At 42.0% G+C, this 72089-nt stretch overlaps 3 non-coding genes across 3 annotated transcripts; 1 reads left to right on the forward strand and 2 right to left on the reverse strand.

The window, feature by feature from the left end:
* Positions 1 to 7899: 7899 nt before the first annotated feature.
* Positions 7900 to 8007, reverse strand: LOC130956837 (small nucleolar RNA R71). The gene has a single exon (XR_009077215.1). It is a non-coding gene; the product is annotated as a small nucleolar RNA R71 (small nucleolar RNA).
* A 28159-nt stretch (positions 8008 to 36166) lies between these two features.
* LOC130955143 (small nucleolar RNA R71) lies at positions 36167 to 36274 on the forward strand. Its single transcript, XR_009076616.1, has one exon. It is a non-coding gene; the product is annotated as a small nucleolar RNA R71 (small nucleolar RNA).
* Positions 36275 to 49874: 13600 nt separating this feature from the next.
* LOC130955779 (small nucleolar RNA R71) lies at positions 49875 to 49982 on the reverse strand. Its single transcript, XR_009076904.1, has one exon. It is a non-coding gene; the product is annotated as a small nucleolar RNA R71 (small nucleolar RNA).
* Positions 49983 to 72089: the final 22107 nt, after the last annotated feature.

The raw sequence follows: 72089 nt of genomic DNA on the forward strand, positions 1-72089 counted from the left end.
AATCATTTATGGCACCTAAGGCTGGAGAAACCTCTAGAAAGAGAAAAGGAAAGGCAAAAGCTTCCACCTCCGAGTCATGGTAGATGGAGAGATTCATCTCAAAGGTCCATTAAGACCACTTCTATGAAGTTATGGCCAAGAAGAAGGTGATCCCTGAGGTCCCTTTCATGCTCAAAAGGAATGAGTATCTAGAGATCTGACATGAGATCCGAAGAAGAGGTTGGGAAGTTTTCACCAACCCTATTCAACAAGTCAGAATCTTAATGGTTCAAGAGTTCTATGCCAATGCATGGATCACTAGGAACCATGATCAAAGTATGAACCCGAATCCAAAGAATTGGCTTACAATGGTTCGGGGGAATACTTATATTTCAGTCCCGAAAATGTAAGGTTGGTTTTCAACTTGCCAATGATGCAAGAAAATGCATGCCCCTACACTAGAAGGGTCTACTTTGATCAAAGGTTGGACCAAGTCCTCATGGACATATGTGTAGAAGGAGCTCAATGGAAAAGAGACTCAAGAGGCAAGCCGGTTCAATTGAGAAGGCTGGACCTTAAGCCTGTGGCTAGAGGATGGTTGGAGTTCATCCAACGCTTCATCGTTCCTACTAGCAACCGATCTGAAGTGACTGTAGATCGGGCTATCATGATCCATAGCATCATGATTGGAAAGGAAGTAGAAGTTCATGAGAACATACCTGTAGAACTCTACAAGATGGCTGACAAGTCCTCCACTTTGGCAAGGTTAGCCTTCCCTCATTTCATGTGTCACCTATGCAGTTTAGCTGGAATTGTCATAGAGGAAGACATCCTCATTGAAGAGGACAAGCCCATCACTAAAAAGAGGATGGAGCAAATAAGAAATCCCACTCATGGACCTCAACAAGAGCATGAGGAAATTCCTCATGAAATCCCTGAGATGCCTCAAGGGATGCATTTTTCTCCACACAACTATTGGGAGCAACTCAACACCTCTTTGGAAGGCTTGAGTTACAACATGGACCAACTAAGGGTGGAGCACCAAGAGCACTCCATTATTCTCCATGAAATTAGAGAGGAACAAAGAGCTATGAGGGAGGAGCAACAAAGGCAAGGAAGAGACATAGAGGAGCTCAGGCATTCCATTGGATCTTCAAGAGGAAGAACTAGCCGCCATCACTAAGGTAGACCCGTTCTTTAATCTCCTTGTTCTTATTTTTCTATTTTTTGATTTTATGCTTTATGTGCTATCTATGTTTGTGTCTTCACTACATGATCATTAGTGTCTAGCATCTATGTCTTAAAGCTATGAATAATTCCATGAGTCCTTCACCTTTCTTAAATGAAAAATGTGCCTAATTACAAAAGAACAAGAAGTACTTGGATTTCCAATTTTATCTTGAAATTAGTTTAATTATTTTGATGTGGTGTGATGTGTGGAAAACGATCCAACACAAAACTTACCGGCAAGTGTACCGGGTCGCATCAAGTAATAAAACTCACGGGAGTGAGGTCGATCCCACAGGGATTGAAGGATTGAGCAATTTTAGTTTAGTGGTTGATTTAGTCAAGCGAATCAAGTATTGGTTGACTGATTTTGTATCCAATAGTAAGTAAATAGCAGGAAATGTAAAGGGAGAGGGATGAATTGCATAAATTAAAGAGACTTAAAAGTAAAGGTACTAAATCTTAAAGAACAAGAAATTAAATGACTGAAACTTAAAGTACAAGAAATGTAAATTGCGGTAACTTAGAGTGCAAGAAATATAAATTGCTTGAATGGAAAAGGGATTTGAGGACTGAGAATTCAGAATTTAAGCAAGGGAAATTAAATTGCAACAATTAACCAAGCAAGAGATGAATTGAAATTGACTAGATCTCAAACAGAAAATGAAAATTTAATTGTAGCAGTGGTTCAGCAGAAGAACCAAAAAGATAAAATCAGATCTCAGGACTCCAGAGACTAGATAGCAGATTCTTGATCTCAATTGCCTTCCTAGATCCAAGTTCACAAAGCAATTAAAGAGAAATTAAAGATTGCAACAGTAAGGGAAATGGAATTGAACTCAATTATGCAGTAAAAAAATCAAAGAGATCTTGAAGGGAGATTGAGACAGAAATTCCTCAATTCTTCACACTCAAGACTCAAACAAAACCCAGTAAAGAAAACAAAAGATCAGAGGTAGAAGAAATGAATTCTCTCCTCCAATTGCAGAAAACAGAAAAATGGAAAGTGAGCTCTCAAGTTGACTAAAGATGAAAATTCAAAAATGAAAGTAAGCTTTCTCTCCAAAAAGAACTCCCCATTCTAATCCTAACTAGCACTTATTTATACACTTTCTATTTTGGATCTAAGAATTTTGAGTGGGCTTTTTGATTTTGTGAAGAAATGAATTAAGTTGCATTTTTGAGTGAAATTCAGCCCATCTTGCTCCCAGGTGGCTGCCCTGCTCTTGTGGAGGGTAGAGCAGGGAAGTTGTGTGAGGAAGCATGTTGCGTGCCAAATGTGGGAGAGGCGTTCAAGATGCTGCCCTGCCCTTGTGGAGGGCAGGGCAATGTTGCCATGGTGCGCTTTGCCTCCCTGCCCGTGCGTCCATGTTGCGCGCGCCCAAGCTCCTAGCCGTGCCAAAATGCTGAGCCATGCACCAAGAAATGCTGCCCTGCCCTCCACAAGGGCAGGGCAGTGCAGGCTTTCCTTGTTCTTGGGTGAGGTCCCAAGTTCGAAACTTGCTGGATGGCTTTTTGTTGCATTTCTTCCTTAGGTTTCTTGGCACCAAAGTAGCGCCTAGTTCTTTGCTTCCTCAAGGTGCTATGTTCGATCCTTGGAGGTTGAAAACAAACCAATTTTTGCTTGTTTTCCTTGTATTTGAGCGCTACTTCTTTCCTTCTTGTTCTTGGGTTCGAAACCCATGGGTGGCACTTGGAGACAATTTCCTTTGATTTATTTTGGCGAGAGCCCGATATTGCTCTTGAGGGGGGCAGGGCAGAATTTTTCCTTCCCTTGTTTCTTGGCCTAAAATTGTGCTCCGCCCTCAAGGAGGGCATGGCAGTGAAGCCTTGAGTGCTTGGTTCATTATTGTGCTCCCTTGGAGGGCAGTGTGCTCTTGAGGAGGGCAATGTGGCTTCCTTCCTTCCATGCGCTACACTCTTTTCTTCCTTGGGCTACGCTTTCTTAAGCCACGCTTCACTCTTTTCTTCTTTTTCTTCACCTTAAAATAATCAAAACAACCAATCAAAGTATCACTAAATTCACAAGGTTTATAAATCAATTAAAATTCAATTAAATTTAGCTTAAACCTCATGATTTAGCATCAATTAAGTGGTGGTTGATTGATTCAAATAAAACATGAAATTCTACTCTAAATTGCTTACTTATGGTGCAAGAAAGTGCATAAAAACTAATGAAACAAGTGAAATTAGCTTGAGAAATGGGTATATGATGACTTGTCATCATGGTGGCAATACTTTTTGTTTTCTGAATGAATGCTTAAACAATGCATATTTTTGATAGTGAAGTTTATGAATGTTAAATTTGTTGGCTCTTGAAAGAATGATGAACAAAGAGAAATGTTATTGATAATCTAAAAAATCATGAAATTGATTCTTGAAGCAAGAAAAAGCAGTGAAAAAGAGAAAATAGCGGAAAAAAAAGAAAAAAATGGCGAAAAAGAAAAAGAAAAAGCAAGCAGAAAAAGCCAATAGCCCTTTAAACCAAAAGGCAAGGGTAAAAAGGATCCAAGGCTTTGAGCATTAATGGATAGGAGGGCCTAAAGAAATAAAATTCTGGCCTAAGCGGCTAAATCAAGCTGTCCCTAACCATGTGCTTGTGGCATGAAGGTACAAGTGAAGAGCTTGAGACTGAGTGGTTAAAGTCATGATCCAAAGCAAAAAGAGTGTGCTTAAGAACTCTGGACACCTCTAATTGGGGACTTTAGCAAAGCTAAGTCACATTCTGAAAAGGTTCACCCAGTTATGTGTCTATGGCATTTATGTATCCGGTGGTAATACTAGAAAACAAAGTGCTTAAGGTCACGGCTGATGAGCGGATAATTTGTACGCTTTTTGGCATTGATTTTAGTATGTTTTTAGTATGATCTAGTTAGTTTTTAGTATATTTTTATTAGTTTTTAGTTAAAATTCACTTTTCTGGACTTTACTATGAGTTTGTGTGTTTTTCTGTGATTTCAGGTATTTTCTGGCTGAAATTGAGGGATCTGAGCAAAAATCTGATCCAGAGACTCAAAAGGACTGCAAATGCTGTTGGATTCTGACCTCCCTGCACTCGAAGTGGATTTTCTGGAGCTGCAGAAGTCCAATTGGCGCGCTCTCAACGGCGTTGGAAAGTAGACATCCTGGGCTTTCCAGCAATATATGATAGTCCATACTTTGCCCAAGATTTGATGGCCCAAACCGGCATTCAAAGTCACCTCAAGAAATTCCAGCGTTAAACGCCGGAACTGGCACCTAAATGGGAGTTAAACGCCCAAACTGGCACAAAAGCTGGCGTTTAACTCCAAGGAGAGTCTCTACACGAAATTGCTTCATTTTCTCAGCCCAAGCACACACCAAGTGGGCCCGGAAGTGGATTTTTATGTCATTTACTCATCTCTGTACACCCTAGGCTACTAGTTTCTTATAAATAGGACCTTTCACTATTGTATTTTCATCTTTGGATTGTTTTTGATCCTTTGATCATCTTTGGACATCTAGTTCTTAGATCAATTTGGGAGGCTGGCCATTCGGCCATGCCTAGACCTTGTTCTTATGTATTTTCAACGGTGGAGTTTCTACACCATAGATTAAGGTGTGGAGCTCTGCTGTACCTCGAGTATTAATGCAATTACTATTGTTCTTCTATTCAATTCCGCTTGTTCTTTGTCCAAGATATCACTTGTTCTTCAACTTGATGAATGTGATGATCCGTGACACTCATCATTCTCACTCATGAACAAGGTGACTGACAACCACTCTTGTTCTACAAGCAATCAAAGCTCTAGTGAATATCTCTTGGATTCCTGATAACACGATGCATGGTTGATCGCCTGACAACCGAGTGCTCGCCTGACAAACGAGCCAGCCATTCCGTGAGATCAGAGTCTTCGTGGTATAGGCGAGAACTGATGGCGGCATTCAAGAGAATCCGGAAGGTCTAACCTTGTCTATGGTATTCTGAGTAGGATTCAATGATTGAATGACTGTGACGTGCTTCAAACTCCTGAAGGCGGGGCGTTAGTGACAGACGCAAAAGAATCACTGGATTCTATTCCGGCCTGATTGAGAACCGACAGATGGATAGCCGTGCCGTGACAGGGTGCGTTGAACATTTCCAATGAGAGGATGGGAGGTAGCCACTGACAACGTGAAACCCTTGCATAAGCTTGCCATGGAAAGGAGTAAGAAGGATTGGATGAAGACTGTAGGAAAGCAGAGAGACGGAAGGGAAGGCATCTTCATTCGCTTGTCTGAAGCTCTCACCAATGATATACATAAGTATCTCTATCTTTATCTTTATGCTTTATGCGTTTATTACCTATATCCATTTGAGTCTGCCTGACTGAGATTTACAAGGTGACCATAGCTTGCTTCATACCAACAATCTCCGTGGGATCGACCCTTACTCGCGTAAGGTTTATTACTTGGACGACCCAGTGCACTTGCTGGTTAGTTGTGCGAAGTTGTGTAATGCCATGGAATTGAGCTACCAAGTTTTTGGAGTTCATGACCGGGGATTATGAGAGTTGTGAAAAGTATTGTTCACAATTTCGCGCACCAAGTTTTTGGCGCCGTTGCCGGGGATTGTTTTGTGTATGGACAACTGACGGTTCATCTTGTTGCTTAGATTAGGTATTTTTTTCGAAATTCTTGAAGATGAATTCTAGAGTTTCATGATGATTTGTTGAAGTCTGGCTGGCTGAGAAGCCATGTCTAATCTCATTGGACCGAGGTTTCAACTTGTCATCACAAGAGCTTGTTGATATTTATCAATCTTGCTTTTGGAGCAGTGATCTGCTAAGGCTTGGCTGGCCTTTGGCCATGTCTAGTGTTTTGGACCGAAGCTTTCTTTGAAAGCTTGGCTGGCTATGAAGCCATGTCTAATTCCTGGACCGGAGTCTTAGACTAGCATTGCACTGATTCTTGGAATTCTCATTAAGAATTTTGATATCTTTTTCCACTTAATTTTCGAAAAACACAAAAAAATAAAAAAAAATCATAAAATCCAAAAAATTTCTTGTTTGAGTCTAGTGTCTCATCTTAAATTTGGTGTCAATTGCATACATTCATGTGTCTTGAGGATCTTCAAATAATTCTTGATGATTTCTTACTCTGATCTTTGAATTCTTTTGACTTGAGTGTTTATGTGTCTCATATAGTGTCAGTAGTATACAAACTGCTAAGTTTGGTGTCTTGCATGCATTGTTATTTGATTCTTGTTGCATTTTGATTATTAAAAATCCAAAAATATTTCTAAGTTGTGTCTTTTCAAGTCAATAATACAAAGAATTGAAGATTCAGAACATGCTGCAGAAGAATTATACAGAAAAAGCTGGGCGTTCAAAACGCCCAGTGAAGAAGGACAGCCTGGCGTTTAAACGCCAGCCAGGGTACCTGGTTGGGCGTTTAACGCCCAAAAAGGGTGCATTTTGGGCGTTAAACGCCAGAATGGATGCCATTCTGGGCGTTTAACGCCAGGATGGCAAAGGGGGAAGATTTTGTTTTTTTCAAATCAATTTTTTTTAGTTTTCAAAGTTTTTCAAAATCAAATATTTTTCAAATCATATCTTTTCAATCAAATGTTTTCAAAATCAATTTCTTTCCTTTTTCAAAGATACTTGCTATCAATTAATGATTTGATTCAACGTTTCAAGTCTGTTGCCTTTTCTGTTGAGAAAGGTTTAATGTTTGAATCATATCTTTTCTTGATAGCCAAGTTATTAATTTTTAAAATCAAATCTTTTTTTTTTAAATTGTTTTTAAATCATATTTTCTCAATCACATTTTTTAAAACCAATCATATCTTTTTAATCACATCTTTTTCAAAATAAATTTTCAATCAAATCTTTTTAATTTCTGATTTCAAAATCCTTTTCAAAAATCACTTGATTTCTTTTCCACTTTGAATTTTCGAAAATTATCAATCAATTTTTCAAAATGTTTTTTACATCTTTTTAATTAATTTTCGAAAATTCTCTTCCCCTCTTCCCACATCCTTCTATTTTATGGAGTACCACTCCTTCTCAATGCACAATTCGAACTCTATCTGATTAAGTTCAAATTCTTCTACCTCTTTCTTCTATTTTTCGTTTCCTCTGACACCTCAAGGAATCTCTATACTGTGACATAGAGGATTCCACATCTTCTTGTTCTCTTCTCTTTCATATGAGCAGGAGCAGAGACAAAGGCATTCTTGTTGAAGCTGACCCTGAACCTGAAAGGACCTTGAAGAGAAAGCTAAGAGAAGCCAAAGCACAACTCTCTTTAGAGGACCTGACCGAATTCTTCAAAGAAGAAGAAGACATGGCAGCCGAAAACAACAACAATGCAAACAATGCAAGGAAGGTGCTGGGTGACTTTACTGCACCTACTCCCGACTTCTATGGGAGAAGCATCTCTATCCCTGCCATTGGAGCAAACAACTTTGAGCTTAAGCCTCAATTAGTTTCTCTAATGCAACAGAATTGCAAGTTCCATGGACTTCCAATGGAAGATCCTCATCAGTTTTTAGCTGAGTTCTTGCAAATCTGTGACACAGTCAAGACTAATGGGGTTGACCTTGAGGTCTACAGACTGATGCTATTCCCTTTTGCTGTAAGAGACAGAGCTAGAATATGGTTGGACTCACAACCTAAAGATAGCCTGGACTCTTGGGAAAAGCTAGTCAATGCCTTCTTGGCAAAGTTCTTTCCACCTCAAAAATGGAGTAAGCTTAGAGTGGAAGTCCAAACCTTCAAACAGAAGGATGGAGAATCCCTCTATGAAGCTTGGGAAAGATACAAACAATTAATCAGAAAATGTCCCTCAGACATGCTTTCTGAATGGAGCATCATAGGTATTTTCTATGATGGTCTCTCTGAACTATCCAAGATGTCTTTGGATAGCTCTGCTGGAGGATCTCTTCATCTGAAGAAGACGCCTACAGAGGCTCAGGAACTAATTGAGATGGTTGCAAATAACCAATTCATGTACACTTCTGAAAGGAATCCTGTGAACAATGGGACAAGTCAGAAGAAAGGAGTTCTTGAGATTGATACTCTGAATGCCATACTGGCTCAGAATAAGATATTGACTCAACAAGTCAATTTGATCTCTCAAAGTCTGTCTGGAATGCAAAATGCACCTGACAGTACTAAGGATGCTTCATCTGAGGAAGAAGCTTATGATCCTGAGAACCCTTCAATGGAAGAGGTGAATTACCTAGGAGAACCCTATGGAAACACCTATAATTCTTCATGGAGAAATCATCCAAATTTCTCATGGAAGGATCAACAGAGACCTCAACAAGGTTTCAACAACAATAATGGTGGAAGAAACAGGTTTAGCAATAGCAAGCCTTTTCCATCATCTTCTCAGCAACAGACAGAGAATTCTAAGCAAGAACCCCTCTGACTTAGCAACCATGGTCTCTGATCTAATCAAAACCACTCAAAGTTTCATGACTGAAACAAGGTCCTCCATTAGGAATTTGGAGGCACAAGTGGGACAGCTGAGCAAGAAAGTTACTGAACTCCCTCCTAGTACTCTCCCAAGTAATACAGAAGAAAATCCAAAAGGAGAGTGCAAAGCCATAACCATGGCCGAATATGGAGAGGAAAGAGAGGAGGTGGACGCCACTGAGGAAGACCTCAATGGGCGTGCACCAACCTCCTCTGAGTTCCCCAATGAGGAACCATGGGAATCTGAGGCTCAAAATAAGACCATAGAGATTCCATTGGACTTACTTCTGCCTTTCATGAGCTCTGATGAGTATTCTTCCTCTGAAGAGGATGAGTATGTCACTGAAGAGCAAGTTGCTAAAATACCTTGGCGCAATCATGAAGCTAAATGACAAGTTATTTGGAAATGAGACTTGGGAAGATGAACCTCCTTTGCTCACCAAAGAACTGGATGACTTGTCTAGGCAGAAACTACCTCAAAAGAGACAAGATCCTGGGAAGTTTTCCATACCTTGTACCATAGGCACCATGACCTTCAAGAAGGCCCTGTGTGACTTAGGGTCAAGTGTGAACCTCATGCCTCTCTCTGTAATGGAGAAGTTAGGGATCTTTGAGGTGCAAGCTGCAAAAATCTCACTAGAGATGGCAGACAACTCACGAAAACAAGCTCATGGACTTGTAGAGGATGTTTTGGTAAAAGTTAAAGACCATTACATCCCTACTGATTTCATAGTCCTAGAGACTGGGAAGTGCATGGATGAATCCATCATCCTTGGCAGACCCTTCCTAGCCACAGCAAAGGCTGTGATTGATGTTGATAGAGGTGAACTGATCATTCAAGTGAATGAAAAATCCTTGGTGTTTAAGGCTCAAGGATATCCCTCTGTCACCATGGAGAAGAAGCATGAAGAGCTTCTTTCAAATCAGAGACAAATAGAGCCCCCACAGTCAAACTCTAAGTTTGGTGTTGGGAGGCCACAACCAAACTCTAAGTTTGGTGTTGAAACCCCCACATTCAAACTCTAAGTTTGGTGTTGGGAGGTTCCCACATTGCTCTGAGTATCTGTGAGGCTCCATGAGAGCCCTCTGTCAAGCTACTGACATTAAAGAAGCGCTTGTTGGGAGGCAACCCAATGATTATATTTTATCTATTTCCCTTTGTTATTTTATTTTTTTGTAGGTTGATGATCATAAGAAGACACAAAATCAATTGAAAAAGCAAAAACAGAATGAAAAACAGGAAGAAAAATAGCACACCCTGGAGGAAGAACCCACTGGCGTTTAAACGCCAGTGAGGCTAGCAGTTGGGCGTTTAACGCCCAGTCTGGCACCATTCTGGGCGTTTAACGCCAGAAATGGGCACCAGACTGGCGTTAAACGCCAGAAAAGGGCAAGAACCTGGCGTTAAATGCCAGGAATGGGCACCAGCCCGGTGTTTAACGCCAGAAATGACTCAAAACGTGATTTTGAGCAACATTTGGTGCAGGGATGACTTTTCCTTGACACCACAGGATCTGTGGACCCCACAGGACCCCCACCAACCCCACCACCACCCTCTCTCTTCTTCCCCCATTCACCAATCACCTCAATATCTCTTCCCCAAAAAACCCTTCACCTATAAATACCCTTCTTCACTCCTTCATTTTCACACAACCTAAACACCACTTCTCCCCTTCTTTGGCCGAATACAAAGCCATCCCCTCTCCCTCATTTCTTCTTCTTCTACTCTCTTCTTTCTTCTTTTGCTCGAGGACGAGCAAACCTTTTAAGTTTGGTGTGGTAAAAGCGTTGCTTTTTCGTTTTCCATAACCATTTATGGCATCCAAGGCCGGAGAAACCTCTAGAAAGAGGAAAGGGAAGGCAAAAGCTTCCACCTCCGAGTCATGGGAGATGGATAGATTCATCTCAAGGGTGCATCAAGACCACTTCTATGAAGTTGTGGCCTTGAAGAAGGTGATCCCCGAGGTCCCCTTTTCACTCAAAAGGGGTGAATATCCGGAGATCCGCCATGAGATCCGAAGAAGAGGTTGGGAAGTGCTTACCAACCCCATTCAACAAGTCGGAATCTTGATGGTTCAAGAGTTCTATGCCAATGCATGGATCACCAAGAACCATGATCAAAGTGTGAACCCGGATCCAAAGAATTATCTTACTATGGTTCGGGGGAAATACTTGGATTTTAGTCCGGAAAATGTAAGGTTAGCATTCAACTTGCCCATGATGCAAGGAGATGCACATCCTTACACTAGAAGGGTCAACTTTGATCAAAGGTTGGACCAAGTCCTCACAGTTATATGTGAAGAGGGCGCACAATGGAAGAGAGATTCAAGAGGCAAGCCGGTTCAATTGAGAAGGCATGACCTCAAGCCCATGGCTAGAGGATGGTTGGAGTTCATTCAACGCTCAATCATTCCCACTAGCAACCGGTCCGAAGTTACTCTAGACCGGGCCATCATGATTCATAGCATCATGATTGGAGAAGAAGTGGAAGTTCATGAGGTTATAGCCCAAGAACTCTATAAAGTGGCGGACAAGTCTTCCACCTTGGCAAGGCTAGCCTTTCCTCATCTCATTTGTCACCTCTGTTATTCAGTTGGAGTTGACATAGAAGGAGATACCCCCATTGATGAGGACAAGCCCATCACCAAGAAAAGGATGGAGCAAACAAGAGACCCCTCTCATCATGAGATCCCTGAGATACCTCAAGGGATGCACTTTCCTCCACAAAACTATTGGGAGCAAGTAAACACCTCCCTAGGAGAATTGAGTTCCAACATGGGACAACTAAGGGTGGAGTACCAAGAACACTCCATTCTCCTCCATGAAATTAGAGAAGATCAAAGAATCATGAGAGAGGAGCAACAAAGACAAGGAAGAGACATTGAGGAGCTCAAGCACTCCATAAGACCTTCAAGAGGAAGAACAAGCCGCCATCACTAAGGTGGACCCGTTCTTTAATTTCCTTGTTCTTTATTCTTCTGTTTTTCGAATTTTATGCTTATGTTTATCCATGTTTGTGTCTTGTGATCATTAGTATCTTAGTGTCTATGCCTTAAAGTTATGAATGTCTTATGAATCCATCACCTTTCTTGAATAAAAACGTGCTTAATTGAAAAGAAAAAGAATTGCATGAATTTTGAATTTTATAACAGTTTAATTATTTTGATGTGGTGGCATTACTTTTGTCTTCTGAATGTATGCTTAAACAGTGCATATGTATCTTGAATTTGTGGTTCATGAAGGTTGGCTCTTGAAAGAATGATGATAAAGGAGACATGTTACTGAGGATCTGAAAAATCATAAAAATGATTCTTGAAGCAAGAAAAAGCAGTGAATACAAAAGGAAAAAAAAAGAGGCGAAAAAAAAACCGAAAAAAAAGAGAAAAAGAAAGAAAAAGAAAGAAATAAAGTTGTGATCCAAGGCAAAAAGAGTGTGCTTAAGAACCCTGGACACCTCTAATTGGGGACTTTAGCAAAGCTGAGTCACAATCTGAAAAGGTTCACCCAATTATGTGTCTGTGGCATGTATGTATCCGGTGGTAATACTGGAAGACAGAGTGCTTTGGGCCACGGCCAAGACTCATAAAGTAGCTGTGTTCAAGAATCATCATACTTAACTAGGAGAATCAATAACACTATCTGGATTCTGAGTTCCTAAAGAAGCCAATCATTCTGAATTCCAAAGGATAGAGTGAGATGCCAAAACTATTCAGAGGCAAAAAGCTAAAAGCCCCGCTCATCTAATTAATACTGATCTTCATAGATGTTTTTGGAGTTCATTGCATATTCTCTTCTTTTTATCCTATTTGATCTTCAGTTGCTTGGGGACAAGCAACAATTTAAGTTTGGTGTTGTGATGAGCGGATAATTTGTACGCTTTTTGGCATTGATTTTAGTATGTTTTTAGTATGATCTAGTTAGTTTTTAGTATATTTTTATTAGTTTTTAGTTAAAATTCACTTTTCTGGACTTTACTATGAGTTTGTGTGTTTTTCTGTGATTTCAAGTATTTTCTGGCTGAAATTGAGGGATCTGAGCAAAAATCTGATCCAGAGACTCAAAAGGACTGCAAATGCTGTTGGATTCTGACCTCCCTGCACTCGAAGTGGATTTTCTGGAGCTGCAGAAGTCCAATTGGCGCGCTCTCAACGGCGTTGGAAAGTAGACATCCTGGGCTTTCCAACAATATATGATAGTCCATACTTTGCCCAAGATTTGATGGCCCAAACCGGCATTCAAAGTCACCTCAAGAAATTCCAGCGTTAAACGCCGGAACTGGCACCTAAATGGGAGTTAAACGCCCAAACTGGCACAAAAGCTGGCGTTTAACTCCAAGGAGAGTCTCTACACGAAATTGCTTCATTTTCTCAGCCCAAGCACACACCAAGTGGGCCCGGAAGTGGATTTTTATGTCATTTACTCATCTCTGTACACCCTAGGCTACTAGTTTCTTATAAATAGGACCTTTCACTATTGTATTTCATCTTTGGATTGTTTTTGATCCTTTGATCATCTTTGGACATCTAGTTCTTAGATCAATTTGGGAGGCTGGCCATTCGGCCATGCCTAGACCTTGTTCTTATGTATTTTCAACGGTGGAGTTTCTACACACCATAGATTAAGGTGTGGAGCTCTGCTGTACCTCGAGTATTAATGCAATTACTATTGTTCTTCTATTCAATTCCGCTTGTTCTTTGTCCAAGATATCACTTGTTCTTCAACTTGATGAATGTGATGATCCGTGACACTCATCATCATTCTCACTCATGAACAAGGTGACTGACAACCACTCTTGTTCTACAAGCAATCAAAGCTCTAGTGAATATCTCTTGGATTCCTGATAACACGATGCATGGTTGATCGCCTGACAACCGAGTGCTCGCCTGACAAACGAGCCAGCCATTCCGTGAGATCAGAGTCTTCGTGGTATAGGCGAGAACTGATGACGGCATTCAAGAGAATCCGGAAGGTCTAACCTTGTCTGTGGTATTCTGAGTAGGATTCAATGATTGAATGACTGTGACGTGCTTCAAACTCCTGAAGGCGGGGCGTTAGTGACAGACGCAAAAGAATCACTGGATTCTATTCCGGCCTGATTGAGAACCGACAGATGGATAGCCGTGCCGTGACAGGGTGCGTTGAACATTTCCAATGAGAGGATGGGAGGTAGCCACTGACAACGGTGAAACCCTTGCATAAGCTTGCCATGGAAAGGAGTAAGAAGGATTGGATGAAGACTGTAGGAAAGCAGAGAGACGGAAGGGAAGGCATCTTCATTCGCTTGTCTGAAGCTCTCACCAATGATATACATAAGTATCTCCATCTTTATCTTTATGCTTTATGCGTTTATTACCTATATCCATTTGAGTCTACCTGACTGAGATTTACAAGGTGACCATAGCTTGCTTCATACCAACAATCTCCGTGGGATCGACCCTTACTCGCGTAAGGTTTATTACTTGGACGACCCAGTGCACTTGCTGGTTAGTTGTGCGAAGTTGTGTAATGCCATGGAATTGAGCTACCATGTTTTTGGAGTTCATGACCGGGGATTATGAGAGTTGTGAAAAGTATTGTTCACAATTTCGCGCACCAACGGCCAAGACTCATAAAGTAACTGTGTTCAAGAATCAACATACTGAACTAGGAGAATCAATAACACTATCTAAACTTCTGATTTCTTATAGATGCCAATCATTCTGAATTTCAAAGGATAAAGTGAGATGCCAAAACTGTTCAGAAGCAAAAAGCTACTAGCCCCACTCATCTAATTGGGACCAAGTTTCATTGATATTTTGAGATTCATTGTATATTCTCTTCTTTTTATCCTATTTTGTCTTCAGTTGCTTGGGGACAAGCAACAATTTAAGTTTGGTGTTGTGATGAGCAGATAATTTATACGCTTTTTGGCATTGTTTTTAGGTAGTTTTTAGTAGGATCTAGCTACTTTTTAGTATATTTTTATTAGTTTTAAGAAAAATTCACATTTCTGGGCTTTACTATGAGTTTGTGTATTTTTTGTGATTTCAGGTATTTTTTGGCTAAAATTGAGGGACCTGAGCAAAAATTTGATTCAGAGGCTGAAAAAGGACTGCAGATGCTGTTGGATTCTGACCTCCCTGCACTCAAAATAGAATTTTTGGAGTTACAGAAGCTCAAATGGCGCACTTTTAATTGCTTTGGAAAGTAGACATTCTGGGCTTTCCAGCAATATATAATAGTCCATACTTTGTCTGGGTTTTGATGACGCAAACTGGCGTTTAAATGCCCACTTCCTGCCCTATTCTGGCGTTAAACGCCAGAAACAGGATACAAGCTGAAGTCAAACGCCCAAATTGGCATAAAAGCTGGCATTTAACTCCAAGGAAAGTCTCTACACATGAAAGCTTCAATGCTCAGCCCAAGCACACACCATGTGGGCCTGGAAGTGGATTTTTGCATCATTTACTTATTTCTGTAAACCCTAGTAACCAGTCTAGTATAAATAGGACCTTTTACTATTGTATTAGACATCTTTGGACGTTTAGTCCTTAGACCTGCATCTTTGGATTATCCTTAGATCGATCTTTGATCATGTTTTAGGGGCTGGCAATTCCGCCATGCCTGGACCTTCATCACTTATGTATTTTCAACGGTTGAGTTTATACACACCATAGATTAAGGTGTGGAGCTTTGCTGTTCCTCAAGTATTAATGCAAAGTACTATTGTTCTTCTATTCAATTCAAGATTATTCTTATTCTAAAGATATTCATTCGCACACAAGAACATGATGAATGTGATGATCAAGTGATACTCATCACCATTCTCACCTATGAACGCGTGTCTGACAACCACTTCCATTCTAGCTGAAAACAAGCTTGAATGTATATCTCTTGGATTCCTAGTTCACGACACATGGTTGCCTCTCCTGACAACAGAGCCTTCCATTTCGTGAAATCAGAGTCTTCGTGGTATAAGCTAGAATCAATTGATAGCATTCTTTAGATCCGAAAAGTCTAAACCTTGTCTGTGGTATTCCGAGTAGGATCTGGGATAGGATGATTGTGACGAGCTTCAAACTCATGACTGTTGGGTGTAGTGACAGACGCAAAAGGATTACTGGATCCTATTCCAACACAAGTGAGAACTGACAGATGATTAGCCCTACATAACCCGTAGTTGGACCATTTTCATTGAGAGGACTGGAGGTAGCCATTGACAACGGTGAACCCCGAATATATAGCTTGCCATGGAAAGGAGTATGAATGATTGAATGAAGACAGTAGGTGGTGGACGAAATTGTGATCCTCAAAGTTGGATTCTTTGTACTTGTATGGAATAATTATAATGGCTCTTTGCTATGAGTGGACACAACTTCGTTCAATTTAACCAGCAAGTGTACTGGGTCATCCAAGTAATACCTTACGTGAGTAAGGGTCGATCCCACAGAGATTGTTGGTATGAAGCAAGCTATGGTCATCTTGTAAATCTCAGTCAGGCGGATTTAACTAATTTAAGAGATTATTGGATTAAATTTGATTAATAAAAATAAACAGAAAGTAAAGATAAAGTTACTCATGTAATTCCATGGTGGGAATTTCAGATAGGCGTATGGAGATGCTGTGTTCCTTTTGAATCTCTGCTTTCCTACTGCTCTCATTACAGTTTTTTGACATCATTCCTTTCCATGGCAAGCTGTATGTAGGGCATCACCGTTGTCAATGGCTACATCCCATCCTCTCAGTGAAAATGGTCCAAATGCTCTGTCACAGCACGGCTAATCATCTGTCGGTTCTCAATCAGGTTGGAATAGAATCCCTTGATTCTTTTGCGTTTGTCACTAACGCCCAGCCTTCAGGAGTTTGAAGCTCGTCACAATCATTCAATCCTGGAATCCTACTCGGAATACCACAGACAAGGTTAGACTTTCCGGATTCCTATGAATGCTGCCATCAATTCTAGCTTATACCACGAAGATTCTGATTAAGGAATCCAAGAGATACGCGTCTGGCCTAAGGTAGAACGGAAGTGGTAGGCAGTCACGCGCGTTCATAGGTGAGAATGATGATGAGTGTCACGGATCATCACATTCATCAAGTTGAAGTGTAACGAATATCTTAGAATAGGAAAAAAGAGAATTGAATAGAAAATAGTAGTAATTGCATTGAAACTTGAGGTACAGCAGAGCTCCACACCCTTAATCTATGGTGTGTAGAAACTCCACCGTTGAAAATACATAAGTGAAAGGTTTAGGCATGGCCGAGAGGCCAGCCCCCAAGGTCTAAGAACTAAACGTTCCAAGATATCTAATACACTAGTAAAAAGTTCTATTTATAATAAACTAGCTACTAGGGTTTACAGAAATAAGTAATTAATGCATAAATCCACTTCCGGGGTCCACTTGGTGTATGTTTGGGCTGAGCTTGATCTATCCACGAGCTGAGGCTTTTATTGGAGTTGAACGGCAAGTTATAACGTGTTTTGGGCGTTCAACTCCGGGTCGTGACGTGTTTCTGGCGTTTTACTCCAGACAGCAACATGGAACTGGCGTTGAGCGCCAGTTTACATCGTCAATTTCCGAATAAAGTATGAACTATTATATATTGCTGGAAAGATCTGGATGTCTACTTTCCAACGTCGTTAAGAGCGCGCCATTTGGAGTTCTGTAGCTCCAGAAAATCCATTTCGAGTGCAGGGAGGTCAGATTCCAACAGCATCAGCAGTCCTTTGTCAGCCTCCTATCAGAGTTTTGCTCAAGTCCCTCAATTTCAGCTAGAAATTACCTGAAATCACAGAAAAACACACAAACTCATAGTAAAGTCCAGAAATGTGAATTTAACATAAAAACTAATGAAAACATCCCTAAAAGTAGCTTGAACTTACTAAAAACTACCTAAAAACAATGCCAAAAAGCGTATAAATTATCCGCTCATCAGTAGGAAAGCAGAGATTCAGAAGGGATAACGCATCTCCATACGCTTATCTAAAATTTTCACCAATAAATTACTTAAGTATCTCTATCTTTATTTTATGTTTTATTTATCTTTTAATTATCAAAGCTTCATAACCATTTGAATCCGCCTGACTGAGATTTACAAGATGACCATAGCTTGCTTCAAGCCGACAATCTCCGTTGGATCGACCCTTACTCACGTAAGGTATTACTTGGATGACCCAGTGCACTTGCTGGTCAGCTGTGCGAAGTTATGAAGAGACGTGTGAATCATGGTATTGTGCACCAAGTTTTTGGAGCCATGCCTAGTGATAACAATTTTGTGCACCAATGGGCTCCCATAGGAAGATCCAAATCTATTCATCTCCAACTTTCTACAAATCTGTGACACTGTAAAGATTAATGGGTGAATCCTAAAGTCTATAAGCTCATGCTTTTCCCATTTGTTATAAAGGACAGAGTAAAGTAGTGGCTAGATACTCAGCCCAAGGAGAGCTTAGACTTTTGGAACAAGGTGGTCAATGGATTTTTGACCAAATTCTTCCCACCCCAGAAGCTAACTAAGCTGAGGGTGGATGTTCAGACTTTCAAACAGAGAGATGGTGAGTCCCTCTATGAAGCTTGGGAAAGATACAAGCAGATGATCAGGAAGTGTCCCCTATATATGTTTTTAGATTGGACCAAGCTACATATTTTCTATGATGGCCACTCTGAGATGGCAAAAATGTCTCTAGACAATTTCGCAAGAGGTTCTTTGCACATGAAGAAGACGCCTGAAGAGGCTAATGAGCTTATTTAGATGGTTGCTAACAACTAATATATGTACTCTTCTGAGAGAAATTCTATGAATCCTATGAAAAAGGAGTTATGGAGGTGGACACCCTGGACGTCATTTTAGCTCAGAAAAAGATCATGTCACAACAAATCAGTTTGATTACTCAGCACTTGAATGGGATGCAAGTCTCAGCTGTTAATACTCAAGATGCATCTTATGACATGAGTGGAGGCTTCAACTAAGAGGAGAATTATGGTTATGCTCAACCACTCCTGAGCAAGTTAATTATATGGGAAATTCCTCCAGAAATCCCAATAATGATCCTTATTCGAATACCTTCAATCAGGGATGGAGGAATCACCCTAATTTTGGGTGGAGAGAGCAACCACAGAAGCCCCAGCCGAATTTCAACAAAACTCTCAGAGTGGTTTCAATCAAAATAAGTTTAATAATTTTAATAACCATCAATTTCAAGCTTCTCAACCCCAGAAGGCGCCCACTCAATATCAAAGCAACTCTGACTTAGCTTTAGTAGTTGCTGAGCTCTCCAAGAGTACTCATAATTTTATGCAAGAGACTATAGCTTCACTCAGAAACTTAGAGATGTAAGTAAGATAGTTGAGTAAGAGGATACCTGAGAGGCCACATAACACTCTCCCCAGTGACATAGTAACTGTTCATACCCTGACCGGGCTCCTCCAACTCGGCAAATCTATGAAAAGTCCGACCTCGTCCTAAGGCCCACGCCTAGAGGTCGGACCTCGGACAACAAAGCAAGGAAGGCCCATCAAAAGGAACGCAGCCCAAAACCTAAAGGCCGAAAAGGCCTAGCAAAGGCGGTTCCACAAAGATAGGGATAAAACTCCCGAAAGATAAGATAAGATAAGAATATCTTATCCAGGGAAGATCACGGCCAAACTACTATAAATACACTGGAGCACCCAGGTATGACACACATTCCACATTCTACACATATCTGCTTGGACCCATGCTAACTTAAGCATCGGAGTGTCATTGCAGGTACAACCACCAACCACTCAACATATCAAGCTCGGGTCCCTGACCCCCACCTCGGGCCTCTCCAGACGACCGAGCTATACGTTTCAGGTAACCCTCGGAACATTGGCGTCGTTGCCGGGGATCTGGAAGTCATCCCTCTATCATGGCGGACGACCCTCTCAACAATGACCACACTGCATCTGAACAAGAGGACGAAATTGACACCGGAGAACGACCGGACAGCCCTCTATCACCACGCACGCCAGGAGGAAACAAACAGAATCGCCCAAAGACATCACTCCCAAACAAAGATCCACAAAATCCCGAAAAAGAAAAGGGCTCGGAAATTCTAGAAGCAGTTCGGACACAACAAAATCGACTGAAACAACTCGAAGAAGACATAAAGAAGCAGAAAGAAACTGAACAATATCTGAGAAGGGAGGCTCGCAAGCGCAGAGAGTTAGAAGAAAAACTGCGGAAAATAGAAGCCAACCTGAAGGACCGAACAGAACGCGGCTCCACCCCCGAAAGCAACCATGATCCCTTCACGCGAGAGATCATGAAGGAAAAAGTACCGCGAAACTTCAAACCACCCGACATGGATCTCTACGACGGCACCACCGATCCAAGTCACCACCTCAGCAACTTCAGAAGCAGAATGTACCTAGTCGACGCCTCCGACGCGATTCGGTGCAAAGCCTTCCCCACCACTCTCACCAAGTCAGCCATGAAGTGGTTCGACAACCTGCCACCAAGATCAATCACCAGCTTCGAAGACCTAACCAAAAAATTCCTAACAAGGTTCTCTATTCAAAAGGACAAGACAAAACATGCCCCCAGTCTACTCGGGATCAAGCAAGGTAACCAAGAAACTCTCCGAGAATACATGGAGCGATTCAACAAAGCCTGCCTGGACATACAACACTTGCCCACTGAAGCAGCCATCATGGGACTAGCAAACGGCCTAAAAGAAGGACCGTTTAGCCAATCCCTATCCAAACGATACCCGACCTCCCTATACGAGGTGCAGGAGCGAGCAGAAAAATACATCAACATGGAGGAAACCTCCCAGTTAAGAGACTCTTCTAGGAAGGAATCGGCCTACCCACTCCGAGATCGAGATCGGGAACAGAAGAAGAAAGAAGAACCCAACTCGGACAAGCCACGGAAGTACCACAACTACACCCCCCTCCGAGTCTCCCTGGTAGACGTCTACAGAGAAGTATGCCACACCGAAAGGATCCCACCACCCCGACCGCTAAAACACAAGAGAGCGGGAAGAGATCGGTCCGAATACTGTGAATATCACAAGCTCTACGGTCATTCTACTAACGACTGCTACGACCTAAAAAATGTTATAGAAAAACTGGCCAGAGAAGGAAAACTCGACAGATACATAGCAGAGAAAGGAGAAGAGACCAGGAAGAGAAGACGGGGAGATAACGAAGGTCGGGCCGAACAAACCCCGCGAACCCCTGAAAGACATGTTCACATGATAAGTGGAGGTTTTGCAAGCGGAGGAACATCCAGATCCTCGCGAAAAAGACACCTCAAAGAAGTCTATCACGTCCGAGAAGACAGTCCCCTGCCCGAATTACCTACTATCTCATTTACCCGAGAAGATGCTCAAGGGATAATACCCGGGCACGACGATCCAATGGTAATCACCATTATCCTAGCAAACGCCAACTTACATCGAACCCTGATTGACCAGGGAAGCTCAGCAGACATCCTGTTCAAAGCGGCCTTCGACAAGCTCGGACTTGAAGAGAAAGAGCTAAAGGCCTATCCCACCGACCTATTTGGGCTAGGGGACACCCCAATCCATCCCTTAGGATACATCTCGCTACACACTACCTTTGGAAGAGGCGAGCAATCCAAAACATTAAGCATCGACTACATTATAGTCGACGTCACTTCAGCATACAATGCCCTCATTGGGCGACCAACCCTAAACAGACTGGCAGCCATAGTCTCGACCCCACACCTCTGTATGAAATTCCCTACCGCAAAAGGAATCGCTACCCTAAAAGGCGACCAAAAACTAGCGCGGCGATGCTACAACGAAAGCCTGAGCCTAAAAGGGAAAGAGGTCAACACAATAGAACTCGGACGAGTTCAAGCCCGAGAAGATCTTCGGCCACAACCAGAGGGAGAAACCGAAAAAGTCCAGATTGGGAACACACCTGAAAAAATAACAAACATAGGAGCGAACCTCAAAACGGGCCTAAAAGAGGAACTCATAAACCTCTTAAAGGAGAATTCCGACCTCTTCGCCTGGAAAGCCTCCGACATGCTAGGCATAAGCCCCGACCTGATGTGCCATAAACTATCAGTTTACCCGGGGTCCCGACCTGTCCAACAAAAACGTCGGAAGCTCGGACCCGAGCGCATGCAAGCAATAGAAGAACAAGTACAAGCACTACTAGATGCAGGGTTCATTAGGGAAGTAAAGTACCCCCTATGGCTCGCAAACGTGGTCCTGGTAAAAAAGCCCAACGGAAAATGGAGGATGTGCGTCGATTACACAGACCTCAACAAAGCCTGCCCCAAAGACCCATATCCACTACCAAACATCGACGCCTTAGTAGACGCAGCCTCAGGCTACAGATATCTCTCCTTCATGGACGCATACTCAGGGTACAATCAAATCCCGATGTACGGACCCGACCAAGAAAAGACCTCGTTCATAACCCCGAGGGCAAACTACTGCTACGTAGTAATGCCCTTCGGGCTGAAGAACGCAGGGGCAACCTACCAGAGGCTAATGAACAAAGTGTTCTCAGAGCACATCGGACTACAGCTAGAGGTGTACGTCGACGACATGCTGGTAAAGACACAAGAAGACAGAAACTTGCTGACCGACCTCACCAGCGTCTTCGGCACCCTCAGAAAACACAACATGAGACTTAACCCGACAAAGTGCACCTTCGCCGCAGAAGCCGGAAAGTTCTTAGGCTTCATGCTGACTCAAAGGGGCATCGAAGCGAACCCGGACAAATGCCAAGTGATACTCAATATGAAGAGCCCGACGTGTGTCAAAGAAGTACAACAACTGAATGGAAGGCTAGCCGCCCTATCAAGATTCTTGGCAGGATCAGCAATAAAGTCACTACCTCTCTACTCACTCCTAAAGAAAGGGAAACCCTTCTCATGGACCCCGGAGTGTGAAAAAGCCTTTCAAGAATTCAAGGAATTCCTCGGGCAGCCACCAATCCTAACCCGACCTTTAAAAGGAGAAGTACTCGTATTATACCTCTCGGTTGGGCATCGAGCAGTCACTTCAGCATTGATACGAGAAAATGACCAAGGACAGCATCCCATATACTTCGTAAGCAAAGCACTACAAGGGGCCGAATTAAACTATCAGAAGATAGAAAAATTCGCCTACGCCCTAGTGTTCACAGCTCGGAGGCTCCGTCCCTACTTTCAAGCCCATACCATCAAAGTCCGGACAAACCAACCCATGAGACACATCCTCCAAAAAACAGACCTGGCAGGACGAATACTGCAATGGGCGGTGGAACTGTCCGAGTTCGACCTCCACTATGAAACCCGGACTGCCATAAAATCTCAGTATCTAGCCGACTTCATCGCAGAATACACTGAGACCCCTGGAAACCCACTCTCATGGAACCTGTATGTCGACGGGTCCTCAAACAAAACTGGAAGCGGAGCCGGGGTTATACTCGAAAGCGACCAAGGAACGCAGATAGAACTATCCCTAAAATTCGAGTTCCAGGCCTCAAACAACCAAGCCGAATACGAGGCCCTACTAGCAGGTCTAAAGCTAGCCGAAGAGGTCGGAGCCCAGAAAATCGCGATCTTCAGCGACTCCCAGGTCGTCACATCACAAGTAAATGGAAGCTACCAGGCCAAAGACCCCACTATGAAAAAATACTTGGACCAAACACAGGCACAACTACGCCACTTTTCAGAGGTACGGATTCAGCACATACCTCGGGAACAAAATGCCCGGGCAGACGCCCTCTCAAAACTTGCCAGCACCAAGCCCGGAGGCAACAACAGAAGCCTCCTCCAGGAAACCTTACAATCTCCCTCCGTGCTAAGAGAGGAAGAAACGCTAAATATATCCGACCAACAGCAAGGATGGATGACCCCCATACTCAGCTACCTGAAGTCGGGAACTCTCCCCGCCGAAAGAAAAGAAGCTAAAAGACTCACGAAAGACGCCCAGAATTATACACTAATTCACGACGTATTATACATAAGAGGATTCGCAAACCCCCTCCTTAGGTGCGTCCCGACCTCAGAAACAAAGAGCGTCCTCGAAGAAGTCCACGGAGGCATGTGTGGGAACCATCTCGGAGCTCGGGCATTATCCAAGAAAGTAGTCCGGGCCGGGTTCTACTGGCCAACTTTGCAAAGGGACGCAACGGAGTTTGTGAAAATATGCCCCCCCTGCCAAAAACACGCCAATTTTCACAAGGCACCACCCGAAGGCCTCATCAGCATCACCGCACCATGGCCCTTCGCAAAATGGGGACTTGACCTACTCGGCCCGTTCCCCCAAGGACCGGGGCAAGTCAAATACCTCATAGTAGGGGTCGACTACTTCACAAAGTGGATCGAAGCTGAACCCTTAGCCACCATCACGGCTCAGAAAAGCCGCAAATTCCTATACAAAAACATCGTTACAAGATTCGGAGTCCCCTACTCCATCACAACAGACAATGGAACACAGTTCACGGACACAAGTTTTCAGAACTTGGTGGCCGAACTAAAAATCAAACAGCAATTCACCTCAGTCGAGCACCCACAAGCCAACGGACAAGCAGAGGCCACAAATAAAGTCATCTTGGCCGGGTTAAAACGAAGACTCCAAGAGGCTAAAGGGGCATGGGCCGAGGAGCTCCCCCAAGTATTATGGGCATATCGGACAACTCCACACTCTACAACGGGAGAATCACCATTCCGACTAGCTTACGGGATGGAAGCAATGATTCCTATCGAAATAGATGAAGGGTCACCCAGAGTCATCTTTTACAACGAAGAAGGTAACCCGCAGGCACAAAAGGAAGAACTCGACCTCCTCCCCGAGGTCCGAGAAAGAGCCCGGATCCGAGAAGAAGCCTTAAAACGGCGAACGGCCCTCAGATACAATCAGAAAGTAATAAAACGAAGCTTCTCCACTCACGACCTAATTCTAATCCGAAATGACATCGGAACACAAAAGTCGGGAGAAGGAAAGCTAGCTGCAAATTGGAAAGGACCCTACAAAGTAACAGAAGTCTTAGGAACAGGCTATTACAAGATATCCGACCTAGAAGGCAATGAGCTGCCCAGGGCCTGGCACGCCTGTAATCTAAGACGGTACTACAGCTAGAAAAATTTGACCCGAGGTGTACTCTTTTTCCCTACAAGGGTTTTTTAATGAGACACCCGGTCAAATAAGGCACCCGACCTAGTCAAGGGTAAACACTCTGTAAATATTCTTTCTTTTACTAATCAAATTTTTCTATCTTCTTTTGTTCTTCCTCGCGACGAAACAAATCCTGAAAAAGTACCCCGCCAAGGCGCATTAATTTATGCTCGACAAAACGCAAAAAATCATTGCCGAGAGACCACACAAGGTCGGCAAAGATAAAAGCGACGAGGTTCAAATTAATGTGAGAAGTTATAAAGTAACTCTGAAAAAAGGCTCAAAAAGCCAAATAAAAAGAGATTACAAAAATAACTTAAAAGGCCGACCAATGACAAGGTCGGACCCAACAAAGGGTGTACTCGACCGCCCAGCCCGAGGTCCGAGAAAAAGCCCGGACCCGAAAAGGAAGCCTTAAAACGGCGAAAACAAAGATTTCGAAAACGCTTACTAAAAAGTTGCTATACAAAAAACAACTAAAAAGTACAAGCGAAAAAACGAAATCAAAAGGAAAAAACAAAAGTTTTAAAGAAAAAAGCGCTAGCTAAAAGGTTGTTATCCAAAGACAACTAAAAAGCATAAAAGCGGAGCAAAAAGTCAAAACGCGAACAAAAACACCGTATAATAAGCTAAAAAAGTTACTACAAGTAGCTAAAAGCAAAAAGGGTGTCCAAAGCGTTCACAGAAAACATCCAAAAAACAAAAAGAGCCCACAGGCCGGGCAAGAATCAAAGATTACAGAGGATCAAGGTCCTTTCCGGACTCCACATCAACAGAAGGCTGCGGAGGAAACATAGAAATCGGGACTGCATCGACAGCACCGTCATCCCGGTTTGAAACCTCCACACCAGATCCATCCCCGGCCAAAGGTGAAGTCGGGTTTACAACCGGAACTTGGGGGTCGGACACCGGAACTTTGGGGTCGGACACCGGAACCTCATCCTCGTTGGGAGCAGGAACAATCTTCCCCTCCACAACAACGTTATCCGTACTAAATAAACTCAGATCCAGGTCAGGAGCAAGAACCCGGACCTGAGCCTTCAAATTTTCATACATAGCATCCATACCCTTAGCCACATGCCCTTCTAGCTCGTAAAAATCATCCTGAGCAGATTGCAACTTCTCCTTTGTCTCCACAAGCTCGGCAAGTGTCCGAGTATACTTCTCCTTCGCCGCCTTCGCCAACTCCTCGGACGAACTCGCCGCCGCCACAGCCGCGGTAGCTTTAGCTTTCTCTTTCTCCAAAGAGGCCTCCAGCTCAGTAATCCTAGCAGCCTTCAGCTCACTAATCTTCTCAAACTCGGACTGAGCCTTCTCAAGTCGGGAGCTGGTCGCGCCAATGGGGGATTTCTTGAACTCCCGGGCAATAGCAGCATGAAGACTGGCCATCCAGACACAGCTCCGCGCCATATACTGAAAATGGTGCTCCATAGACACATCATCAGTAGAAATAAAAGTCTGAGGGAGAATGTGCTGTTCAATCCAACCAAGAGCATCGAAATCCTTATCGTTAAAACCCGCAAGCTCTTGAGAGGTTTTCTGCTTCTTGGGAGGAGGACCCGAGAACGGAGGAGGAGAAGAGGTAGCGGGCCCAGAGGTCGGAGGATCTTGATTTATAGCTCGGAACCGGGGAGTCGGAATAGTCTTTGACCGAGTAGTGACACCCACAGTAGTCTTCTCCGGAGAAGATCGGGCAGAAACCCCCCAGCCTCAATATTCCGAGCGGCCACAGACTTCTTCGTCCGACGAAGGAACTTCATGGAATCCGCCTGAGAAGACATCTCTGCAGAAATAAAAGAAAAGGATTACCACAACAGAAATTCCACCAAAACAAGTAAAGCCAAAAATACTAAAAAAGATGAATCTCGGAGAGGTCGGGAACTACCTAACTCGGAACGGAGAAGGCTTGGATCTCCCAACATTTTCTTCGTGTCCAAGTGAGGTGCCCGACCCCATAAACTGCTCACCACACCCACAAAAGCCTGCTCAACCTCATCTAGACTCTCAAAGGTATACTTAGCAGACACTACATTCTCCTGCCAACAAAGAGGAAAGGAAGGCTCCCCACTCTCATCTAGAAAGAAAGGTCGGGCGTCTCCAGTAGCCCGGACCTTGAAATAAAAGTTCTTAAAATCATGAAAGGACTCATCATAAAGGGTACAAAACTTCCTTCCCTGGTTAGCCCTAAAAGAGACCCAAGATACCTTCCCTCCACCCGACCCCGGCTTCGTCAACACAAACAAGTAGGAAAAAAGAGAAATAGAGGGAGCGACGCCCAAAAACTGACACAAAAGTTGAAACAGCTTTAAGAACGCCCAAGAATTCGGATGGAGCTGCGTAGGGGCAAGGTTACAAGACCATAACACCTCGGACTCCAGGTCGGTAAAAGGAAGTCGGACACTCAGCTTAGAGAAAAAACAATCATAAGCATAAAAGAAGAGCTTCTCGGAACTATCTAGGGGCGGGAAGCACACTCTCTCCTCAGAATCCGGGGCTACTAGTTCATAATCCCTCTCAGACTCTCTATTTTCACATATGCTACAGTGCCTACGGAACCTAGCTAAATACTCAGAATCTACCACAGAAGGGACTTTTAGAGGAAGAGGGTCTACCCAACCAAGACCACTTGGAATCTTGGTCGACATCGCTTGAAGAACCTTTCGAGACATAAAACTCTTACCTACGAAGAAGAATACAACAGCAAGCAAAAATCACATAAAAGCAGACAGCAAAAACCCATTCAGCAAAAGCAAGAAACAAAAACCCAACGAAGAAAATGAGGCAACCCGGAACAAAATACCAGAGAACGAAAAAGAGCCCCCCCATATGCAAACAACAAGCAATGGCGGCACCTCTTTTTGGGGCAACCCAGGCATAAAGAAAAAGAAGCAAACAAGAGCAGAAGCATACGATCACAAGAAAAGAGAAACATAGGAACAAACCTGGAAGAAAGAAAACGAAGGCGAAGAGCTCCGAAGCAAGGAGAACGAAACGGCGGCGCAGAGGAAACCCCGGAAAGACACACAGAAAGATTCGGGGAAGAAGAACTAAGAGAGAGAAGAAGTAGTGCTCGAAAAAGGAGACGGCGAAACTTAGAAAAACAGGAAGGGAACAGAATAAACGAAGAAAAAGGAAGGGAGCAAATAAATAATGCCCTCACAGAGCCCGAACGGAAATCGAGGAGAAACGGTAAAAAGCAATAAATGCAGGAACGGCCATTTTTTGAATTTTGAAAAACTACTATGCCCGAGCTCGACCTCCAAAAAAAGGACGAACTCGGGCAGGGGCACTGTTCATACCCTGACCGGGCTCCTCCAACTCGGCAAATCTATGAAAAGTCCGACCTCGTCCTAAGGCCCACGCCTAGAGGTCGGACCTCGGACAACAAAGCAAGGAAGGCCCATCAAAAGGAACGCAGCCCAAAACCTAAAGGCCGAAAAGGCCTAGCAAAGGCGGTTCCACAAAGATAGGGATAAAACTCCCGAAAGATAAGATAAGATAAGAATATCTTATCCAGGGAAGATCACGGCCAAACTACTATAAATACACTGGAGCACCCAGGTATGACACACATTCCACATTCTACACATATCTGCTTGGACCCATGCTAACTTAAGCATCGGAGTGTCATTGCAGGTACAACCACCAACCACTCAACATATCAAGCTCGGGTCCCTGACCCCCACCTCGGGCCTCTCCAGACGACCGAGCTATACGTTTCAGGTAACCCTCGGAACAGTAACTAACCCAAGAGAAGAGTGTAAGGCCTTCACAATGGTTAAGGAATCCATACTGAAGAAGGAGGTACAAGTTGCTAAGGGGTCAAAGGAGAAAGAAGCTCCAGAAAAGGCTGAAGTTACACTGTAACAGGAGCATAAAGAATCACACCCTCAGGAGCTCCAAGAGGAGACCAAGGACGAACAGTTCTCTCAGTTCTTGGAAGTCTTTAAAAAGTTACACGTCAATATTCCTTTTGATGAGACTCTTGAGAAAATGCCTCCATATGTGGAATTCATAAAAGGCTTACTCTCTGAGAAGAAGGTCTTAAAGGGAGATGAAATAGTGGTCCTGACCAAGGAATGTAGTGCACTCATTCAGAGCAGGCTGCCGAAGAAAATTCCAGATCCAAGAAGCTTTCAGATTTCTTGCACTATTGGGAATGTCACCTTTGACAAAGCCCTTTGTAATCTTAGTTCAAGTATCAATTTGATGCCTTTGTCTGTGATGAAGAAGCTTCAAATTCAAGAGGCACAACCTACAAAGATAGCATTGCAGATGGCTGATAAATCTCTAAGGCAGGCACATGGGCTGGTGGAGAATATCTTAGTCAAGGTTGGAGAGTTTTTTCTCCCTGTAAATTTTGTAGTAATTGATATGGGAGAGGATGCAAATGACTTCATCATCCTAGAAAAACCATTCCTAGCCATTGGAAGAGCTCTTATTGATGTTGAGAGAGGTGAGTTAGTTCTAAGGATGCATAAAGACTACTTGATATTTAAGGTTTTTAGACCTTCATCACTCTATGGAGAAAGAGGTACCTGCATGTAGTGTTCATTGCTTAAGCCTCCTCCCTTGGTGGGAATCAATACAATTTCCCCTGACATCAAACCTAAATTTGGTGTTAGGCATTCATCACCCACCAACGAGTGAGGAGGTCCCAAGAAGAAGGAGCCCAAGGGTTAGAGGAACAAGAAGATTCCCACTGAACACTTCTCCCCTGAAATGAAGGTGGTGTTCACTAGAAGTCCATTCCTATCTCATACAGTAAACAGTATCCTATCTCTTGAGCATATTGTGTTGGTACATGATAGCACAGGAAAGAAGTCCATAGTGAAGGGTAAGGACCTAAGCTAAGCCCCTATGAGCCTCCTCCTTAGAGGAGCTGACCGTCAAGCTAGTGACGGTAAAGAAGCACTTATTGGGAGGCAACCCAACTAAGAGTATCCTTTAGTTCTTATTTTAGTTTGAGTTTCATTTATTTTTCAGTATTTTATATAGCTTTTCTCTGGTTTAATTCTGTTTGTGATCATGCACAGTGTTTAGAATAGGGACAGGAGGACCCAAAAGAAAGAACAGAATTCGCTAGAGCAAGGTTGATTCGAGGTGCTTGGGTGCTAAACGCTAGGTAGGGAGTTTAGTGCTAGGAATGGGGAAAAGAGTGCTGGCGTTAGCATCCAAGAGGGCATTTAACGCCGAGGACAGAAAGCAGAGACTGGCGTTAAACGGCAGGAGGGCGTTTAACGCCCATGAAGAGCATATTTTTCACCCCACCAAGTGCTAAATGCCAGCTGAGCGTTTAGCACCACACATGACTCGTCCCAATGAAAAAAAAAGTGCCATTACTAGCGCTAAATGCCAACCAAGCACGTCAGTTTTGAATGTGAAGGAGGGAGTTTAACCAATGGTTAAATCCCAACCCCACCCACTTTAATCATTCAACCACATCTTTTCTCTTTCCCCTTTATCCACTATTCCATCCACATTCACCCCCACTTCCCTATACACCTATCACCTCTCCATCCATATCAAATCTCATCAATCTCTCCACTTTTACCTTTCTCATATTCACCTACCCTTTCACCGATTAACCACATTCAAATTTCATTTTGACTCCCACACTTACCCCCTATAACCGAACCTTTTTTCCCTCACCTCTATAAATACCCACTTCTTTACCTCGTATCCCTAGACCTCCAACTACCATCTCCCATCCTACCATCTCCTTCTTTGCTTACACTACCTTTTTCTCCTTTTTTCATTTCCCCCACTAAACCGTAGTCCCCTCCTTCCACTATTCTTTTTCTTTTGATTCTCTATTACCACATTCCCTTTTTTTATCTTTCCTGAGGTTCACTTTGATCTTCAGCCGGAGGAGTACCAAGAGATCCAGGAACAGATTTTGAGGAGGGATTGGAAAGTTCTGACCAACCCCGTAACTGATGTGGGTGTGCTTATGGTTCGGGAGTTCTACGCCAATGCTTGGGTGAGCTACAAGCATGCCACTAGCATTAATTCAGATCTGAAGAACTGGCGCACCATTGTCTGAGGGGCAATTATGGAGTTCAGTCCAACGAGGGTGAGGGAGATACTTCACCTGCCACCATCCCGAGATAACCCTCACTCTTACACGCAGAGGGTCAACACTGACTAGAGACTGGACCAGGTCCTTGCTAATATTTGCCTCCCTGAAGCATAGTAAAGGAGGGATGCCAGAGGTCAGTCGTACAAGCTGGGCAGGCACGATCTGAGGCCAGTTGCTTGAGTGTGATTGGAATTTATTTAGTGCTCCATCATACCTATGAGTAACCAATTTGAGGTTACAGTGGACCAAGCAGTGATGATTCATTGCATTATGATCGATAATGAGGTGCAGATATACCATGTGATTCCTCAGGAGCTATACCGCATAGCCGAGAAGGCCTCCACCTCTACGAGATTGGCCTTTCCTCACCTCATCTTTTTCCTATGTGCTGAGGCCCGAGTCCGCATTAATGGCGATACCTCTATTGACATTAACCAACCTATCACCAAGAGGGGTATGGAGTATGCTAAAGAGCATGGGCATGCACCACCAAAGGAGCCAGTTCCTCCTCCTTAGTAGGAGCTTCTGCAGATGCCTCAGGAATTCTATTTCCCTCCCCGTGACTATTGGGACCAGTTGACCACATCCATTTGATCAGCTGAGGATTGAGCATCAGGACCACTCAGCCCTACTCCTACACCAGCTAATGAAGGAGCAGCTGAGGCAGAGGCACGACTTAGAGGAGCTGAAGTGCTAGAGAGGATTCCCAGGAAGGAGTAGCATCCACTATAACTGAGGTGTTGAGTTTCATTATCTCTTGCTTTATCTATTTTTCTATTTTTCAGTATTTTATCTTATTTTCTATTTTCGGTTTAAAGCTTTTGCATGATCATTAGGAGTGTTTTATTGCTATCTAGTTTAGTTATTTATTTTTATATTTTATGCTACCTAGAAAGATATCTCGTGTATTACTCACTGAGATTGAAAAATCAAAAGAAAAAGAAAAGAAGTAGTAAAAGTATGAGGCTTGAGTGATATATTATGAGTTTTTTTAGTTACTTTCATGTGGTGGCATTATCTTTTATTCTGAATGTATGAATAAACAGTGCATATTTGATATTGAAGTTAAAATATTGGTTCTTGAGGTACAAGAACCTAGAGAAGTATTATGAAGTCTCTAAAGTGAGTGAGACATTGATCCTTGAAGCAAAACAAATAGCAAAAAAAAAGAAAAAGAAAATAAAAAGCAAGGTCCAAGGCTCTGAGCATCAATTATTAGGAGTGTCAAAATTGATCAAAAAGCTCAAAAGGGTTGTTTTCCTAACCATATGCTTGTGGTGTGAATGTTTCAAGTAATCCTTGAGATAAAGCACTAAGAGTTGTGACCAAGTTCAATTACAGAGTATGCCAAAAGCTCTGAGCACCACTGTCTGGGAAAATGAAAAGAAAAATTAGAATTCAAAGAGTTCCCCAGTTAAGTGCTTGTGGTGTTTTTGTATCAAGTTAAGTTTGAGAATAAAACACTTAAAGTCACGGCTAGGCTCAAGGTGCAAAGCACCAAGAAAAAGCTGTGTTCAAGGATCAATTAGAGCCTAAGGAAGAGAATCCATGATATTATCCGAGTTCTAGTGCTGAAGGATGTCAATATTTTGGAGTTTCGAAGGAAAGTGAGATGCCAACCCTATCAGAATTAGAGTGTCATTTGCTCCACTCAGTACTCAAACATGAGCCTAAATAAACACTAAAGCCTTGGGCATTTTCACCTCTTTTCTCAGTATCATATTGTTTTAGTTGCCTGACGACAAGCAACAGTTCAAGTTTGGTGTTGTGATGCGTGAGTATCTTATACCGTTTTATTTTACTTTCAAATCAAATTAGGTTAGATTAAAAAAAGGAAAAGATTCATCTTTTAGGGAGATCTTCTCACATCCGCACGTTACACTTTTCAGAACCCTTGTTTTCTCTGTAAGTCATGAGTCACTAAACTTCCTTGGTTAAGGTTAGAAGCTCTGTTTATTTCTATGGATTAAGACTATTATTTTTCTATTTTAATTAATGTACTGATTTAGTTTCAAGGATTACTTTCATTCTTTATTTTATGAATCTGGGTGGAACGAGAGTATTAATGGACTAAGCAACAGTGGTTAATTGATTATTCTAATTAGACAAACCAAAACTTTGAGTAGGAGAATCAAATGTTAAAAAGAGGCAAAATAAATAATAAAGTAGTGAATGAAAATATTGATGATGAGAATGTTAAGGTTTCAGAGATGTTCCCTCTCTAGAAAAACAATCCTTGTGTTTATTTATTTAGAGGCATGCAGAGATCAATTTACGATAAACCATTAATAATCAAATTTCAATTCCTTGGCAATTCAATTTTCTTTTAATTACTTAATCGCTAATTCCTTAGTCGATTAATTAAGAAAAAGGGATTAAGAACAATTCTGATTTATATTCACATAAAATTCAAGAGTGATCCTAGGTTGAATTATATGTCACTTATCCAAACTAGGTCTAAACCAATTGAAAATCATGAGAGTTATAAAGATTCAACTTTTTAAAACACTATCCCAGTTAGATTGAAAAGTCATGAGAAATATCTTTCAAGCTAATTCCAATATTAAATATTCCCAAGTGTTGAGTTTGAAAACTCCAAAGTATTATGATGATCAAACATTGTTAAAAATTATTATTAAAAATTATTAATTTGATTTTGGGTTAAAATTATTTGATAAATAATTTTTTGAGTGAAAAGGGGACCTCGGGGATCACCTTCTTCAAGGCCACAACTTCATAGAAGTGGTCTTGATGCACCCTTGAGATGAATCTCTCCATCTCCCATGACTCGGAGGTGGAAGCTTTTGCCTTCCCTTTCCTCTTTCTAGAGGTTTCTCCGGCCTTGGATGCCATAAATGGTTATGGAAAAACAAAAAGCAACGCTTTTACCACACCAAACTTAAAAGGTTTGCTCGTCCTCGAGCAAAAGAAGAAAGAATAGAGGAGAAGAAGAAGAAAATGGAGGAGATGGAGGAGGTTGTGTGGTTCAGCCAAAAGGGGGAAGGAGTAGTGTTTAGGGTGTGTGAAAATGAAGGAGTGAAGATGGGTTTATATAGGGGTGAAGGAAGGGGTAGGGTTCGGCCATTATGGGTGGGTTTGGGAGGGAAAGTGGTTTGAATTTGAATGGTAAAGTAGGTGGGGTTTTTGGGGAAGAGGTGTTGAGGTGATTGGTGAATGGGTGAAGAAGAGAGAGGGTGGTGGGGTAGGTGAGGATCCTGTGGGGTCCACAGATCCTGAGGTGTCAAGGAAAAGTCATCCCTGCACCAAATGGCATGCAAAAATGCGTTTTGAGCCAATTCTGGCGTTAAACGCCGGGCTGGTGCCCATTTCTGGCGTTTAACGCCAGGTTCTTGCCCTTTCCTGGCGTTTAACGCCAGTCTGGTGCCCCTTTCTGGCGTTAAACGCCCAGAATGGTGCCAGACTGGGCGTTAAACGCCCATCTGCTAGCCTTACTGGCGTTTAAACGCCAGTAGGTTCTTCCTCCAGGGTGTGCTGTTTTTCTTCCTGTTTTTCACTCTGTTTTTGCTTTTTCAATTGATTTTGTGACTTCTCATGATCATCAACCTACAGAAAACATAAAATAACAAAGGAAAATAGATAAAATATGACATTGGGTTGCCTCCCAACAAGTGCTTCTTTAATGTCAGTAGCTTGACAGAGGGCTCTCATGGAGCCTCACATTTTCTCAGAGCAATGTTGGAACCTCCCAACACCAAACTTAGAGTTTGAATGTGGGGGTTCAACACCAAACTTAGAGTTTGGTTGTGGCCTCCCAACACCAAACTTAAAGTTTGACTGTGGGGGCTCTGTTTGATTCTGATTTGAGAGAAGCTCTTCATGCTTCCTATCCATGGTGACAGAGGGATATCCTTGAGCCTTAAACACAAAGGATTCTTCATTCACTTGAATGATCAGTTCACTTCCATCAACATCAATCACAGCCTTTGCTGTGGCTAGGAAGAGTCTGCCAAGGATGATAGATTCATCCATGCACTTCCTAGTCTCTAGGACTATGAAATCAGCAGGGATGTAATGGTCTTCAATCTTCACCACAACATCCTCTACAAGTCCATAAGCTTGTTTTCTTGAATTGTCTGCCATCTCTAGTGAGATTCTTGCAGCTTGCACCTCAAAGATCCCTAGCTTCTCCATTACAGAGAGAGGCATGAGGTTTACACTTGACCCTAAGTCACACAGAGCCTTCTTGAAGGTCATGGTGCCTATGGTACAAGGTATGGAGAACTTCCCAGGATCTTGACTCTTTTGAGGTAATTTCTGCCTAGACAAGTCATCCAGTTCTTTGGTGAGCAAAGGGGGTTCATCCTCCCAAGTCTCATTTCCAAATAACTTGTCATTTAGCTTCATGATTGCTACAAGGTATTTAGCAACTTGCTCTTCAGTGACATACTCATCCTCTTCAGAGGAGGGATACTCATCAGAGCTCATGAAAGGCAGAAGCAAGTCCAATGGAATCTCTATGGTCTCATTTTGAGCCTCAGATTCCCATGGTTCCTCATTGGGGAACTCATTGGAGGCCAGTGGACGTCCATTGAGGTCTTCCTTAGTGGCATTCACTGCCTCTCCTTCTTCTCCAAATTCGGCCATGTTGATGGCCTTGCACTCTCCTTTTGGATTTTCTTCTGTATTGCTTGGAAGTGTACTAGGAGGGAGTTCAGTAACTTTCTTGCTCAGCTGTCCCACTTGTGCCTCCAAATTCCTAATGGAGGACCTTGTTTCAGTCATGAAACTTTGAGTGGTTTTGATTAGATCAGAGACCATGGTTGCTAAGTCAGAGTGGTTCTGCTTAGAATTCTCTGTCTGTTGCTGAGAAGATGATGGAAAAGGCTTGCCATTGCTAAACCTGTTTCTTCCACCATTATTGTTGTTGAAACCTTGTTGAGGTCTCTATTGATCCTTCCATGAGAGATTTGGATGATTTCTCCATGAAGAATTATAGGTGTTTCCATAGGGTTCTCCTAGGTAATTCACCTCTTCCATTGAAGGGTTCTCAGGATCATAAGCTTCTTCTTCAGATGAAGCATCCTTAGTACTGCTTGGTGCATTTTGCATTCCAGACAGACTTTGAGAAATCAAATTGACTTGTTGAGTCAATATCTTGTTCTGAGCCAGAATGGCATTCAGAGTATCAATCTCAAGAACTCCTTTCTTCTGATTTGTCCCATTGTTCACAGGATTCCTTTCAGAAGTGTACATGAATTGGTTATTTGCAACCATTTCAATTAGTTCTTGAGCTTCTGTAGGCGTCTTCTTCAGATGAAGAGATCCTCCAGCAGAGCTATCCAAAGACATCTTGGATAGTTCAGAGAGACCATCATAGAAAATACCTATGATGCTCCATTCAGAAAGCATGTCAAAAGGACATTTTCTGATCAATTGTTTGTATCTTTCCCAAGCTTCATAGAGGGATTCTCCATCCTTCTGTCTGAAGGTTTGGACTTCCACTCTAAGCTTACTCAATTTTTGAGGTGGAAAGAACTTTGCCAAGAAGGCATTGACTAGCTTTTCCCATGAGTCCAGGCTTTCTTTAGGTTGTGAGTCCAACCATGTCCTAGCTCTGTCTCTTACAGCAAAAGGGAATAGCATAAGTCTGTAGACCTCAGGGTCAACCCCATTAGTCTTGACAGTGTCACAGATTTGCAAGAATTCAGCTAAGAACTGATGAGGATCTTCCAATGGAAGTCCATGGAACTTGCAATTCTGTTGCATTAGAGAAACTAATTGAGGCTTAAGCTCAAAGTTGTTTGCTCCAATGGCAGGGATAGAGATGCTTCTCCCATAGAAGTCGGGAGTAGGTGCAGTAAAGTCACCCAGCACCTTCCTTGCATTGTTTGTATTGTTGTTGTTTTCGGCTGCCATGTCTTCTTCTTTGAAGATTTCTGTTAGGTCCTCTACAGAGAGTTGTGCCTTAGCTTCTCTTAGCTTTCGCTTCAAGGTCCTTTCAGGTTCAGGGTCAGCTTCAACGAGAATGCTTTTGTCTTTGTTCCTGCTCATATGAAAGAGAAGAGAACAAGAAAATGTGGAATCCTCTATGTCACAGTATAGAGATTCCTTGAGGTGTCAGAGAAGAAGAAAATTAGACATCCCTGCACTCGAAATGGATTTTCTGGAGCTACAGGAGTCCAATCGGCGCGCTCTCAACGGCGTTGAAAAGTAGACATCCAGGGCTTTCCAGCAATATATAATAGTCTATACTTTGCACGAAGATAGACGACGTAACTTGGCGTTGAACGCCAAGTTCATGCTGTTGTCTGGAGTTAAACGCCAGAAAAACGTCATGATCCGGAGTTGAACGCCCAAAACACGTCATAACTTGGAGTTCAACTCCAAGAAAAGCCTCTACTCGTGGATAGCTTTAGTCTCAGCCCCAGCACACACCAAGTGGGCCCCAGAAGTGGATTTCTGCACCAATTATCTTAGTTCATTCATATTCTGTAAACCTAGGCTACTAGTTTACTATTTTAAACAACTTTTAGAGAATTATTTTGGACCTCATGACATTTTCAGATCTAAATTACATACTTTTTGACGGCATGAGTCTCTAAACTCCATTGTTGTGGGTGAGGAGCTCTGCAGCGTCTCGATGAATTAATACAATTCCGTTATTTTCCATTCAAACACGCTTGTTCTTATCTAAGATGTTCATTCGCGCTTAATTATGGAGAAGGTGATGATCCGTGACACTCATCTCCTTCCCCAACCATGAACGTGTGCCTGACAACCACCTCCGTTCTACATCAGAATGAATGAGTATCTCTTAGATTCATTACGCAGAATCTTCGTGGTATAAGCCAGATTGATGGCGGCATTCATGAGAATCCGGAAGGTCTAAACCTTGTCTGTGGTATTCCGAGTAGGATTCTGGGATTGAATGACTGTGACGAGCTTCAAACTCCTGAAGGCTGGGCGTTAGTGACAGACGCAAAAGAATCAATGGATTCTATTCCAACCCGATTGAGAACCGACAGATGATTAGCCGTGCTGTGACAGAGCATAGGAACGTTTTCACTGAGAGGATGGGAGGTAGCCATTGACAACGGTGACACCCTACATAGAGCTTGCCATGGAAGGGACTTTTCGTGTGTTGAAGGATTTTAAGGAAGAGTTGAAGTTCGAAGGACAAAGCATCTCCAAAACTCCAACGTATTTCTCATTACTGCACAACAAGTAACGCTGTTATTCTCTTTTATTTTTCTAATCAAATCTAGTAATTTCACTTATAATCCTATTGGCCTCCTGACTAAGATTAATAAAATAAATATAGCTTGCTTCAAACCAATAATCTCCGTGGGATCGACCCTTACTCACGTAAGGTATTACTTGGACGACCCAGTGCACTTGCTGGTTAGTTGTGCGGATTACAAATTCGTGCACCAAGTTTTTGGCGCCGTTGCCGGGGATTATTCGAGTTTGAACAACTAAAGGTTTATTTTATTTCTTAGATTAGGAATAATTTATTTTTATTGTTATAGAGTCATTAAATCTTGATAGGATAGTTTCTTTTCAAAAAAAAATTTTCTTTTCAAAATTTATTATTTTTCGTAATTAATTGCTAATTTTCGTGAGTATTAGTGTCTTGTTCTAAGTTTGGTGTCAATTGCATATTTTATATTTTTCTTTAAAATTTTCGACTTGTGTTCTTTGTTCTTCATTGATCTTCAAGTTGTTCTTGTTTATTTTTCTTGTTTGATCTCAAGTTTTTCTTGCTTTGTGTCTTTTCTTGTTTCACTTGTGTTCTTTTTAAAGCATTAATTGGAATATTCAGAACAAGTGTTACATTTACTCCCAATTGGCTAGAGTATTGGGTTATATTCTTGATAATTGGGTTTACGCTTTGGAACCTTTTTCAAAAATAAATTTTCTTGATTTAATCTTGTGCCAAACTTTAAGTTTGGTGTTTTCTTGTTAATCTTTCTTTAATTTTCGAAAACTTATCTTGGTTTTCTAAAAATTTTAAGTTTGGTGTTCTTTCTTGTGTTCTTGGTGTTCTTGTGAATCTTCAAAGTGTTCTTGAGTTTTTCTTGTGTCTTGATCTTAAAATTTTTAAGTTTGGTGTTCCTTGGTGTTTTCCCTCCAAAAATTTTCAAAAATAAGGAGCATTAGATCTAAAAATTTTAAGTCTTGTGTCTTCTGTGTGTTTTTCTCTTTCATCATAAAATTCAAAATTCAAAAAATTTTTATTTTCTAACTAATTTTCAACTACATTCTTCGAAAATTTTATATAAAAATTCAATTTTCAATTTCAAAATATTTCCACTTTCTTTTATTTATTTCGATTTTATTTTATTTTATAAAAATTAATTTTTATAAAATAAATAATATCAATATATATACCATCTCTTTTATTCCAACATGGAACTAAGTGGGAATGAACAGTCCAAGAGGACTCTGGGGTCATATGCTAACCCCACTACTGCTTCATATGGGAGTAGTATCTGTATACCCTCCATTGGAGTTAGTAGCTTTGAGTTGAATCCTCAGCTCATTATCATGGTGCAGCAAAACTGTCAGTATTCTGGCCTTCCACATGAAGAACCTACAGAGTTTCTGGCACAATTTTTGCAAATTGCTGACACAGTACATGATAAGGAAGTGGATCAGGATGTCTACAGATTATTACTGTTTCCATTTGCTGTAAGAGATCAAGCTAAGAGGTGGTTAAATAACCAGCCTAAGAACAGCATAAAAACATGGAAGCAGCTGTCAGAAAAATTCCTGAATCACTATTTCCCTCCAAAACGGATGACACAGCTAAGGCTAAGCATCCAAGGCTTCAAACAAGGGGATAATGAATCTCTTTATGATGCCTGGGAGAGATACAGAGAGTTGCTAAGAAAATGCCCCTCTGAAATGTTTTCAGAATGGGTGCAATTAGACATCTTCTACTATGGGCTTACAGAAAAAGCTCAGATTTCTCTAGACCACTCAGCTGGTGGATCTATACATATGAGAAAAACAATTGAAGAAGCTCAAGAGCTTATTGATACAGTTGCCAGGAATCAACATCTGTACCTAAGTAGTGAATCTTCCATGAAAGAAGAAGCTAAAACAGTAACTGCTGAACTCAGTCCGGTGGATCAGGCTAATGAATTCAATCAGCAATTAGACTTTCTAACTCAGCAGCTAGCCGAATTCAAGGAAATATTGCAGGAAACAAGAATGGCTAACAGGAACATGGAAGTACAATTAAAGCAGACAGAAAAGCAACTGTCAAAACAAATAACAGAAGAATGCCAAGCAGTTCAATTAAGAAGTGGGAAAACATTAAATACCTCACTTCAAAGCAGCAGGAAACCAAGAAATGAACAGGTGGATACTCAAAATCCCTCTGAGGACAATCAGAGCCCAGAGAGGAATAAAGCTGGCGCTGAACGCCCAGACCATGCTCATTCCTGGCGTTCAACGCCAGAAACAAGCATGAATCCGGCATTGAACGCCCAAAGGGAGCATGGTTCTGGCGTTCAAACGCTAGTAACAAACAAGGAAGTGGCGTCGAACGCCACTCCAGCTCCCACCACTGGCATTCAAATACCAGTGGGGAGTCAGTCACATACAAGTGCTGATAACAACCTTTCTAAAAAGGCTTCCCAACCCACTTCTGTAGGTAATAAACCTGCAGCAACTAAGGTTGAGGAATACAAAGCCAAAATGCCTTATCCTCAAAAACTCCGCCAAGCGGAACAGGATAAGCAATTTGCCCGCTTTGCAGACTATCTCAGGACTCTTGAAATAAAGATTCCGTTTGCAGAAGCACTTGAGCAAATACCCTCTTATGCTAAGTTCATGAAAGAGATCTTAAGCCATAAGAAGGATTGGAGGGAAACTGAAAAAGTTTACCTCACTGAAGAATGCAGTGCAGTCATTCTGAAAAGCTTACCTGAGAAGCTTAAAGATCCTGGGAGCTTTATGATACCATGCACATTAGAGGGCACTTGCACCAAGCAAGCTTTATGTGATCTTGGGGCAAGTATCAACCTAATACCTGCATCTACTATCAGAAAGCTTGGTTTAACTGAAGAAATCAAACCAACCAGGATATGTCTTCAACTTGCTGATGGCTCCATTAAATACCCATCAGGCGTGATTGAGGACATGATTGTCAAGGTTGGGCCATTTGCCTTTCCTACTGACTTTGTGGTGCTGGAAATGGAGGAGCACAAGAGTGCAACTCTCATTCTAGGAAGACCTTTCCTAGCAACTGGCCGAACCCTCATTGATGTCCAAAAAGGGGAAGTAACCTTGAGAGTCAATGAGGAGGAGTTCAAGTTGAATGTTGTCAAAGCAATGCAACATCCAGACACCCCAAATGACTGCATGAGTGTTGATATTATTGACTCTCTGGTAAGAGAGGTCAATATGGCTGAGAGTCTCGAATCAGAGCTAGAGGACATCTTTAAAGACGTCCAGCCTGATCTGGAGGAGTCAGAGAAAATAGTAGAACCTCTGAAAATCCCTCAGGAAGAGGAGAAACCTCCTAAACCCGAGCTCAAACCATTACCACCTTTCCTAAAATATGCATTCTTGGGAGAAGGTGATACCTTTCCTGTAATCATAAGCTCTACCTTAGAGCCACAGGAAGAGGAAGCACTAATTCAAGTGCTAAGGACACACAAGACAGCTCTTGGGTGGTCCATCAGTGATCTTAAGGGTATTAGCCCAGCTAGATGCATGCACAAGATCTTACTGGAGGGTGACGCCAAGCCAGTGGTTCAACCACAAAGGCGGCTGAACCCAGCCATGAAGGAAGTGGTGCAGAAAGAGGTCACTAAATTACTAGAGGCTGGGATTATTTATCCTATTTCTGACAGCCCTTGGGTGAGCCCTGTCCAAGTCGTCCCTAAGAAAGGTGGCATGACAGTGGTTCATAATGAAAAAAATGAACTGGTTCCTACAAGAACAGTTACTGGGTGGCGTATGTGTATTGATTACAGAAGGCTCAATACAGCCACCAGAAAGGATCATTTTCCTTTACCATTCATAGACCAGATGCTAGAAAGACTAGCAGGTCATGAATACTACTGCTTCCTGGATGGATATTCAGGTTATAATCAAATTGCAGTAGATCCCCAGGATCAGGAGAAAACGGCGTTCACATGCCCATCTGGAGTATTTGCATACAGAAGGATGCCATTTGGCCTGTGCAATGCACCTGCAACCTTTCAGAGGTGCATGCTCTCAATTTTCTCTGATATGGTGGAAAAATTTCTGGAAGTCTTCATGGATGACTTTTCAGTGTTTGGAGACTCATTCAGCTCCTGCATTAACCATTTAGCACTTGTTCTAAAGAGATGCCAAGAGACTAACCTGGTTTTAAACTGGGAGAAGTGTCACTTTATGGTGACTGAAGGAATTGTCCTTGGGCACAAAATCTCGAACAAGGGGATAGAGGTGGATCAAGCTAAAGTAGAGGTAATTGAAAAATTACCACCACCTGCCAATGTTAAGGCAATCAGAAGCTTTCTGGGGCATGCAGGATTCTACAGGAGGTTTATAAAAGATTTTTCAAAAATTGCCAAACCTTTGAGCAACCTGCTAGCTGCTGACATGCCATTTATCTTTGATAAAGAGTGCCTGCAAGCATTTGAGACTCTGAAAGCTAAATTGGTTACAGCACCAATCATCTCTGCACCAGACTGGACATTACCATTTGAATTAATGTGTGATGCCAGTGACCATGCTATTGGTGCAGTGTTGGGACAAAGACATGACAAGCTTCTGCACGTCATTTACTATGCCAGCCGTGTTTTAAATGACGCACAGAAGAATTACACAACCACAGAAAAAGAGCTACTTGCAGTGGTTTACGCCATTGACAAATTCAGATCCTATTTAGTAGGATCAAAGGTGATTGTGTACACTGATCATGCTGCTCTTAAATATCTACTCACAAAGCAGGATTCAAAACCCAGACTTATAAGATGGGTGTTGCTTCTGCAAGAGTTTGATATAGAAATAAGAGACAGAAAAGGGACGGAGAATCAGGTAGCAGACCACCTGTCCCGAATAGAACCAGTAGAAGGGGCGTCCCTCCCTCTCACTGAGATCTCTGAAACCTTTCCGGATGAGCAACTCTTTGCCATCCAGAAAGTGCCATGGTTTGCAGATATTGCAAACTACAAGGCAGTGAGATTTATACCCAAAGAGTACAGTAGACAGCAAATAAAGAAGCTGATCACGGATGCAAAGTATTATCTTTGGGATGAGCCGTATCTTTTTAAGAGATGTGCAGACGGAGTAATCCGTAGATGTGTACCTAAGGAAGAAGCACAGAAGATCCTATGGCACTGCCATGGATCACAGTATGGAGGACATTTTGGAAGTGAGCGAACAGCCACAAGAGTCCTCCAAAGTGGCTTCTACTGGCCTACTCTCTATAAAGACTCCCGAGTGTATGTACTTAATTGTGACAGTTGCCAAAGATCCGGCAATCTACCTCACAGTTACGCCATGCCTCAGTAAGGGATCTTGGAGATTGAGTTGTTTGATGTATGGGGCATTGACTTCATGGGACCCTTCCCACCATCATACTCAAACACTTATATTCTGGTGGCAATGGATTATGTATCCAAATGGGTGGAGGCTATTGCAACACCCACCAATGACACTAAAACAGTGTTAAAATTCCTCCAGAAACACATCTTCAGCAGATTTGGTATCCCTAGAGTGTTAATTAGTGATGGGGGCACTCATTTCTGCAATAAACAGCTTTATGCTGCTCTGGTTCGTTATGGAGTTAGTCACAGGGTAGCTACTCCATATCATCCACAAACTAATGGGCAAGCTGAAGTCTCAAATAGAGAACTCAAAAGAATCCTGGAACGGACTGCCGTAGAAGGGATTGGGCAAGAAGCTTGGATGATGCTCTGTGGGCATACAGAACAGCATTCAAGACCCCTATAGGGACCTCTCCATACCAGCTTGTGTATGGAAAGGCATGTCACTTGCCAGTGGAACTGGAACACAAAGCCTATTGGGCAACCAGATTCCTAAACCTTGATGCCAAGTTAGCCGGAGAAAAATGATTGCTCCAGTTAAATGAGCTAGAGGAATTTAGACTCAATGCTTTCGAAAATGCAAAGATTTACAAAGAGAAAGCGAAAAGATGGCATGATAAGAAATTGTCATCCAGAGTCTTTGAGCCGGGGCAGAAAGTTCTGTTATTTAATTCTAGGCTCAAATTATTCCCCGGGAAATTAAAATCCCGGTGGAGAGGTCCATATGTCATTACAAACGTATCACCATATGGATACATAGAGCTTCAGGATAATGACTCTAACAAAAAGTTCATTGTTAATGGACAAAGAGTCAAACATTATCTTGAAGGCAATTTTGAGCAAGAATGCTCAAAACTGAGGCTTGATTAAAACTCAGTAATAGTCCAACTAATGACATTAAAGAAGCGCTTGCTGGGAGGCAACCCAGCCAATCACAAAATTTAATTTTATTCATATTGATTAATTAATTGAATTTTTTTTAAGGTATATGTCAAGGTATCTTCAAGGTAAAATAGCAATTGGTTGGATTCACAGAGTTATAAGGGAAATTGGAAGCTCACTGGCATGAAAAAGCCAGTAAGAAACATTTTGGGCGTTGAACGCCCAAAAGAAGCACCCACTGGGCGTTCAACGCCAGTAAGGGTAGCCTTCTGGGCGTTAAACGCCAGAAAGGAGCATCTTCTGGGCGTTAAACGCCAGAAAGAAGCACCTTCTGGGCGTTTAACGCCAGATTGACAGCATCCTGGGCGTTTAGAAAAACGCCCAGTAACAAAGGACTTCCTGGCGTTCAACGCCAGAAAGATGCATCAGCTGGGCGTTGAACGCCCAGGAGAAGCAACATTTGGGCGTTAAACGCCCAAACCATGCAGCAGTTGGGCGTTTAACGCCAGGATGGTGGGGAGGAGGTAAAATTCGTTTTTCCTTACAAATTTTCTAATTTTTTATGTTTCAATTCATGATTTCTTGCATAAACATATTTCAAATTATCATCCCTTAATTCAAATTAGTGTTCTAAAAATCCTAATTTCTAAAATCCCTTTTTTCAAAAATATCAAATGTATCTTAACCCATAAAGACAAATTATTTTCAATCCAATCAAACTCTTTTAAAGTTTGTTTTCAAAACTCAATTACCTCTTTAAAAATCTTTTTCAAAATTTAAAATTCAAATCTATCTTTTTAATTCACATCTTTCTCTTTTTAAACTATATCTTTTTCTTATCATATCTATCTTTTATAAATCATATCTTCTATCTTATCCTCTTCTTATTTTCGAAATTTCCCACCCCCTCCCCATATATTGTGTTCGGCGTCCCATTCATCATCACATTGCAACACTTGCTCTCCTCCTATCCCTCTTCTTTCTTATCTTTTGCTTGAGGGCAAGCAAAGCTCTAAATTTGGTGTGGTTATCCGTGATCACAAAAACATACTCATCAAGATCATGGCTCCTAAAGGAAAACAACCCACTTCAAAAGGCAAGAAAGAGAGTGCTCCAAAGCCACTTTGGAATCAAGGGAAGTTCTTAACTAAAGAACATTCAGATCATTACTACAAAATAATGAGTCACAGATCAGTGATCCCGGAAGTCAAATTTGATCTGAAAGAAGATGAATATCAAGAGATTCAAGAGCAAATTCGAATCAGGAATTGGGAAATTCTGACCAATCCTGAAACGAAAGTGGGAAGAAACATGGTTCAGGAGTTCTATGCTAACTTATGGCAGACAGACAGGCAGAGAATAATTGGAGCTGCTCTCTATGACCATCGGACCTTAGTCAGAGGAAAGATTGTTCATACTCATCCAGACAAGATCAGGGAGATATTCAAGATTCCTCAACTGAAAGATGACCCAGACTCCTTTAACAGGAGAATGATGAGGGTAAACAAAGGTCTAGACAAGATTCTAGAGGATATATGCATCCCTGAAGCCAGGTGGACTACCAGCACCACTGGCACCCCAATTCAACTCAAAAGAGAAGATCTAAAACCAGTAGCCAGAGGCTGGCTGGATTTCATTGGGCGTTCCATATTGCCCACCAGCAACCGTTCTGAAGTAACCATCAAAAGAGCTGTCATGATTCACTGCATCATGTTGGGAAAAGAGGTAGAAGTCCATCAACTGATCTCATGTGAGCTATATAAAATAGCAAACAGGAATTCCAAGGACGCCAAATTGGCCTATCCAAGCTTAATTTCTATGCTCTGCAAAGATGCCGGAATGAAGATGGGAATAACAGAGTATATTCCAGTTGAGAGGCCAATCACTGGAATATCAATGGTCAGACAACAGCAACAAGATGATTCTGCCAAGAGAAGAGCACAGGAAGCCCTTCCAGAACTGCCTCAATTCGAATATTGGGAACATCTTGAGGCTTCTATTTCCAAATTGCAAGAAGCTATGGACCAAATAAAGGAAGAACAGAACAATCAAAGTAGCATGCTTTGCAAACTGCTTAAGGAACAGGAAGAGCAGGGGCGTGATCTAAGGGAGCTAAAGCGCCAAAAATTAATCCTTGAAAAGCACCCCACAGATTAGAGGAACATCTACTCCTCAAAACAACAGGTTGCTGAGTTCCAATTTTTCTGCTTTAACTTAGTGATAGTATTATTATAGGAATTTACCTTATGAGATATTTAGTAGTAATTAGTATGTCTATTTTGATTTTATTTCCAATTAAGCTATAATTTATTTTTCTCATCATCATCAGGCATGAATAAAGTAGTAGAATTTTTTTTAGAATAAAGAAGTAATCTATATTTTTCGAGTTCTTAATAATAAAAATTATAATTAATTATGTGTGGTGGCAATACTTTTTGTTCTCTGAATGAATGCTTGAACAGTGCATAACTTGTACTTTGAATTTGATGAATATTGGCTCCTGAAAGAATGAGGAACACGAAAAATATTATTGATGATCTGAAAAATCATGAAATTGATTCTTGAAGCAAGAAAAAGCAGTCTCAAAAAAAAAGGGGGGGGGGGAAGGAGCAATAGAAAAAGCCACGAGCCCTTAAAACCAAAAGGCAAGGGTAAAAAGGATCCAAGGCTTTGAGCATCAATGGATAGGAGGGCCCAAGGAAATAAAATCCAGGCCTAAGCGGCTAAACCAAGCTGTCCCTAACCATGTGCTTGTGGCATGCAGGTCCAAGTTACAAACTTGAGACTGAGTGGTTAAAGTTGTGATCCAAGGCAAACAGAGTGTGCTTAAGAGCTCTGGACACCTCTGACTGGGGACTTTAGCGAAGCTAAGTCACAATCTGAACAAGGTTCACCTAGTCATGTGTCTGTGGCATTTATGTATCTGGTGGTAATACTGGAAAACAAAGTGCTTAGGGCCACGGCCAAGACTCATAAAATAACTGTGTTCAAGAATCAACATACTACACTAGGAGAATCAATAATACTATCTGAATTCTGAGTTCCTATGGATGCCAATCATTCTGAAATTCAAGGGATAAAAGGAGATGCCAAAACTGTTCAGAAACAAAAAGCTACAAGCCCCGCTCATCTAAATAAGAATCTGAGCTTCATTTAAAACTCTAAAATATTATTACTTCTTAATTTCTGTTAAAACCTATTTTATTTATCTAGTTGCTTGAGGACAAGCAACAGTTTAAGTTTGGTGTTGTGATGAGCGGATATTTTATACGCTTTTTGGGGGTAATTTCATGTAGATTTTAGTATGTTTTAATTAGTTTTTAATAGAATTTTATTAGTTTTTAGGAAAAAATCATATTTCTGGACTTTACTATGAGTGTGTGTATTTTTCTGTGATTTCAGGTATTTTCTGGCTGAAATTGAGAAAGCTGAGCAGAAATCTGACTTAGGCTGAAAAAGGACTGCTGATGCTGTTGGATCCTGACCTCCCTGCACTCGAAATGGATTTTCTGGAGCTACAGGAGTCCAATTGGCGCGCTCTCAACGGCGTTGGAAAGTAGACATCCAGGGCTTTCTAGCAATATATAATAGTTCATACTTTGCGCGAAGATAGACGACGTAACTTGGCGTTGAACGCCAAGTTCATGCTGCTGTCTAGAGTTAAACGCCAGAAAAACGTCATGATCCGGAGTTGAACGCCCAAAACACGTCATAACTTGGAGTTCAACTCCAAGAAAAGCCTCTACTCGTGGATAGCTTTAGTCTCAGCCCCAGCACACACCAAGTGGGCCCCAGAAGTGGATTTCTGCACCAATTATCTTAGTTCATTCATATTCTGTAAACCTAGGCTACTAGTTTACTATTTTAAACAACTTTTAGAGAATTATTTTGGACCTCATGACATTTTCAGATCTAAATTACATACTTTTTGACGGCATGAGTCTCTAAACTCCATTGTTGGGGGTGAGGAGCTCTGCAGCGTCTCGATGAATTAATACAATTCCGTTATTTTCCATTCAAACACGCTTGTTCTTATCTTAGATGTTCATTCGCGCTTAATTATGGAGAAGGTGATGATCCGTGACACTCATCACCTTCCCCAACCATGAACGTGTGCCTGACAACCACCTCCGTTCTACATCAGAATGAATGAGTATCTCTTAGATTCATTACGCAGAATCTTCGTGGTATAAGCTGGATTGATGGCGGCATTCATGAGAATCCGGAAGGTCTAAACCTTGTCTGTGGTATTCCGAGTAGGATTCTGGGATTGAATGACTGTGACGAGCTTCAAACTCCTGAAGGCTGGGCGTTAGTGACAGACGCAAAAGAATCAATGGATTCTATTCCAACCCGATTGAGAACCGACAGATGATTAGCCGTGCTGTGACAGAGCATAGGAACGTTTTCACTGAGAGGATGGGAGGTAGCCATTGACAACGGTGACACCCTACATAGAGCTTGCCATGGAAGGGACTTTTCGTGTGTTGAAGGATTTTAAGGAAGAGTTGAAGTTCGAAGGACAAAGCATCTCCAAAACTCCAACGTATTTCTCATTACTGCACAACAAGTAACGCTGTTATTCTCTTTTATTTTTCTAATCAAATCTAGTAATTTCACTTATAATCCTATTGGCCTCCTGACTAAGATTAATAAAATAAATATAACTTGCTTCAACCAATAATCTCCGTGGGATCGACCCTTACTCACATAAGGTATTACTTGGACGACCCAGTGCACTTGCTGGTTAGTTGTGCGGATTACAAATTCGTGCACCATCTTTTTAATCACATCTTTTTCAAAATAGTTTTCAATCATATCTTTTTAATTTCTAATTTCAAAATCTTTTTCAAAAATTACTTGATTTCTTTCCCACTCTTGGTTTTCGAAAATCAATTAAAGTTTTTCAAAATGTTTTTAAAAATCTTTTTAATTCAATTTTCGAAATTTCTTCCCCTCTTCTCACATCCTTCTATTTATGGAGTACCACTCCTCCTCAATGCACAATTCGAACTCTATCTGACCAAGTTCGAATTCTTCTACCTCTTCCTTCTAATTTTCTTCTTCTCTGACACCTCAAGGAATCTCTATACTGTGACATAGAGGATTCCACATTTTCTTGTTCTCTTCTCTTTCATATGAGCAGGAACAAGGACAAAAGAATTCTTGTTGAAGCTGACCCTGAACCTGAAAGGACCTTGAAGCGAAAGCTAAGAGAAGCTAAGGCACAACTCTCTGTAGAGGACCTAACAGAAATCTTCAAAGAAGAAGACATGGCAGCCGAAAACAACAACAATGCAAACAATGCAAGGAAGGTGCTGGGTGACTTTACTGCACCTACTCCCGACTTCTATGGGAGAAGCATCTCTATCCCTGCCATTGGAGCAAACAACTTTGAGCTTAAGCCTCAATTAGTTTCTCTAATGCAACAGAATTGCAAGTTCCATGGACTTCCATTGGAAGATCCTCATCAGTTCCTAGCTGAATTCTTGCAAATCTGTGACACTGTCAAGACTAATGGGGTTGACCCTGAGGTCTACAGACTTATGCTATTCCCTTTTGCTGTAAGAGACAGAGCTAGGACATGGTTGGACTCACAACCTAAAGAAAGCCTGGACTCATAGGAAAAGCTAGTCAATGCCTTCTTGGCAAAGTTCTTTCCACCTCAAAAATTGAGTAAGCTTAGAGTGGAAGTCCAAACCTTCAGACAGAAGGATGGAGAATCCCTCTATGAAGCTTGGGAAAGATACAAACAATTGACCAGAAAATGTCCTTCTGACATGCTTTCTGAATGGAGCATCATAGGTATTTTCTATGATGGTCTCTCTGAACTATCCAAGATGTCTTTGGATAGCTCTGCTGGAGGATCTCTTCATCTAAAGAAGACGCCTACAGAAGCTCAAGAACTAATTGAAATGGTTGCAAATAACCAATTCATGTACACTTCTGAAAGGAATCCTGTGAACAATGGGACAAATCAGAAGAAAGGAGTTTTTGAGATTGATACTCTGAATGCCATTCTAGCTCAGAACAAGATTTTGACTCAACAAGTCAATTTGATTTCTCAAAGTCTGTCTGGAATGCAAAATGCATCAGTCAGTACTAAGGATGCTTCATCTGAAGAAGAAGCTTATGATCCTGAGAACCCTTCAATGGAAGAGGTGAATTACATGGGAGAACCCTATGGAAACACCTATAATTCTTCATGGAAAAATCATCCAAATCTCTCATGGAAGGATCAACAGAGACCTCAACAAGGTTTCAACAATAATAATGGTGGAAGAAACAGGTTTAGCAATGGCAAGCCTTTTCCATCATCTTCTCAGCAACAGACAGAGAATTCTAAGCAGAGCCACTCTGACTTCGCAACCATGGTCTCTGATCTAATCAAAACCACTCAAAGTTTCATGACTGAAACAAGGTCCTCCATTAGAAATTTGGAGGCACAAGTGGGACAGCTGAGCAAGAAAATTACTGAACTCCCTCCTAGTACTCTTCCAAGCAATACAGAAGAAAATCCAAAAGGAGAGTGCAAGGCCATCAACATGGCCGAATTTGGAGAGGAAGGAGAGGCAGTGAACGCCACTGAGGAAGACCTCAATGGACGTCCACTGGCCTCCACTGAGTTCCCCAATGAGGAACCATGGGAATCTGAGGCTTAAAATGAGACCATAGAGATTCCATTGGACTTGCTTCTGCCTTTCATGAGCTCTGATGAGTATTCCTCCTCTGAAGAGGATGAGTATGTCACTGAAGAGCAAGTTGCTAAATACCTTGGAGCAATCATGAAGCTAAATGACAAGCTATTTGGAAATGAGACTTGGGAGAACGAACCTCCTTTGCTCACCAAAGAACTGGATGACTTGTCTAGGCAGAAATTACCTCAAAAGAGACAAGATCCTGGGAAGTTTTCAATACCTTGTACCATAGGCACCATGACCTTCAAGAAGGCTCTGTGTGACTTAGGGTCAAGTGTAAACCTCATGCCTCTCTCTGTAATGGAGAAGCTAGGGATCTTTGAGGTACAAGCTGCAAGAATCTCACTAGAGATGGCAGACAATTCAAAGAAACAAGCTTATGGACTTGTAGAGGATGTTTTGGTAAAAGTTCAAGACCATTACATCCCTGCTGATTTTATAGTCCTAGAGACTGGGAAGTGCATGGATGAATCCATCATCCTTGGCAGACCCTTCCTAGCCACAGCAAAGGCTGTGATTGATGTTGATAGAGGTGAACTGATCATTCAAGTGAATGAAGAATCCTTTGTGTTTAAGGCTCAAGGATATCCCTCTGTCACCATGGAGAGGAAGCATGAAGAGCTTCTCTCAAAGCAGAGTCAAAAAGAGCCCCCACAGTCAAACTCTAAGTTTGGTGTTGGGAGGCCACAACCAAACTCTAAGTTTGGTGTTGAACCCCCACATTCAAACTCTAAGTTTGGTGTTGGGAGGTTCCAACATTGCTCTGAGTATCTGTGAGGCTCCATGAGAGCCCTCTGTCAAGCTACTGACATTAAAGAAGCGCTTGTTGGGAGGCAACCCAATGTCATATTTTATCTATTTTCCTTTGTTATTTTATGTTTTCTGTAGGTTGATGATCATGAGAAGTCACAAAATCAATTGAAAAAGCAAAAACAGAATGAAAAATAGGAAGAAAAACAGCACACCCTGGAGGAAGAACCTACTGGCGTTTAAACGCCAATAAGGCTAGCAGATGGGCGTTTAACGCCCAGTCTGGCACCATTCTGGGCGTTTAACGCCAGAAAGGGGCACCAGACTGGCGTTAAACGCCAGGAAAGGGCAAGAACCTGGCGTTAAATGCCAGAAATGGGCACCAGCCCGGCGTTTAACGCCAGAATTGGCTCAAAACGCATTTTTGCATGCCATTTGGTGCAGGGATGACTTTTCCTTGACACCTCAGGATCTGTGGACCCCACAGGATCCCCACCAACCCCACCACCCTCTTTCTTCTTCACCCATTCACCAATCACCTCAATACCTCTTCCCCAAAAACCCTTCACCTATCAAATCCCATCTTCTCTTCACCACTCACATCCATCCTTCATAAAACCCCACCTACCTTACCATTCAAATTCAAACCACTTTCCCTCCCAAACCCACCCATAATGGCCGAACCCTACCCCTCCCTTCACCCCTATATAAACCCATCTTCACTCCTTCATTTTCACACACCCTAAACACTACTTCTTCCCCCTTTTGGCCGAACCATACAACCTCCTCCATCTCCTCCATTTTCTTCTTCTTCTCCTCTATTCTTTCTTCTTTTGCTCGAGGACGAGCAAACCTTTTAAGTTTGGTGTGGTAAAAGCGTTGCTTTTCGTTTTTTCATAACCATTTATGGCATCCAAGGCCGGAGAAACCTCTAGAAAGAGGAAAGGGAAGGCAAAAGCTTCCACCTCCGAGTCATGGGAGATGGAGAGATTCATCTCAAGGGTGCATCAAGACCACTTCTATGAAGTTGTGGCCTTGAAGAAGGTGATCCCCGAGGTCCCTTTCAAACTCAAAAAGAGTGAATATCTGGAGATCCGACATGAGATTCGAAGAAGAGGTTGGGAAGTTCTCACCAACCCCATTCAACAAGTCGGAATCTTAATGGTTCAAGAGTTCCATGCCAATGCATGGATCACCAAGAGCCATGATCAAAGTGTGAACCCAAACCCAAAGAATTGGCTTACAATGGTTCGGGGGAAATACTTAGATTTTAGTCCGAAAAATGTGAGGTTGGCATTCAACTTGCCCATGATGCAAGGAGATGAACATCCTTACACAAGAAGGGTCAACTTTGATCAAAGGTTGGACCAATTCCTCACTGACATTTGTGAAGAGGGCACCCAATGGAAGAGAGATTCAAGAGGAAAGCCGGTTCAACTAAGAAGGCAAGACCTCAAGCCCGTGGCTAGAGGATGGTTGGAGTTTATCCAACGCTCAATCATTCCCACTAGCAACCGGTCCGAAGTTACTCTAGACCGGGCCATCATGATTCATAGCATCATGATTGGAGAAGAAGTGAAAGTTCATGAGGTTATAGCCCAAGAACTCTATAAGGTGGCGGACAAGTCCTCTACCTTGGCAAGGTTAGCCTTTCCTCATCTCATTTGTCACCTCTGTTATTCAGTAGGAGTTGACATAGAAGGAGACATCCTCATTGATGAGGACAAGCCCATCACTAAGAAAAGGATGGAGCAAACAAGAGACCCCTCTCATCATGAGATCCCTGAGATGCCTCAAGGGATGCACTTTCCTCCACAAGACTATTGGGAGCAAATAGAGGATGCCCTTACTTGCCGGCCTAGGACCAGTGACACTGATGCATTCATGCAGGCCGAGATAGACCTTCACTGCATGACTTTTGATTTTGAGGCATTGAGGGCAGTGGTAGCTACTCCGGATGCCCCTTGGGTTATGGATGCCGATAACACGGCACCCAAGGGGATGCACTTTAGTTATCTGAGCCGAGAGGCCAAGACTTGGTAGCAAATCTTCGCTCATTACGTCATGCCTACGACTCATTTCACAGAGATCCCAGTTGCCATGTTGATCTTGATCAGCTGTGTGATGGAGGGGAGAGATGTTTATTACCCCCAGCTGATCAGGCGGTTCATGTGGAGGGCCCACATCCGAGGTCTCTTTCCTTTTCCGGTCTTGGTCACTCAGATGATTCAGCGGGCCGGAGTTCCGTGGCACCAGGATGATGTATCACCACCTCCACCGCTCCCTCAGAAGGAGCCAGTTACTATTCCGTGGGGATCCTGGGTGCACGAGAGGCCCGCCTCGCGCCGTCGATCTCGAGCCAGAGCAGCAGTTGAGGGAGCTGGACCCTCTTCATCCTCAGCCCCTGCAGGAGCATCTACCGCAGCCGCACCTCAGCCGCTTTACCTGTTAGTTCAGCGTCTCTTCCGGTACATGGAGCGTAGCCAGCGCCAGATCATGCGTCGCCTGGATCGGATTGACCAGATGTTCGTGGCCCAGGGCCTTGAGCTGCCACCTCTACCAGAGTCTTCTGGTTCTGATGAGGAGACCCATGAGGAGGAGCACGCAGATTTACAGACTGAGGGTGTTCATGTGGCTGAGCCAGCACATATGGAGGCACCACCTCAGACACAGGAGTCTCAGCCGGTACCACCGCCACAGCCAGAGCCTACCGGTGTACCTATCCCGGATCCTCAGGATTAGCATCGAGGACGATGCTTGATCTTAAGTGTGGGGAGGTAGCCGGTGGCATCATTAGATACCGGTGAACATTTTAGCCACTTTTCTAGCTATCTCACTTTGCACACCTTTTGTGTATATTTGATGTATTTTGAGTTTATTTTGGATACTTTCACTGCTTGATACTTTTACTGCTTATTTTGGATTTATTTTGGATTTTAGATACTTTGATGCTTATGGATATCCTTAGATATTTTTGATGATAGATTTCATACTTTTAGTTGGATTTTTCTTTATACATTTTTGCATATCTTTATTTTTAGTTGAGATTGTGATTAGAAATCATATTTTGAATTGCAAATACTTAGTCACCCTTTTTGCATAAGAAATTGATTTTGAGTGAAAAAGGGAAGGGTGAACTAAGAAAAATTTTTGGATTTTTCAATCACAACAATGCTTAGTCAAACATTGAGATTTTTTCAAGAAGCTTAAATAGAGGGCATTAACCCAATTGATTGAAAGAAAATTTTTGGTGAAACTTGCTTGAATTTCATACTTTGTGAAGCATGTATTGAACTAAGAACACAAGCTTGTGAGACTTGAGCCTATTGATGTGGTTACATTTTATAACCACTTATTTTCTATTCTTGTGTGAAATTGCTCTCTTTCTATGATTATAATCCTTGATTTGCTTGATTCTATATATCCATTTATTTCTTGTATTTATGCATTTATATGATTGAGGCCATCACTTCATTAGCCACTTATCCAAATAGCCACCCTTTTATATTTCTTTATTAGCCAATTTGAGCCTACGATTAACCAACTTATTCTCAATTTAACTCATTACAAGCCCAAGGCGGAAAACCAATGAAAAGTCCTTGTTTGGATCTTTGATTAGCCTAGGCTAGTGAGAGTGTTTATTATTCAAGTTGGTGAGGCTTGGGAACATTGGATAGGATAAAAGGGGTAGTACACTTTCATGTTTAGGAATTGGGTACATATTCATGTATTGATTAAATATAAAGACCTTATGCATTGATGTTCTTGTATGTAGTTTGAAAGAAAAAAAAAGTATATAAAGAAAAGAAAAAAAATGAAAAAAAAAAGAGAAAAGAAAAAAAAAAGAGAAAAAAATATATGATGATGGAAAAGGAAAAAAAATAAAATAACACAATAAAGAAGGGACAAAATGCCCAAAGTGAAGTCAATACAAAGGAATCAATGCATAGGTGTTGTGAATTTAAAAGGAATACATGAGTATGTAAGAAAAAGTGAAGAATGGGTAGTTAGAGTAGTTTGAACTTGTATAGGTCATTATATAGTTAGGTGAGAAAGTCTATGTTAATCAAAGATTCAATCCTAGTCCACTTAACCATAAATGATCCTACCTTGACCCTAACCCCATTACAACCTAAATGAAAGACCTCATGATGAATGTATGCATGCATTGAATAAGTGTTGATTGTTAGAAGAAAATCAAATTTTGGAAAATATGATTAGAAGAGAATTGAGTGAATTAACCCTTAAACACTTGAGTGAATAGAGCGGATACACATCCGGTGAGGGTTCAAAAGTTCAATCACATGTGTTCACCCATATTGTCTATATTCTTGCAAGTTTAAACTCTTTTTGATAATTCAATACAATTGTGGTTTGGACTTAATTCCTATTGCCTAGCTCTTGTGCTTACACATGCTCTCTTGGGAATTGATTTGTTTGAACTAAACATTTCCAATTGCTTTAGGTAGTTGCATGTAGATAGGACTCATATAGTTTAGTTGCATCCAAATAAATGTCATAACCCTTAGTTCCTTCTTATTTTAGCATGAGGACATGCTAAGGCTTAAGTGTGGGGAGGTTGACAAACCCCAATTTGACGGTTTGGTTTGTATTGAAATTAGAGTATTTTGATAACCTTTTGTCACATTTAGCCTAGGAATTAGCATGGTTTTGTTATCTCTCCCTTATTTGTGCTTAAGTGTAAAAACATGTTTTTTAAGTCTTATTTTGATGAATTCTAGTTTCTCTTTGATTCCATAAGATGCCTTGATGTGTTTGTTAGTAATCTCAGGATGAAATAGGCTAAGCATGGATCAGAAGAAGCTAGGAAGGAAGCATGCAAGTGGAGAGAAGCACAAAAAGCCAAAGAATTGATCTCGGCCAAGCACGCGTACGCGCACAAGGCGCTCGTGCGCACATCACAGAATTAGCCAGGGACGCGCACGCGTACCGTGCGCGCACGCGTACCGTGCGCGCACGCGTCGTAGTCCGCACGTGATTCCTTTATTGCAGCACGTGCCTGGCGATTTTAGGAGGTTTCAGCAACCAACTTTGGCGCCAAAATGCATATAAGAGCCAAGGATTGAAGGGGATTGACACACATTCACATCATAGACTAATTCTAGATCATTAGATAGATATTTTTTTAGTTAGCTACATTTGTGGAGGGAGAAACTCCAACTTCTCTCTAGGATTCATCTTCATTTTCTCAATTCTCAACCATTCTTTGGTGAGATCTATTGCCACTCTCAATTTACTTTGTTCATGTTGTAGATCCTCTTCTCTAATCTCAATTAGTGTTTGTAATTGTTCAATTCTTGTAGATCTTAGGTTTAACTTTGTTGTTTTGAACTCTATTGATTCATTGAAGATCTCATTTCCATTGTTGTTCATTGTTGATCGTTGTTAATCTCTTGTGTTGAATCGCTTTGATTCTAAGTCTCTTCTCAATTTTACTATGTCTTTCATTCTTGCCCTCCAATTGTTTGAGAAAATGCCAACTTTAGATATGGAGTAGTATTCCCTCACTTGGCCTAGTGGTTGAGTCATTGGAGACACTTGAATAATGGATGTCAATTGTTGATTAAGAATTGATGATTGCTAATTGACTTAGAGTGCACTAAAGCTAGACTTCCCTAGGGTAAGACTAGGACTTGTGACTTGAGTTAATTACTTTTACTTGACTTTCCTCTATAATTAGGGGTTAACTAAGTGAAGCAACACTCCTTTGTTATCACAATTGAATGAAGCTATAGTGATGGGACTTCCAATGTTCAACCTTGGCCAAGGCTTTTAATATTGATTGATTGTTGTTTTCTTTTATTCACACTTTTATGCCACACTCTTCAAGCCACAAAAAGACCACTTAACCAATACATGCATCCTTGTAGCATTCCTAGGGAAGAACGACTCGGGACTAATACTCTCGATTATAGATTGTAGATTTGTTTGATGATGGATTTTGCGTCGGTTTAGACTATACTACGATTGATCACTTGATAATTTCTATACCGGCAAAAAATTCATTCGTCAAAATGGCGTCGTTGCCGGGGAATGCGCATGAGTGCCATGTCTTTGGTTAATGTAAATATGTGAATATTGTGAATATGTTTGTCTTTTGTTTGTTTGTTAGTTTTTGTTAGTTTTAAGCTCTCTATTGGTTTTGTTTCTATTTGCCACTATGAATTCTCATCCTTGTGGTTTTGGATATAACTATGACTATTTTGTAGGCAATGAAAACTTGAATGATGGCTCACATTATGGGAGATATGAATTCTTAGGAGGGGAGCCATATCCATATGAGCAATCATCATGGCAACCTTCCCCTTCAAGTTACTATGATGGTAATCCTTCCTATAATGCATATCATTCCTGTGAATATGATGATTCTTATCATGGTTATACCTCTCAACCACCACCATTCTATGCACCATATTCTCAACCCACATCTTATTTCCACCAATTGCCTACATATGATCCAAATCTATATTCCCCCTATGCATACCCTTGTAACAATTATGAATAAGCAACCCTTGAATCACCACCACTCCAACATTTTTACCCTCCAACCCAAGTCCCCATGGATGATGCACTTGGTATCGTTCTTCAAGAGCAAGAAGAGCTCCAAACCGCCTTCACTAGTTTCACCTCTACCCTCCAAGAATTTACGTCCCGTATAATTTCACCCTCTACCGATAACCAAAATGACTTCCCACCTCAAAGCTTTGATGAATCTTCTTTCCAACCATATTATGATTTCTCCTCTCCGCCACAAACCTCCATGGAAGCATATCAATGTCCATTAATCCAAGAGCAATATGATCCTACTTATGTTAGTACAGCGGAACAAGAATTAAGGGATCGTTTCAAGGAAGAAATGGATCAACTTCAAGCAACCATCCGTCAAAAGATAGATTCTTGGGATTCATATCACAAGCGAAATGAGTTCACGGATGATTGTGAGAAAGCAACCAAAAAGGGAGGTATGAGAGAGACTTTAGAGTCTCAAGTTAAGAACAAGGAAATGGAGTGTGTGTTGCAACAAGCGGAGGAAATAGAGATTGTTGAAGATAAAGAAGTGGAAGAAGACCTAGAGGAGGTTGAACAAGAAGGAAGTTCCATCAACGAAAATAACTCTACATCAAGTGACAATGGTGATCTTGTTGAAGCTTCCCCCTTCGAATGTGAAACCAATGTTGAGGAGGGTGCGCAACCTCCAACACATAACTTGATCAATGATAAAGGTTTGAAGGAAGTTAGCAAACAAAAAGAATTTAAAAAGAGTTATCAAAAGATGGAAATCATCATGGAGGAGCCAAAGGAAGTGGAACCTACAATGTCAAGATCATTGAATATCTTCCTTGCTAAGTCGCCATCCCAATCACAAATTGAGTGGGTAATCATCTCATCCTTTAATTTTCTTGGCCCATATCAATATGCGTTGTTAGAAACGGACGGTCAACTTAGAACCCTTTGTGGGCTAGAGAGTAAGAATGGATTGGATGTTAGTGGACAATGGGAAACAAGGCGCATAAAGGACGGAAGATCGAACTTTGAGTTTCAAAAGCCGAGTGAAGCCAAACTCGATGGGATTAAGATGATGAGTATGAGTTACAAAGAGAATTCAATAAGTTTGTCACCCTATTGGAAGCATGAAGATCAAGAAGAAAAGGGGTTGACAAATAAAGTATGGGACCCCGGAACATACATAGACCACTATCAACCTAAGGGCCTCGTTACTTGCTTAGGCCCCCTTGAAGGCCTTGTACGTTTAAATTGGGATCCCGGAGGCTATTGGAAGAGCAAACACTGGTGGAAATTCGAAGAAGAGTACAAACATAAGCCACCATAACAACAAGCATCTCAAAATGTCCAACTTAAGGACTTTAACTAAAAGTGCTAGGTGGGAAACACCCCACCATGGTAAACTCTTTCCATACTTTTTTTTAATTTGGTTTAATAAGTGATTTGAGTTACCATTGTAGGTAGTTTTTCACTTCATAATTAGCTTGTTTGTGTACACTAGTTGCTAGCATATTAACATGTATGTTGTGCTTAGTAGAAATAGAATAAATCTCAAAACCAACTTGTATTTTAGAAAGTGTGTGATTTTGACTAAATAAGGAGTTGTAGGCACCATGGGGAGTCTTTGGGCAATTAGAGCTTTTAGGCATTTCAAAAAAAAAAAAAAAAAAAAAGAGGGGGTGGACGTGCGCGCACCATGTACGCGCACGCGTCCATGAGAGGATGCATCATCACCCATATTCCAGAGAGTTGGGCCTCTCATAGGCCAGCATTGTGCCTCAAGCCCAACTCACTCCACGCTGACGCGCACTACGTGCGTGCGCGTCCATACGACTATAAGGAAACGCACGCGTACGCACACCTGCCGCGTACGCGTCAATCGGCTGCTGCAACTTCTGGGCCAACACCCAGAGAGTTGAGCCGGCTCTGGGCAAACAATAAGCCCCTGGCCCAACTCAACTCGCGCGGACGCGTACATGCCGCGTGCGCGTCCATAAGCCAAGAGATGAAAAGGACGCGAGCGCACGCATCGCGCTTGCGCGCCCTACGGCAAACTGCCAACTATACGCGGACGCGCACATACCGCGTACGTGCAAGCCTGGTAGTGCAACCCCCAGGCCATTGACCAGAGAGTTAGGCCTCATATGGGCCAACCTTAAGCCTCCAGCCCAACTCCTTGCACGCGTGCGCGCGCGGTACGCGCACGCGTCCTTACCTATTTTAATCATCCACGCATGAGCGCATTGTACGCGCACGCGTAGGTCCCTAGGTTCTTCAATGCACGCGGACGCGCAAGGGGCGCGCACGCGTCGATTCAAAAACTGATAACCCTAACACGCGAAGAACGTTGCGCAGTTGCGCACTCTTTCTTCAACCTCCCCCATTTTCATCTTCTCCCTCCTCTCACCCTCAACCGCCGCTGCTCCGCCGGCCACCACCGCACGGCCAACCCCTTCTCTCGCCATCACCTCAATCGCCCACGTCCTCTCCCTCTCTCGTCCATCCACCCCTGCCCGAACGCCAACCACCACAGCCACCTCTGCCCGTCACTACCTTCACCACCGCCGGCGGCTGCGTCGTCGTCACCACCCACTCCCATTCGCTCTCTCTCTCTCTCTCTCATCCACTAGCCGCTATTCACTCTCTCTCTCTGCTTCCTTGCAAAACCGCGGCTGCCGCCATCTTCACCGCCACCGTCCACGGCGGCACCTCTCAGTGATTCTGCCGATCCTGCCCAGTCCCATTTCCCTTTCCCATTCTCGGTTCTTCCCGGCTCCCAGGTTCCTGCTCCAAATTCTGTCCTCTTTAATTGTTCATTTCTGTTAATTACTGTATATTTCTGTTAGTTAGTCTGATTTCAAATGTTGTATGTTAGGATTAGTTAGAAATAATTGCGGTTAGGTAGCTAGGGCTGGATAGAGGATTCTAGGCCTGATAAGTGCTCCGTTTGTGTTTATTTTCTGTTTGTTTGATTGTTTGATAAGTGCCAAATTTGAGTTGCTCTGTATGCAATTTGTGCTGCCTAGATGCTTTCTTATTGCTACTGTGATTGGTTGATATTGTATTCATGCTGCTTGTGCTATGTTGCAATCCGGGAACGTCCAATTTTAAGCCGGAATGCTGCCCAATTTTCAAGAATTATTTTCTTTCTAGTCTTTATTGACAAATTGAACTTGGCTTATTAATTCTTTAAACATTTGCATAATGCACGCAAGTTCATAATTGGGCTAATTTCCGTTTTTTATCTGACTCCTGGAATTGACATTCACTTGCATTTTTAACCCTCTTGACCATCACCTTGAGCCATGATGATGAACATGCCTATTCCTTATAAATTGTGCACATTGTTGGAAACACTGAATTCTTGATTTATGGCTATGTTCTCTGATTCTTACTTGATGTCCATGTTTCAAGTTTAATTCACATCATGTTTGCTTGCCATCTATCTTACAGCCTGAAAATGTTTTACTTGCTTCATGCTAAGTGTTTAATTGCCTATATTCTATTCTACTTTTCAGGATGTCGGATAAAGGGAAAGGAAAGGCATCATCCTCCAAAAAGAGAAAGAAAACACCAAATCCCACTTTTGCTTCACTGCTTGCCTATGCTCAAAACCCTCTACATGATACGGATAAAGCAAACCAATTACTACCGGCTCAGGATACGGTCAAAATTCCCCAATCTCTACTGTGAACTCAGATTCCCAAGCTACAATTCAAAGAATCTGAATACTGAGAAGAAGCTGGTTATTCCATCAGATTTGACCGACATCATCCACCAGCGTATTGACCGGATGGGTTTGGCCTTTTTGGATAGGGAATTGAGCCGGGTGAACCGATCTTGGGTGCAGGAGTTCTATTGCAATTTCTTCCGCCACACCCTTGATTCGGTACTTGTTAGGGGGATTGAGGTACCCATCACAGAGCAGGCCATAGAGGATGCCCTTACTTGCCGGCCTAGGACCAGTGACACTGATGCATTCATGCAGGCCGAGATAGACCTTCACTGCATGACTTTTGATTTTGAGGCATTGAGGGCAGTGGTAGCTACTCCGGATGCCCCTTGGGTTATGGATGCCGATAACACGGCACCCAAGGGGATGCACTTTAGTTATCTGAGCCGAGAGGCCAAGACTTGGCAGCAGATCTTCGCTAATTACGTCATGCCTACGACTCATTTCACAGAGATCCCAGTTGCCATGTTGATCTTGATCAGCTGTGTGATGGAGGGGAGAGATGTTTATTACCCCCAGCTGATCAGGCGGTTCATGTGGAGGGCCCACATCTGAGGTCTCTTTCCTTTTCCGGTCTTGGTCACTCAGATGATTTAGCGGGCCGGAGTTCCGTGGCACCAGGATGATGTATCACCACCTCCACCGCTCCCTCAGAAGGAGCCAGTTACTATTCCGTGGGGATCCTGGGTGCACGAGAGGCCCGCCTCGCGCCGTCGATCTCGAGTCAGAGCAGCAGTTGAGGGAGCTGGACCCTCTTCATCCTCAGCCCCTGCAGGAGCATCTACCGCAGCCGCACCTCAGCCGCTTTACCTGTTAGTTCAGCGTCTCTTCCGGTACATGGAGCGTAGCCAGTGCCAGATCATGCGTCGCCTGGATCGGATTGACCAGATGTTCGTGGCCCAAGGCCTTGAGCTGCCACCTCTACCATAGTCTTCTGGTTCTGATGAGGAAACCCATGAGGAGGAGCACGCAGATTTACAGACTGAGGGTGTTCATGTGGCTGAGCCAGCACATATGGAGGCACCACCTCAGACACAGGAGTCTCAGCCGGTACCACCGCCACAGCCAGAGCCTACCGGTGTACCTATCCCGGATCCTCAGGATTAGCATCGAGGACGATGCTTGATCTTAAGTGTGGGGAGGTAGCCGGTGGCATCATTAGATACCGGTGAACATTTTAGCCACTTTTCTAGCTATCTCACTTTGCACACCTTTTGTGTATATTTGATGTATTTTGAGTTTATTTTGGATACTTTCACTGCTTGATACTTTTACTACTTATTTTGGATTTATTTTGGATTTTAGATACTTTGATGCTTATGGATATCCTTAGATGTTTTTGATGATAGATTTCATACTTTTAGTTGGATTTTTCTTTATACATTTTTGCATATCTTTATTTTTAGTTGAGATTGTGATTAGAAATCATATTTTGAATTGCAAATACTTAGTCACCCTTTTTGCATAAGAAATTGATTTTGAGTGAAAAAGGGAAGGGTGAACTAAGAAAAATTTTTGGATTTTTCAATCACAACAATGCTTAGTCAAACATTGAGATTTTTTCAAGAAGCTTAAATAGAGGGCATTAACCCAATTGATTGAAAGAAAATTTTTGGTGAAACTTGCTTGAATTTCATACTTTGTGAAGCATGTATTGAACTAAGAACACAAGCTTGTGAGACTTGAGCCTATTGATGTGGTTACATTTTATAACCACTTATTTTCCATTCTTGTGTGAAATTGCTCTCTTTCTATGATTATAATCCTTGATTTACTTGATTCTATATATCCATTTATTTCTTGTGTTTATGCATTTATATGATTGAGGCCATCACTTCATTAGCCACTTATCCAAATAGCCACCCTTTTATATTTCTTTGTTAGCCAATTTGAGCCTACGATTAACCAACTTATTCTCAATTTAACTCATTACAAGCCCAAGGCGGAAAACCAATGAAAAGTCCTTGTTTGGATCTTTGATTAGCCTAGGCTAGTGAGAGTGTTTATTATTCAAGTTGGTGAGGCTTGGAAACATTGGATAGGATAAAAGGGGTAGTACACTTTCATGTTTAGGAATTGGGTACATATTCATGTATTGATTAAATGTAAAGACCTTATGCATTGATGTTCTTGTATGTAGTTTGAAAGAAAAAAAAGTATATAAAGAAAAGAAAAAAAATGAAAAAAAAAAGAGAAAAAAAAAAAGAGAAAAAAAATATATGATGATGGAAAAGGAAAAAAAATAAAATAACACAATAAAGAAGGGACAAAATGCCCAAAGTGAAGTCAATACAAAGGAATCAATGCATAGGTGTTGTGAATTTAAAAGGAATACATGAGTATGTAAGAAAAAGTGAAGAATGGGTAGTTAGAGTAGTTTGAACTTGTATAGGTCATTATATAGTTAGGTGGGAAAGTCTATGTTAATCAAAGATTCAATCCTAGTCCACTTAACCATAAATGATCCTACCTTGACCCTAACCCCATTACAACCTAAATGAAAGACCTCATGATGAATGTATGCATGCATTGAATAAGTGTTGATTGTTAGAAGAAAATCAAATTTTGGAAAACATGATTAGAAGAGAATTGAGTGAATTAACCCTTAAACACTTGAGTGAATAGAGCGGATACACATCCGGTGAGGGTTCAAAAGTCCAATCACATGTGTTCACCCATATTGTCTATATTCTTGCAAGTTTAAACTCTCTTTGATAATTCAATACAATTGTGGTTTGGACTTAATTCCTATTGCCTAGCTCTTGTGCTTACACATGCTCTCTTGGGAATTGATTTGTTTGAACTAAACATTTCCAATTGCTTTAGGTAGTTGCATGTAGATAGGACTCATATAGTTTAGTTGCATCCAAATAAATGTCATAACCCTTAGTTCCTTCTTATTTTAGCATGAGGACATGATAAGGCTTAAGTATGGGGAGGTTGACAAACCCCAATTTGACGGTTTGTTTTGTATTGAAATTAGAGTATTTTGATAACCTTTTGTCACATTTAGCCTAGGAATTAGCATGGTTTTGTTATCTCTCCCTTATTTGTGCTTAAGTGTAAAAACATGCTTTTTAAGTCTTATTTTGATGAATTCTAGTTTCTCTTTGATTCCATAAGATGCCTTGATGTGTTTGTTAGTAATCTCAGGATGAAATAGGCTAAGCATTGATCAGAAGAAGCTAGGAAGGAAGCATGCAAGTGGAGAGAAACACAAAAAGCCAAAGAATTGATCTCGGCCAAGCACGCGTACGCGCACAAGGCGCTCGCGCGCACATCGCAGAATTAGCCAGGGACGCGCACGCGTACCGTGCGTGCACGCGTTGTAGTCCGCACGTGATTCCTTTATTGCAGCACGTGCCTGGCGATTTTAGGAGGTTTCAGCAACCAACTTTGGCGCCAAAATGCATATAAGAGCCAAGGATTGAAGGGGATTGACACATGGTGGACGAAATTGTGATCACTTGTTATTTGTTTATAAAGGATGTATACTCTTATGGCACTGTTTATTTTCTTCACAACTCCGTTCAACTAACCAGCAAGTGTACTGGGTCGTCCAAGTAATAAACCTTACGTGAGTAAGGGTCGAATCCATAGAGATTGTTGGTATGAAGCAAGCTGTGGTCACCTTGTAATTCTCAGTCAGGCAGATTAAATATTGATTTATGGGTTTCGAAAATAAAAAGAGATAAATAATAAAAAGGATAGAAATACTTATGTAGATTCATTGGTAGGAATTTCAGATAAGCGGAATGGAGGTGCTGTAGAGCTCACGGACGCCTGCTCTCCTATTCCTTCTACTCAATCCTTCTTACTCCTTTCCATGGCAAGCCTTGTATAGGGGTTCACCATCAACTGTGGCTACTTTCATCCTCTCGGGGAAATATCCTATGCGGCTGTCACTCGCACAGCTAACCAGTCTGGAGGCATCACCCATGGTTGATAGCTACATCCCATCCTCGCAGTGAAAGCTAATGCTCACGCACTCTGTCACAGTACGGCCAATCACCGGTTGGTTCCCTCCCCTACTGGAATAGAATCCATTGATTCTTTTGCGTTGTCACTACGCCCAGCAGGTTACAGGTTTGAAGCACGTCACAGTCATTCATTACCGGAATCCTACTCGGACACCACAGACAAGGTAGACTTTCCAGATTCCCAGGATCCTACTCGGAACACCACAGACAAGGTTGGACTTTCCGGATCCTCATAAATGCCGCCATCCATCTAGCTTATACCACGAAGATTCTGTTGGGGAATCTAAGAGATACACATTCAAGCTTGTTTGCATGTAGAACGAAAGTGGTTGTCAATCACGCGCGCTCATAGGTGAGAATAATAATGAGGGTTATCTAACTCATCACATTCATCATGTTCTTGGGTACGAATGAATATCTTTGGATAAGAATAGAAGAGGAATTGAATAAAAGAAAATAGAACTTCATTAATCTTTGAGGTACAGCAGAGCTCCACACCCTTAATCTATGGTGTGCAGAAACTCCACCGTTGAAAATACATAAGCAAAGGGTCCAGGCATGGCCGAATGGCCAGCCCCCCCTAAACGTGATCAATGATCTCCTAAGATGAAGAATAAAACAAAACTGAGACCAAAGATCTCTAATACAATAGATAAATGTCCTATATATACTAGACTGGCTCCTAGGGTTTACATGAGTAAGTAATTGATGCATAAATCCACTTCCGGGGCCCACTTGGTGTGTGCTTAGGCTGAGCTTGATCAATACACGAGCTAAGGCTTCTCTTGGAGTTGAACTTTGAGTTATGACGTGTTTTGGGCGTTTAACTCCGGATCATGACGTTTTTCTGGCGTTTAACTCCAGAAAGGAGCGTGTACTTGGCGTTCAACGCCAAGTTACGTCGTCATTCTTCGAATAAAGTATGAACTATTATATATTGCTGGAAAGCCCTGGATGTCTACTTTCCAACGCCGTTGAGAGCGCCCCATTTGGAGTTCTGTAGCTCCAGAAAATCCATTTCGAGTGCAGGGAGGTCAGAATCCAACAGCATCAGCAGTCCTTTTGTCAGCCTTTTTCAGAGTTTTGCTCAAATCCCTCAATTTCAGTCAGAATTTACCTGAAATCACAGAAAAACACACAAACTCATAGTAAAGTCCAGAAATGTGAATTTAACATAAAAACTAAGGAAAACATCCCTAAAAGTAGCTTGAACTTACTAAAAACTATGTAAAAACTATGCCAAAAAGCGTATAAATTATCCGCTCATCACAACACCAAACTTAAATTGTTGCTTGTCCCCAAGCAACTGAAAATCAAATAGGATAAAAAGAAGAGAATATACTATAAAATCCAAAATATCAATGAATATTAATTTAATTACATGAGCGGGACTTATAGCTTTTTGCTTCTGAACAGTTTTGGCATCTCACTTTTTCCTTTGAAGTTCAGAGTGATTGGCTTCTCTAGGAACTTAGAATTTTAGATAGTGTTATTGACTTTCCTAGTTAAGCATGTTGATTCTTGAACACAGCTACTTATGAGTCTTGGCTGTGGCCCTAAGCACTTTGTCTTCCAGTATTACCACCGGATACACAAATGCCACAGACACATAACTGGGTGAACCTTTTCAGATTGTGACTTAGCTTTGCTAAAGTCCCCAGTTAGTGGTGTCCAGAGCTCTTAAGCACACTCTTTTGCTTTGGATCACGACTTTAACCACTCAGTCTCAAGCTTTTCACTTGGACCTTCATGACACAAGCACATGGTTAGGGACAGCTTGATTTAGCCGCTTAGGCCTGGATTTAATTTCCTTAGGCCCTCCTATCCATTGATGCTCAAAGCCTTGGATCCTTTTTACCCTTGCCTTTTGGTTTTAAGGGCTATTGGCTTTTTCTACTGCTCCTTCTTTTTTTTTTCTATTTTTTTTTCGCCATTTTTTCTTTCTTTTTTTTTTCTCGCAAGCTTTCTTTTTCACTGCTTTTTCTTGCTTCAAGAATCAATTTCATGATTTTTCAGATCCTCAATAACATTTCTCTTTGTTCATCATTCTTTCAAGAGCCAACAATTTTAACATTCATAAACAACAAGATCCAAAGACATATGCACTGTTCAAGCATTCATTCAGAAAACAAAAATCATTGTCACCACATCAAGATAATTAAATTAAATTCAGTAATAATTTCGAAAATCATGTACTTCTTGTTCTTTTGAATTAAAACATTTTTCTTTTAAGAGAGGTGAAGGATTAATGGATTTTATTCATAGCTTTAAGGCATGGTTACACACTAATGATCATGAAATAAAGACACAAAACATAGATAAACATAATAATTAAAAACCGAAAACAGAAAGAAATAAAGAACAAGGAATGAATCCACCTCTAGTGGCGTCTTCTTCTTGAAGGACCAATGATGTTCTTCAACTCTTCTATGTCCCTTCCTTGCCTTTGTTGCTCCTCCCTCATTGCTCTTTGATCTTCTCTTATTTCTTGGAGAATGATGGAGTGCTCATGATGTTCCACCCTTAATTGTTCAACATTATGGCTCAAATCTTCTAAGGAGGTGTTGAGTTGCTCCCAATAGTTGTTGGGAGGAAAGTGCATTCCTTGAGGCATTTGTTGATGATGCACTTCCTCATGTTCTTCTTGGAGGCCGTGAGGAACTTCCCTTGTTTGCTCCATCTTTTTCTTGGTGATGGGCTTGTCTTCTTCAATAGAAACATCTCCTTCTATGATAACTCCAGCTGAGTAACATAGATGGCATATGAGATGGGGGAAGGCTAGCCGTGCCATGTATGAAGGCTTGTCAGCTATTTTGTAGAGTTCATTGGAGATGACTTCATGAACTTCCACCTCCTCTCCAATCATGATGCCATGAACCATGATGGCCCGATCCACAGTAACTTCAGATCGGTTGCTTGTAGGGATGATGGATCTTTGAATGAACTCCAACCATCCTCTAGCTACAGGCTTGAGGTCCAGTCTTCTTAGTTGGACTGGCTTGCCTTTGGAGTCTACTCTCCATTGGGCGCCTTCCACACATATGTCCATAAGGACTTGGTTCAACCTTTGGTTAAAGTTGACCCTTCTTGTGTAGGGGCGTTCATCACCTTGCATCATGGGTAAGTGAAACGCCAACCTCACATTTTCCGGACTAAAATCCAAGTATTTCCCCCTAACCATTGTGAGATAATTCTTTGGGCTTGGGTTCATACTTTGGTCATGGTTCCTAGTGATCCATGCATTAGCATAGAACTCTTGAACCATCAACAATCCGACTTGTTGCATGGGGTTGGCTAAGACTTCCCAACCTCTTCTTTGGATTTCATGTCGGATTTCCGGATACTCATTCTTCTTGAGCTTGAAAGGGACCTCAGGGATCACTTTCTTCTTTGCCACAACATCATAGAAGTGGTCTTGGTGGCTCTTGGAGATAAATCTCTCCTTCTCCCAAGACTCGGATGTGGAAGCTTTTGCTTTCCCTTTCCCTTTTCTTGAGGAAACTCCGGCCTTGGGTGCCATTGATGGTGAATGAAAAACAAAAAGCTTAGGCTTTTTACCACACCAAACTTAAAATTTGCTCGTCCTCGAGCAAGAAAAGAAAAGAAGAGTAGAAGAAGAAGAAGAAAATATGGTAGAGAGGGAGAAGAGAGGGTTCGGCTATGTGGGAGAATGTGGGTTTGTGTTGTGTGAAAATGTAAAAGAAAAGAAGGGTATTTATAGGGAGAGGGGAGGGTATAGGTTCGGCCATTTTGGGTGGGAAAGGGTGGGAAATTGAATTTGAAATTTATGAAGGTAGGTGGGGTTTATGGGGAAGAGTGGATTGATGTGAATGGTGAATGGGGTAATTGGGAAGAGGAGTTGAGGTGATTGGTGAAGGTTTTTGGGAAGTGTGATATTGAGAATGAGATTTGGATTAAGAGAGTGTGATTAGGATTAAAAGGGAAGGTGGGAATATGTTAGGTGGGGATCCTGTGGGGTCCACAGATCCTGAGGTGAGGATCCTGTGGGGTCCACAGATCCTGAGGTGAAAACAAATACCATTCCTTCACCATATAGGCATGTAACATGCCTTCATGCATCATTCTGGCGTTCAAACGCCCATTGGTGCATGTTCTGGGCGTTAAACGCCCATGTAATGCTTGTTTCTGGCGTTGAACGCCAGTTTCAAGCTTGTTTTTGGCGTTCAGCGCCAGATTGTCCTCTGTGTGCGCATTCTGGCGTTAAACGCCAGGATGTAGCTTGTTCTGGGCGTTCAGCGCCAGAAAGATGCTCTGTTCTGGCGTTGAACGCCAGCCAGATGCATCTTCTGGGCATTGAACGCCGGCCCGTGCGTCCTCCAGGGTAAAAAATTTTTTTCTTCTGTTTTTGACTCTGTTTTTAATTTTTTTGATTTTTTCGTGACTCCTCATGATCATGTACCTAATTAAACACAAAAATAACAAAGAAACAAAATAAAATAAAATTAGATAAATAAAATTGGGTTGCCTCCCAACAAGCGCTTCTTTAATGTCAGTAGCTTGACAGTGGCTCTCATGGAGCCACAAGGTGATCAGGTCAACTTAAGTGTGGTATTCCCAACACCAAACTTAGAGTTTGGATATGGGGTTTGGACACCAAACTTAGAGTTTGGTTGTGGCCTCACAACACCAAACTTAGAGTTTGACTGTGTGGGCTCTTCTTGACTCTGAACTGAGAGAAGCTCTTCATGCTTACTCTCTTTTGTCACAGAGGGATGGCCATGTGCCTGAAACACAAGGTAGTCCCCATTCAATTGAAGGACTAACTCACCTCTGTTGACATCTATCACAGCTCCTGCTGTGGCTAGGAAAGGTCTTCCTAGGATGATGCATTCATCCTCTTCCTTCCTAGTGTCTAGGATTATGAAATCAGTGGGGATGTAAAGGCCTTCAACCCTTACTAGCACGTCCTCCACTATTCCATAAGCTTGTCTTATGGACTTGTCTGCCAATTGTACTGAGAACAAGGCAGGTTGTACCTCAATGATCCCCAGCTTCTCCATTACAGAGAGTGGCATAAGATTTATTCCTGACCCAAGATCACATAGAGCTTTTTCAAAGCTCATGGTGCCAATGGTGCAAGGTATTAAGAACTTGCCAGGATCTTGTTTCTTTTGAGGTAGAGTTCTCTGAATCCAAGTATCTAGTTCACTAATGAGCAAGGGAGGTTCACTTTCCCAAGTCTCATTACCAAACAGCTTGGCATTCAGCTTCATGATAGCTCCTAAGTATTGAGCAACTTGCTCTCCAGTCACATCTTCATTCTCTTCAGAGGATGAATATTTTTTAGAGCTTATGAATGGCAGAAGGAGATTTAAAGGGATCTCTATGGTCTCTAGATGAGCCTCAGATTCCTCTGAATCCTTAATAGGAAACTCCTTCTTGCTTGAGGAACGTCCCAGGAGGTCTTCCTCACTAGGATTTTCGTCCTCCTCCTCCTTGGTGCATTCGGCCACTTTGATTAAATCAATGGCCTTGCACTCTCCTTTTGGATTTTCTTCTGTATTACTTGGGAAAGTACTGGGAGGAGTGTCAATGACTTTCTTACTCAGCTGGCCCACTTGTGCCTCCAGATTTCTAATAGAGGATCTTGTTTCATTCATGAAACTAAAAGTGGCCTTTGACAGATCAGAGACTATATTTGCTAAATTAGAATTGTTTTGTTCAGAATTCTCTGTCTGTTGCTGAGAAGATGATGGATATGGCTTGCTATTGCCTAGCCTATTACGTCCACCATTGTTAAAACCTTGTTGAGGTTTTTGTTGATCCTTCCAGGAGAAATTAGGATGATTTCTCCATGATGAGTTATAGGTGTTTCCATAAGGTTCACCTAAGTAATTAACCTCTGCCATGGCAGGGTTCTCAGGATCATAAGCTTCTTCAGAAGCTGTCTCTCTAGTACTGTTGGATGCATGTTGCAATCCATTCAGATTTTGAGAGATCATGTTGACCTGTTGAGTCAACACTTTGTTCTGAGCCAATATGGCATTCAGAGCATCAATTTCAAGAACTCCTTTCTTCTGAGGTATGCCATTGTTGACCGAATTCCTCTCAGAAGTGTACATGAACTGGTTGTTTGCAACCATGTCAATGAGTTCTTGAGCCTCTTCAGGCGTTTTCTTCAGGTGAATAGATCCACCTGCTGAATGGTCCAATGACATTTTCGAAAATTCAGAGAGACCATAATAG

This window comes from Arachis stenosperma, chromosome 1 (assembly GCF_014773155.1).
Source record: "Arachis stenosperma cultivar V10309 chromosome 1, arast.V10309.gnm1.PFL2, whole genome shotgun sequence".
Lineage (NCBI taxonomy): Eukaryota > Viridiplantae > Streptophyta > Magnoliopsida > Fabales > Fabaceae > Arachis > Arachis stenosperma.